General features: G+C 44.4%; 2 protein-coding genes and 1 long non-coding RNA gene across 8 annotated transcripts in view; 1 reads left to right on the top strand and 2 right to left on the bottom strand.

Annotated features, from left to right (window-relative positions):
- Window positions 1-5,640: 5,640 nt before the first annotated feature.
- On the bottom strand, window positions 5,641-18,904 carry LOC120981871 (tumor necrosis factor alpha-induced protein 2-like). Of its 5 annotated transcripts, XM_040411650.1 has the most exons (13): window positions 18,820-18,904; window positions 18,278-18,464; window positions 18,109-18,201; window positions 15,217-15,814; window positions 14,615-14,729; window positions 13,510-13,632; window positions 12,355-12,455; window positions 11,425-11,523; window positions 11,176-11,296; window positions 9,556-9,678; window positions 8,970-9,119; window positions 6,683-6,819; window positions 5,641-6,009 (listed from the first exon to the last, which is right to left on the bottom strand). In XM_040411650.1, the coding sequence occupies exons 2-13, from the start codon at window positions 18,441-18,443 to the stop codon at window positions 5,847-5,849; spliced, it is 1,989 nt and encodes a 662-aa protein (XP_040267584.1). In that variant the 5' UTR covers window positions 18,444-18,464; window positions 18,820-18,904; the 3' UTR covers window positions 5,641-5,846. The 5 variants fall into 5 exon arrangements, with proteins under 5 accessions (XP_040267584.1, XP_040267581.1, XP_040267582.1 ...); XM_040411647.1 differs by lacking the exon at window positions 18,820-18,904 and having other exon boundaries at window positions 14,615-14,726; window positions 18,278-18,507; XM_040411648.1 differs by lacking the exon at window positions 18,820-18,904 and having other exon boundaries at window positions 15,217-15,799; window positions 18,278-18,507.
- A 13,925-nt stretch (window positions 18,905-32,829) lies between these two features.
- Window positions 32,830-61,396, bottom strand: LOC120981435 (tumor necrosis factor alpha-induced protein 2-like). Its single transcript, XM_040410974.1, has 9 exons — window positions 61,312-61,396; window positions 52,847-53,417; window positions 50,773-50,887; window positions 49,394-49,494; window positions 48,701-48,799; window positions 48,035-48,155; window positions 38,649-38,798; window positions 33,333-33,469; window positions 32,830-32,989 (listed from the first exon to the last, which is right to left on the bottom strand). Exons 1-9 carry the CDS (start codon window positions 61,394-61,396, stop codon window positions 32,830-32,832), a joined length of 1,539 nt encoding a protein of 512 aa, XP_040266908.1.
- A 9,761-nt stretch (window positions 61,397-71,157) lies between these two features.
- Window positions 71,158-72,089, top strand: part of LOC120981870 — a 30,917-nt gene continuing 29,985 nt past the window's right edge. Inside the window, exon 1 of one of the 2 annotated variants that reach the window (XR_005774801.1) lies at window positions 71,158-71,294. This is a non-coding gene — a long non-coding RNA (uncharacterized LOC120981870). Of the gene's footprint in view, window positions 71,295-71,533; window positions 71,586-72,089 lie in introns of those variants that run through there. The other variant, XR_005774802.1, reaches the window with a different exon arrangement.

The following is a 72,089-nucleotide window of genomic DNA, read 5'->3' as shown; positions in this document are numbered from 1 at the left end:
AATGACACAGCAAAGCACAGAGCACAGCAATGACACTGCTCTCTCTCTCAGAACTGCATACACTGGCTGCTGGGGAGGTTCTTATATAGTAAGGGGTAGGCAACTTTCCTATTGGTTGCTAGGGATGTTGCTAAGCTCAGACAAAGACATTGCAGCCTTCTCATTGGCCCACAAGCAAGAAGGGAGGTTACTGATGAAAAAAAAATCTAGAATATTCTAGATTACGAATATATAGCACTATATTCTAAATCTTCGCGAATTCTCTAAGTGGCGATATTCGCCATTAAAATTCGTGATTCGAATATTCGTGATCAACACTAGTCATTAAGGAGGAAGACGGTGGAACCAAAACTGATCTTTACACTAAAATCAGATCGCAATAGCTTGATACCTGTAATCACCCTGTATCTACAAAGAAATCCTTCCCTTATTTCCAGTATCGGAGAATAAGACGTATAGTCAGTGACCCTGCAGATTGTAAAATTAGACTGCAAGAGATGACCACTAAATTTAGGGAAAGAGGATACCCTAAACATTTATTAATGGAGCAGAAAGAAAGACTGTCCATGCTCCCTAAGACAGAGACTGATGATAAAAAATCTCGTATACCTTTCATAATCGAGTACCATCCACCTAGGATGTATTCGCTGCTCTAGTGTGATAAAAGGCACTCCTGTAACTCACCCACATACAGGAGAACAAATACCGTACCTATACGTGTTTTTTTCACATGTGATAGTAAATTCATTATTTACATCCTTAAATGTCCATGTGGCTTGCTGTATGTTAGTGAGACATCCACTCGCAGGAAAGACAGATTTTGTAAGCATAAATCTACTGTTATGCCGAAACGCGTCACAGATACAGATATGTGGCAATAAAGAAACATTTGCAAGACTTCAAGAGTGAGTGCCGGTCCTTTATTACTACTATTGTGAGGATAGGTCATCAATATGTACTGGCTGCACAACCCTTTAAATAGAGGAGGTTTCTGCCTGGATTGAGGTCACCTTGCAGTTGTGGGTGGGTACATGTTTTTTTTAAATCAAAATATATTTGTTAAGAACCTCATATTTATCATATCAAATGCAGTATTAGTTTATATACTGATTTAGCATTTACTGCTTTTGAGAATGCTGTTATGTCCTGTTATAATGGCCTTATCAGAACCATCCTCTTGGGCTGCCATAATATTCTGACAACCTGCAGGAGAAGTTCCTCTTTGGAGGTTTTAGGGTATTATGGTATTATATGTGATCAGAAGATTAAATGTTTCTTTTTTCTCTTTTTTAGTACCAGTAACGGCACCTCTCTTGTTCACGAGCTGTGAATATTTTAGTTGGGGGCACTGTTCCCAATGGGAAAAAAGCTAACTTTTTATTTTGCATAGAAGTTCTGTGGGGGCTCCGAGGTGTATGGGATTTCCGTTATTGTTATTGGCAGGGTTTCCAGTGTTAGGACACCCACTGATCTAATAGTCGCAGGTTAGGGGATAAATTGTAACATCCGGAATACCCCTTTAAGGTCTATTCCTCCCATTTCCCTCTTGATTTTTACATAATGCTATTATGTTATTAAAACCTTTACAGTCCACATCAAATATTAAAGGGGTTGTCCAAATTTTTTTCCAGACCTGCGGTTGATGATCATACTTACCTGGACCCTGCAACTGGGCTCCATCTCCATCGCTCCACTGTAGGTCCTTGGTCTCCCGGTATCCACGTCCTGTCGACACTGGGCACATGACTGCTGCAGCCAATGACTGGCAACAGTGGTGGCCTGTCACCTGTGGCAAGTCACTGGGCTACATGCCGCAGGTTACCGTCATGTCACTGCTGTGGCCAATCATTGGCTGCAGCAGCCACTTGTTGATGCTGGGAAACCCAAGACCTGCAAAGCCGGAGGGGGAGCAATGGAGCTCAAACCCAGTGGCGGGGACCAGGTAAGTACGATCCACACCGGGGGTCCAGCCACTCTGTGCGGTTTGGAAAAAAAATAAAAAAGTTGGACAAGGGATGTCAAATTTGTGGCCCTGCAGCTTTTGCAAAACTACAACCTCCATCATTCCCGGGCAGCCTACAGCTCTCCGTGCATGCTGGAAGGAGTCGTTTTGCAGCAGCTGGAGATCCTCAAGTTTAACATCCCTGATGTCATTTTGTAAATATCTTGTATGTCTTATCATGTGCTAATCTGGAGTGACAGCCGTATTCTACTTCAGAGCTGCATTTACAATTCTGCATGTTCCTACAATAGATATCAGTTGGCAGAGGTCCTGCTGATCTCGACACACCCACATAACCCATACGGGCATAGTGACGCTGCCACCAACACCTGCCAACAAGGGCAGCAAGAAATAATTGTGGTTTAATCCATAGGCTGGTGTGACAGTTTTATTTTTTTTTGTATTTATGGGTCATTTTGCAATTTTTGCAGAATTTTTTTTTTTTTTTTTGGGAGGGAGTTATTAATGTTTTTTTGGAGGATGCAGCCAGCACTGAGTCTGGTGTTTTGCCCCTTATTGCCTGGTATTACTTGCAGTGTGTGTTGGCAGTTTTGTATATGGAGCATCTCGCTCTGTGAATGGTTTTTATATTGATTACATTGTATGGTTTTCAATTGGATTAGTATCTATGCTATTTAAACACACAGCGTGTATCACAGCGCATGCCTTATGAAAGGGGTGTCCCCCCCGAAATGTCACCGAGCATGTAGGCACACCAGTTTTCCACCTCAGTTACTGTCTGACTGGCCTACATGGACTCACCATTAATGGATACGGTCTTTCGTAAGGTACAGACACTGCATATGGATTTATTTTTTAAATGATTTAAACTGATGCCGACATCGTGTTATTGGGTCATTGAATGTGCAATATATTTATATTGGATTTTGCATGATGAAGAGGGTTTAGCTTATTTTGTGTGGCTTTCTAGCTGTTACCATGACAGTAGGGCTGAACTGACAAGACTTTTCAGCTCTGAAGCCTGCAGAATTGTGAGTGCAGCTCTGGAGTATTATACAGGATATATGTCAGGATCAGTATAAGATAAGTAATGTATGTACACAGTGACTGCACCAGCAGAATGGGGAGTGCAGCTCTGGAGTATAATACAGGATGTCACTCAGGACTAGTACAGGATAAGTAATGTATGTACACAGTGACTGCACCAGCAGAATAGTGAGTGCAGCTCTGGAGTATAATACAGGATGTAACTCAGGATCCGTACAAGATAAGTAATGTATGTGTACAGTGACTGCACCAGCAGAATAGTGAGTGCAGCTCTGGAGTATAATACAGGATGTAACTCAGGATCCGTACAAGATAAGTAATGTATGTACACAGTGACTGCACCAGCAGAATAGTGAGTGCAGCTCTGGAGTATAATGCAGGATGTAATTCAGGATCAGTACAGGATAAATAATGTATGTACACAATGAATCCACCAGCAGAATAGTGAGTGCAGCTCTGGAGTATAATACAGGGTGTAACTCAGGATCAGTACAGGATAAATAATGCGTGTACACAGTGACTGCACCAGCAGAATAGTGAGTGCAGCTCTGGAGTATAATGCAGGATGTAATTCAGGATCAGTACAGGATAAGTAATGTATGTGCACAGTGACTGCACCAGCAGAATAGTGAGTGCAGCTCTGGAGTATAATGCAGGATGTAATTCAGGATCAGTACAGGATAAATAATGTATGTACACAATGAATCCACCAGCAGAATAGTGAGTGCAGCTCTGGAGTATAATACAGGATGTAACTCAGGATCAGTACAGGATAAATAATGTAATGTATGTACACAGTGACTCCACCAGCAGAATAGTGAGTGCAGCTCTGGAGTATAATACAGGATGTAACTCAGGATCAGTACAGGATAAATAATGCGTGTACACAGTGACATTTTGCTTTTTAATAAAGACATTTAATGAAAAATAAACAAGTGTTTGTGTACAAAAATCTTTTAATAATAAAAGTAAAAATAAGAATTATTAAAAGATATAACGGGCATAATACAAATTGTCCAAAGAAAATATATTCTGGTGATAAAACATATCCATAAACTGTCATGTGATATATTAAAGGGGTTGTCTCTCTTCAGCAAGTGGCATTCATCATGTAGAGGAAGTTACCACAAGGCACTTACTAATGTATTGTGATTGTCCATATTGTCTCTTTTTCTGTCTGAATTCATTTTTCCATCATTTTATACACTGCTCATTTCCATGGTTATGACCACCCTGTAATCCATCAGCGGTGGTCGTGCATGAACACTATAGGAAAAAGCACCAGCCTATGTGTGCTCTCACGGTCCTGGCCACCAGAGAGGCAGGCACTTTTTCCTATAGTGTGCAAGCATGACCACCGATGCTGGACAGTGTATAAAATGATGGAAAAATGAATCCAGCCAGCAAAGGAGGCAATATGGACAATCACAATACATTAGTAAGTGTCTTGTAGTAACTTTCTCTTCATAAAAAATGCTATTTGCTGAAGTGAGACAGACCCTCTACTACAAATGGTGACATTGATATGTATGTGTTCATAGGATCTATAGTTTGTTTAATAAAAAAAAAACTTGCTATAAAACATGGTATAATATGATGATACGGATTACAAATATACAGTAAAACATTAGACATTCTATGGCTGAACTCAAGATTTAGTAGATTTAAAGGGTAACTCCATGGGAACTACCTTATCCCCCTGTTGGATTTTGGCTGTATTTTTAGTCACTTGGATATAATTATTGGCTGTTTGTGGGATTCCTTCGACCTTAATAGACTATATGAGCCCTCCTCTTTTCTCTGCCTGTGTTTGGCCGCACATAAGACTTTAACCCTATGTGACGCTAAGTTTCCCTTGAGGAAAGAGTAAAAAAAAAAAAAAAAAAAGATCCTGTTGCATCAGTTAGGCTTCGTTCACATCAGCGTTCAGCCTTTCCGTTCTCCTGCTTCATTATAGCATAACTGAGCTGAACGGAGCCTAAGGACCCCATAGACTATAATGGAGTCCGCTAGGTTTCCGCTCAGAACGAACTCCTTTATAGTCTATGGGGTCCTTAGGCTCCGTTCGGCTCAGTTATGTGCCGAATCCGTCCTCTCCGTTCTCCTGCTTCTATAACAGAGCAGGAGAACGGAAAGGCTGATCGCTAATGTGAACAAAGCCTTATGCATAGGATCAGTTTTTTTTTTTTTTTTTACAGTATCCAGTAAAAAAACGGATCCTGTTGCATCAGTTGTCATCCGTTTGAGCCATTTCCGTCTGAGATCCATTTTTTGGGATGGAAAAAAAAGTACTGCACACAGGACTTTTTTTTCCCATCTAAAAAAATGGATCTCTGACGGAAATAGCTACAACTAACGCAATAGGATCCCTTTTTTTTATAGGATTTTTTATTTATTTATTTATTTTTCTCCTGACAGATCAGTAGAACGGAAAGCTAAACGGTGATGTGAATGCACCCTAAGGCTACATTCACACGATCGTATGTGTTTTGTGGTCCGCAAATTGCGGATCGGCAAAAAATACAGATGACGTCCATAGGGCATCATTTTTTTAAATCTTTTTTTTTGCGGATCCGTTTAAACAATGCCTATCTTTGTCCGCAAAATGGACAAGAATAGGACATGTTCTTTTTTTTTTGCGGGGCTACGGAACAGATATACTGATGCGGACCCATTGAAATGAATGGGTCCACATCCTATCCGCAAAAACGGAACGGACACTACGTTTGTGTGAATGTAGCCTAAAGGGGACATTTGGAGGAACAGCTGATGTATGTCGGCTGCTCTCGGCCAGTCCTTCTGTGACGTCCTCTTGACACATTGATAAACCGCGGCATCAGAAAATTAGGCAACAACATGGCATACATGGGATAAACGTGAACAGGCATCTGCTTAGCGGATCTTCGCGTTTAATGCCCTCCATTATTTTCACTACTGACATCCTCTCACACATATTCAGGGTGTTTTTGATCTGCAAAAAGGACTTTACATGGCGCTTCCTGGAAGAAAAGAGGTGAAATTATTAAGTGATGTCCAACCATGCAGCCACCGTAATTTGTATGGCGGGGAATAGCCATATCAGCAATACTCTAAAATACAGTATATTGGCATGATTTCACAAAACTACTACTAGAAGCTACTTATCGTGGATTTACAGCATCCTAGACTGAATCCTGACCCATTCATTTCAATGGGTCTGTGCACATGTATCACCGATCATCTCTGTGTTCAGGAAAAATCTCAGCATGTTCTATATTGTCTGTTTTTCCCACAGCCTCGGCCCCGTAGAAATAAATGGGGCTTGCATGAAAAACAGAAAGCATCTGGATGCAATGCATTTGTCCTGATGGTTGCCAGGAGATGTTTAGTATTATTCTTTAGTTTTGCTTCTCGCACTTATAAAAACAAACAAAATAAAAAAATAGAAACACTGAACACAGTCACAGACAAAACTGAACCTGTGTGTAAAACCATCAGTCTTTCCCTGAACAGACCCTGACTCATTCCGTATCGCTCGTGTGAAAGAGGACTAACAGGAGTTTGCTGCGGCACTATTTCACAGGGTGCATTCTGGCTGTATTGTGAACGCTCCTACTGTATAATTGGTATGACGGATAAAAATATACTCCACTATTCCCATAGAGGATAACTCCCATCATTTTGACTCCTTACCTGATATCTGGGTATTCGCTAGTGAGTACACCTACATCGAGTTTAATTGCAGCCAAATCCTGAAGTTGTACGATCTCGGCTGTCTTGCGGATGGCACCATTTTCCCATGTGGCTTTGGACATTTGTGCGTCGCTTAGCTGTAAAATGGTGAATAGAAATGTTAGAATAGGGGTCCTTCTATGCGGGATGTTTTTCTTTCTTATGCACTGATGTAGTGTGTTGATTGGTGCTCGTTTACAGATAGTAATCTGGACCATATCGGCACCATGTGCATTATGCTGGTAGCCTACTGCTAAGGCTAGCTTCACATCACCATTTCGTTTTGCTTTCTTCTGATGTGTCAGAAGAAGAACGGAAACAAAACAAAAAAAATGGACCCTTTATTTTGAGCATCCGTTATGCTCATTTTTCATCTGTTTTAGCCATTTCCGTCTGAGATCTGTTATTCTAGGCGGAAGAAAAAGTACTTTCAAAATTTGCCCTGGAGCCCCTAGAAGTTAGAACTCTAGTTACGCCACGAGGTAAAATGTTTTATTGTGTATGGCGGACACATTTTGTTTTGTAAACGGTATAGAAGTTGTTAGCAGGCCTTGGTAACAGTTGCAAGGTGGGGCTGCTCCACCTATCCCCTCTGAGGAGGGGTTATTATTCAGGGAGAGAGGAGCAGAGCAGCCATGGAGAAAATTCAGCAAGGTTTGGGAAATAGAGTGGTTAGAGCCTAACGGCAGCCTGTGAGAAAGAGAAGTGACCTGTTTGGAGGAGAGGTGCATGAGCACAAGACTGTGGAGGTAACCTTTTGTAAAAAAAATAAAAAATTAAAAAATTCTTTTTTTTTTTATCTCCGTAGCACCCTTGTCTGGGAGACTACTGTAGAGGCAGATTGGCTATCTGCTACAGGACTACACTCCGCAGCTAGGCAGTGTAGTGCCATTTTGTAATGCCAAAAGGGGGACGGTGAGAGAGAGGAAAGAAGAGATATAACATCCCTGAAAAATATAGAAGTAGAGAAATATAACATCTGGCCTAAGGGTTATTTTACACGGACTGATTATATGACAGATGATCGGGAACGTAGCAAATAATCAGCGGAGGTGACTGCTGACCTATGGGGACATGCAAATGATATAGCGATCGCTTGTTCCTATTGAAAATTATTATTCCTGCGCAGAATTGTTTGGACAGAACGATCTGCTGCACAGGAACAATGATTTTTAATGCTGATGTTTGCTCGTTCATCAGGCACAGGCAGATTATTGGGAATGAGTGGTTATTCAGACTCTCGTTCGTCCCTGATAATTTGCCACGTAATTGTTCCATGTAAAAGAACCCCAAGAACTGTGGGGTAATAAGAAGTGTACCTAGTCTTGTGAGACCGTGCATAATAAGAACTGGGCCTTTATTTTGGGAGTGCATATATCTACACTTTGCCACAATGGACTTAGTAAAGAACTGTTCATCTGTTAAAGGGTTTGTCCAATTTCGGATACTGATGAGAATAGGTCATCTACATAGGAAACTAGACAACCCCTTTAAACTGGCCTCATCATTGTGGGCCCTCAACTGCTCCACAGCCCTTGGCTACCTGCATTACACACCACATTCGCCAACATCAAAGACTCTCCATGCCACCGCCAGGTCGGAGCCCCAATACCAGGGTGTGCCCTAAGGGGAAATAAGGGTGCGTCATGTACGGTACTTTCATCATCTCCCTGTTTAGAGATGTTCTGGTGACATGCAAGGATTTTTCATGCCACGTGAAAGATGTGATCACCTGATGAGAGAGAGCACAATGTTTACCAACTGTGCAGTTTGTAAATTTGGGACAAATGGGCTCCGCCCATGGGAATGCGCCCAGGACTAAGCAGGGGGCTTACATAAACCACACCCAATTTTTTTTGTCCAGGACAGCGGAAATTTGGCTGCAATCTGTTTTAAAATTGTGCTGCAACGTGTGAACCTAGCCTTACAAGACTGGCCTCAGAGACTCTAAAGTCTGGGGTCGGCTTCAGCTGCACTATTGGTGTCCATTATGGTGTAAGAGCCTGGGACCACTGGAGGATCCTCTGGTGGCATAGTCCAGCACTGAATGTTCTTCCCTCCTTCTTCTTTTGACTATCTTTTGGCACATCCATAGCCCTTGCCACCTTCATCCCAGACAATACATAGAGGAGCAGTATCTACCCAACCCAACACACAGGCATTTACAGTAATCTTGATTGACAACCATTATGACCACCACTACATCTCCAGGGGATGTCACACAGTTATCCATCACCACACTACTTACATGATCAGTACAGAAGTGATGGAGAAGATCCGCGGTTCTGTGCATTTGAGCAGCCAGAGCTTTCTGTTCATCTATATCGCAATGCCTAATATCCTTCATGTCTGTTAGATATTCAATGACCAGATGCATATGGACCTTGGCAGCCATCACCTATGGAGATCACAGATGATTAGATTCTGTGATTATTTGATCATTGGGATTTTTGTTGTTGTCTGAGTGCCCTCCTCCTGATGGATATTTAAGTTTTTGTTTTAAACCCATCTGCATAGGCATAAATTAAAAAGGGTTGTCCAGGATATTTTTTTCTAGGTTTGCACCCAAGCCTGGAATACAGTGGAGAAATCCATACTCGCCAGCAGAATGAGCACAGAGCTGCACGGAGCAGGTGAGTGTGGATTTCACCACAGGTATTCCCTACTGGACATTCCCTTAAAGGGCATCTGTCAGCAGTTTTGTACCTATGACACTGGCTGACCTGTTACATGTGCGCTTGGCAGCTGAAGGCATCTGTGTTGGTCCCATGTTCATATGTGCCCGCATTGCTGAGAAATATGATATAATATATGCAAATGATCTGGCCTCTTACCTGGCGGCATGAAGTAGATAACGTGGTGACGGAGGATACATATTCACGGGAGGTGGTAATAATTTCGGACATGATTTTTTCACTCTTCAATCCCTTTGTCCGTCTGATCCTTCTGAAACAAGGCTGAACAAAGAAAATTTTCTTCATGGATGGTCATTGTCAGGGGCCGATTGGCCAGGGGCCCACCTGAGCCCTCCTCACGGCCAGCCAGTGGAAGACCCAAATGTTAGTGGTAAGATCCAATTCTCTTTGAAAACACCACCACAAAAAATGTAGATGCCAAGGTGCACTTTTTCACTTTTTTTTTTTTTACTGGTTAAAAAAAGCCAGAAAAATTGTTGTGAACACTCCCATTCAAGAAATAAAAATTCTCATTTACTGGGGAAGGAAACAGCAACTTTACCTGATGTCTACCTTTTCGGCCGCAGGTTTACAAATTCCTGGGTTGTTCTTCTGGTATCCAAGATGGCCGCACCGCTTCTCGGACTACCTGATGCCTGCTGTTCATTTGGTAGCCCAAGACACTTCCTGCTGCCCTTGGATTGGCCAGCACTGCTCATGTGAATAACGGTGACCAATCTGAGGTCATGTCGTAGGGGTTGCCACCTTTCCCAACAAAAGTTTACAAGGGGGTGTGGGGCTTAACATGGGTTGTTATTTGACACTCATGGTTTGATCATATCTTGAATTGTGTGCCTTTTTTTTCTTAATGTATTGATATCATATATTTTTTCCCCTGGTTCGAGACCCAGCAAAGACGGAATAAAAGTTAAATACACAAGGGCGTCCCCCAGGCATACTTGAGGGGGGGACCTCCCCCCAAGCCATATATGGACTCTGAGCAGGGACTCCTAAGCCATATATGGACTCAGAGCAGGGACTCCTAAGCCATATATGGACTCTGAGCAGGGACTCCTAAGCCATATATGGACTCTGAGCAGGGACTCCTAAGCCATATATGGACTCGGAGCAGGGACTCCAAAGCCATATATGGACTCTGAGCAGGGACTCCTAAGCCATATATGGACTCGGAGCAGGGACTCCAAAGCCATATATGGACTCGGAGCAGGGACTCCAAAGGGGGCTACCAAATGCAGAGAGAGAGTGCATCAGGGAGTCTAAGAAATGGTTGGCCATCTTGGAGGACAGAGGAGGAACCTTGGGAACTAGTGGATCTGCAACCAAAAAGATGAAAAGGAGGTCACCATATAAGTGCTCAGTTCGTTCCTCAGTCAAAGTGAATTATTTTTGTCTTGAATCTGAGTATTGCTTATTGGGAAAAGGCATGGCTTGCTCCATCCCATGCAACGTTACAGAGGCGTTCTATCCTAGAAGCACTGAGAAAGTACAGTACATCATCAAGTCACCTTGCATAAGGGTTAATGTAAAAACTGCAAAGGGCTCCACAGACACCCCAACAGTGGGCAACCCAAGAGATAATTGCAGGTCCTGGAGACAGCAGATCTTGGAGTGATAGTTGTGTTAGTGTAAGTCAACTCCAGGAGAAGCTGCCATTTTGATTTTTGAGATGCAGCCTCAAAACATGGACAGTGAGGAGAAGAATTCTCTGAGGTACAGTGGGGAAAGACCTAGAGTAGTATGTCTTTGTCTGATACTTACTTGAATTTCTTGAAAAAAATTATTCAGGAGGACGCTGAAGCCTTGATCTTCTATCTCACTAAGGATAGTGTAGATTTTCTTCTTCATGTCTTCTCCAACACTTGTGCGCTCAATAAAGACTCTGGTATGACAAAATATATGAACAGACCAACCTATTGGGGCTTATAATACCGCTGTTGTCTCATGAGGCAGAGCGCCCTCTGACAACAACCCAGTGCATGCATCAAAATATGTTGTCGGCATCCTCACCTGAAATGGTCGCAGCAGTTGAGGTTGGCAATGATTATGTCCATAAAATGCGCCTTCGATTTGTTCTTATTGCAATGTTTGTAAATTGAGCTTTTATATCTAAACACAAAGTTACAACGTATCGGAGGATGACGAGAGTAGTTCTGCGACAGTAGCATGGTATCAACCCTTAACGTCTGCCTCCTATAATTGTTCTTTGCCCATGGATTGGGTCTGGGTTGGTGGCTTAGCCCCAATCATGCAAAAGCTGCAGTACCAGACACTGTCCATAAGCAAGGGTGGCGCCGTCCGAAAGGAAGCAGACTCGCAATGTTCTGAGGATGTCCTTTTAAACTAGTATCCGGATCTGAATACTTTTGTAATTGCATGTATTTAAAAAATTTTGCATAGCCAGTGAGATATTCAATAAAATGTATCTGTATAGCGCCACCTGCTGCTTGTTCTTTTCCTAATTTTTTTGTCTCATTGAGCTGGTCGAACACACTCAGTTTAAATCTTCTACTGTCACCAACTGTATCTTCTGTTAGAAGCTATGGCAGTTACAGGGAAAGAGCAACAGCAGAAAGGACACACCCCCTGAGCTGTCAGATTAAAATACATGTAGTAACATTTGGAGCAGTGAATGTGGAGATCTCTGGATCCATGTGAGGTACAGGGCTGGGTCTAGCTTTGTTAGGAAGAGATTGTCATGTCCTATGTGATGTCTGATTTTCATTTTTAACCTTTAAGAGGTTGCCCAGGAATTTACCAGTGATAACCCTCAGGCCATTAGTACCTGATCAGTGGGAGTCTGACATCCCTCACCAGTTATTGATGGCTTATCCTGAAGATAGGCCATCAATAGTTAAATCCTAGACATCCTCTTTAATGTATATTTGTGGTTGTCCAGTGTGTAGACACAGGAGCTTCTGGTAGAGCTCTCACATTTACCTCTGGAGGAATCCAAGGAATACATTTGCCAGGATCGGTGTCAACTTGTTTTCAAAATTTTCAGATATTGCTTCAGCTGCTTTGATGTTGCCGTCATACATCTGTTAGGGAAGAGTTCACAAACAGTGTTGATGGTTTTTATTTTTTGTGGTGTTTTTTATTTTTGCACCAGTTCAAGATGTTGGCTGAAGAGCTATAGGTAATATGAAGTGCAGGACACACAAACATGTTTTTTTTTCTACTAGTATTTTTGTTTATTAGGTAGCGTTTTTTTGGGTTTTTGTTTTTTTTTTTTTTTTTTTGTGGGGGGGTTGTGTTGTTTTTTTTTTTTTGTTTTTTTTTTTTTACATGTTTGAAAACTGACAGTACAAAAACACCCTGAAAGCAGCATGCAGTATGGGAAACATTGTGAGCAGTTTCTATTGGTGTTAAGGCTCATGCACACGGCCGCTGTGTGGCCGTTCAGTGTCATTGGGGACCGCAATTAGCGTAGACAGATCCAGACCCATTCAACTTAAATGGGTCCGTGATCTGTCTGCACCGGAGGAGGCACGTACAGTAAACCCACGGAAGCACTCCGCAGTGCTTCTATGGACTTCCGATCTGTGCCTCCGTACTGCATCTCCCGAATTGCGGACCCATTAAAGTGAATGGGTCCGTGATACGGGGTGCACACGGCCAGTGCCCGTGTATTGTGGACCTGCCGTATGTGGGCCGCAATACGGCTTTGGCCATGGGCCCTTAAGGAGAGATAGTACCCCCCCAAAAAAATGTGGGGCCCAATGTATACAATGCTCACTGCTATGGTCATATGTGTAGATCTAACTTGAACCTGCAATAGGCCCCCAACTACGACATATCATTTATAGTACTAGTCTCCTGGTATAAAATTAGAAAGACTTTTAGGGCCCCTTCGGTCTTCAGGTCCCACGTGTGGCTGCAATCTCTGCATGTCCTATTGTCACACCCCTATATTTGGCTCCCCTTCAGGTTCTAAGGCCGCGTCCCTGTTTTTAGTTGCAGTGCCCCCTATAGCTACTCTCTCCCAGGCTCCTTTGCACCCGTTTTGGTTACAACTGTGCCTACAGCTGTAGGTTGCAGACAGAAACCATTACATCATGAGGACCGAGATTACATTAGAATTTTATTTTCTACCTGAAGGATGTCTTCAGATAAGGCAGAAGGAAAAACTGATTCCAACATGTCTGGTGGCTGTCCCTCCTTCCACTGGTCCTCTTCCCTTCTTAAAGTTTTGGTCATCAATTGCTCAAGTTGTTCCTTTGTTTAAAAAAAATAAAAATAAAAAGTTGTTAATGTAATACCACACACAACCTGAGGACAGTCGTGGTGCTGTTTTTGTAAGAAAACTGCCATGTTTTTCTAGTGAATGGAAAAAGTGCTGCAATACCCTTCACCGCCACTACCAAGTTTACGAAGCTGAGCTGTTTCGGCGCACAGCAGCCCATTCAAACAGCTGTTCGTTTGGGGGTGCCAGGAGTCGGACCCCCAATGATCTGATATTAATGACATTTTAAAGTAGCACTAGCTGAATTTTTTTTATTCTCTAACCTGTTAGAATGGTACATGATGTAATCTGTAGTGAAGGTAATCTTCTTATCAGTGACTGTATTTGTGAGTTATAACCTCCCTTCTGATCCTCAGCTGTGTCATGTGACCAGCACTCTGATCTCTAACAGACACAGGACAGGAAGTCCGTTACCTCTCTATTCATTCCTATGAGACTGACATTGAGGCTCCCATAGGTATACATAGAGAAACTGGCTTCCTGTCCACACATAGGATGCTGTGTTATTTGGAAAGTCAGAGTACTGGTCACATGACACAGCTGAGGATCAGAAGGGAGGTTATAACTCACAAAATACAGTCGCTGGTAAGAAGATTAAAATCACTACAGAATACATCATGCACCTTTTTAACAGGTCAGAGAATAAAGGATAGGTCATTAATATTACAGTCCTAGAAAACTGAGGCAATCTGTCAATGGGTGTTTCATTTCTCTGCAGCGCCACCATAGGCGAAATTAAGCATTACATTATGTCCATTCAAATCAGTGGGCTATTTATGTAATATAGGACAGGCCTGGTCCTCCACAGCGTTCACCACTCTGGCAAAGAGATGAAGATCCTGAATAGAGGACCCATCTGTCTACTCAGATGTCTACAGTGGAAATCTGGACAACCCCTTTAACGTTCATTAACAATAATTTTCTTACAATGTACAGTACATGAAATGAACTCACCTTTTGATCAAGTATATACATCTTTTCAAGATGGCAGACCTTTTCTGAAGGTAGGAGTTCCTCCAGTTGAGCGACATTTATGTGATTGATCAGAACTGGATCTCTTAGGATGCTGCTGGGGAAAAAAGCCATGACCGATATTAGAAGGTCTATCTTCCTTTGCTCACCACATGAAATCACTTCCACGAGCTGACCAATGACCACCCAAAGCATTGCAACGGACAATACTGACAGGAGTAGGACAACCCAAAATGCGTCAAGGCGCCTGCTAATATATTATGAGATCAGCCCCTATGTCCTCCTTTCAAAAGTCCTTCCCCTCTTGAGTGTGCTTTGAAGTAGTGTCTCTGGAAGCTCCCAGGTGGAAATCTTTAACAGGGCCCCCGCACCTACCAGGTACCATTTATAATGCTGATGTGGTGGAGTACACCAGAGCCAGGCTGCAACTCCTACCTTTGCACCCCCTAGAGCTAAGAAGATCACTTTGGTTGGGTTCCCCTTTAAAATTGCAATTGATGCTAGTCCTAGTTCCAAGAAATGACCAACTCTGAGATGTCTTCCTCCTTCTCCCTGGTCCCTAGTGATAAGTATTGGGAACTTACCTAGGATAGCTGCTTTGGGTGAAGCTCAGCAGGGCGTGGATCTCATTGATGTACAGCTCATACTCCGTAATCAGGCTTAGTACAGACCGGAGCTTCTGGTGATACTGTAGAGCGTATGTATTACCTACATCAAAGTCCTCTGGGAAATGAGGTTTCAGATTTTTGATGACATGGGTTAGACCGCTCTTCATCGTCTTTCCCAGAGTGGCTAATACCTCCCCCAAACAAGGATTTTCCACTTCCCTTGAAAATTTTGGCAAACTATCAACCTGTTCAATGACTGAAGAGGCAACGCACGCTTCCAATTCGGTTTTCCATGACCCCTGTGGTCTTGGGTCTTTATGTTCCCGCTCCTCGATGTCCTCTATAACTTGTATAGCCTCTTTAAGCTGATTTCCACCCTCACTGGAAATTGAATCCTTAATCACTCCGAAAGCACGTTGCTTCAAGGGCATGTAAAGTGCCTCAACCACTTCTCTGCTCTTGTTGTCTGTGGACCAACCACTGTAGACTCTCTGCGCCATGTGGATCCATTCTTCCAGTTCCTCCTGAAAAGTTTCGTCCTCGTCATTTTCCTCAATATCTGGAAAATAATATCCTGACTGGGATTTAGCAGCTTCAGTTTTGGTGTGTATTTGTATATCTACCATTACCAGAAACAGCGCTACTTTTGTCCGTAGGCTGTCTCTGGAATTGCAGCTCTTGTACATGACTGTAATAGGGCTGCATTCTAAACAGGGCTGCCATAGAGGTTCATGAGCCCCGTGTAATGCAGCAGCAGCACAAAATAAGTAATATGTCATTACAAAACTTACATTACATTGATTCTACTGTATATATCAACTTTAGAATGGTGTTCAAAACTGGACACCCCCTTTTAAATAGCATAATGAAATGTGGAGTAGATAACTTATTTTTCTGGCCACTAAATCAGATTCTATAAGGCCTCTTTCACACAGGCGTCGTGGATGAGGGCCGGATGCGATGCAGGTGCGTTCAGGGAAAATCATGCGAGTAGGCACGCAATTTCAGTCAGTTTTGACTGCGATTGCGTTCCATTGTTACGTTTTTTCCACGTGAGTGCAATGCGTTTTGCACGCACGTGAGAAAAAACTGAATGTGGTACCCAGACCCGAACCCGGACTTCTTCACTGAAGTTCAGATTCGGGTTTGGGTTAGGTGTTCTGTAGATTTTATTATTTTACATTATAACATGGTTATAATGTAAAAAGATAGCATTCTTAAGTATAATGTCAATTGAGTGTTAAAAAATATTAAAAACATAACTCACCTCATCCTCTTGATCGCGCAGCCGGGATCCTCTTCTTTGTTCTTCTTGAAGGACCTGCAAAAGGACCTTCGCTGACATCATCCCGCTCACCACGTGGTGAGCACGGTGACATCAGCGCAGGTCCTGCTGAATGAAGATAGAAGGACCTTCAGTGAAGGTCCTTTTGCAGGTCCTTTAAGAAGAACAAAGAAAAGGATCCCAGCTGCGCGATCAAGTGGATGAGGTGAGTTTTATGTTTTTATTATTTTTTAACCCTCAATTGACATTATACTTAGCATTCTGTATTAAAGAATGCTGTTATTTTCCATTATAACCATGTTATAATGGAAAATAATAAAGTAAATGGGGTCCTGGGTCATACATCCCTCGTCTCCTTAGCAACCATGCGTGAAAATTGCACCGCATCCGCACTTGCTTGCGGATGCGATTTTCACGCAGCCCCATTAATTTCTATGGGGCCTGCGTTGCGGGAAAAACACAGAATATAGAGCATGCTGCGATTTATTACGCAACGAACAAGTGATGCGTGAAAAACATTGTTCGTGTACACAGCTCCATAGGAATGAATGGGTCCGGATTCAGTGCGGGGGCAATGCGTTCACCTCACACATTGCACCTGCGTGGAATATTCACCTGTGTGAAAGGGGCCTAAGAGATGTCGCCCAGCTTTCCCAGACTCCTGAATGCCAAAAGTACCTTGTTATACATTAGTATGCAGGCATTGCAGTATCATTGCAAAATTCAGCAAATTTTCTTTTCTGGGCTGTGGGAAAGCTGGGTGACAGCCCCTGTGGAAGCTGTAAGAGTAAGGCCCCAGTTTTTGCGGCTCGGATGCGAACCCATTCACTTCAATGGGGTCCGTGTGCTGTCCGCATCCGTTGCTCCGTTCCGTAGCCCCGCAAAAAAAAAAAATAACATGTCCCGTTTTGCGGACAAGAAAAGGCATTTCTACAATAGGCCGCCCATTCCGTTCCGCAAATTGCGGAAGGCACACGGGCGGCTTCCTTTTTTTACGGATATGCGGTTTTCGGGCTGCAAAAAAACAGAACGGTCGTGTGCATGAGGCCTAACAGTACAAAACTTTGTACCATAGCAGTGAAGCCAATATCATTGCAATATCTTTAGAGGTAACTATAAGGGTCCTTATGTACAAGAATTGTGCACTAAAAAATACACCAGAATTGGGCGCTTGTGTTTCTTGCCATTTTTATCATTTTTTTATTTTTTTTTTACAGCTTTTTTTTGTGGCATTATTCTATGCTTTTCTTTGCACACAGTTTTCTTCGTGACTCTTTTGAGAGCACCATGTATCAATACCAAAAATAAAAAGCATAGCAACATGTTGCATTTTTTTTTAAAAGAAACCCAAAATAAAAAAAAATTAATAAGCAACAAAAATAAATTTAAAAAAAACACACGTGTCCTGCATTTCTAATTTCTCATACACCTTCAACGAACACCTGGAGCTAGCATTATTACCACCAAAAATAAGCACCAAAACAACAAGTGCAAACAAAAAAGCCACTAAAAATACAAAAGTGCAGAAAATGGCAGCAGAAAGCGATGTATGAAAGCAGCCTGTTACTGATATGACGACTTACCAGTGAGGTCTGTGGAATCTATATCAGGAAGCAACGGGGGCGTCGCGTTATCAGGCGATTTCTCTTTATTATGGAATATCTTTATTCTAAGGTCTGTAAACATAAAATAATTAATAAAAATAAAAATACTACAATAATAATAGGAGTAGTATTAATACGGTTACATTACCTTTCACTAGGTGTTTGGATTTATTGATGAGCTTTCCACATTTTAAATTCAACTTCTTTTTCCACTTCTTTTTCTCTTTTTTATTTTCTTTCCCATTCTGTTCATTTTTATTATCGGGATCGTTTTTTCTATTTTTCCCATTCAGCTCATCTTTGTCTTCTGGCATCTTGTTAGGTAATGTTTCTCTCTCTGGCATGGCAAAAGAATCGAATCTATTTTCGCCTTATATACTTGTAAAGCAGAGATGTACAGGGTGCAAAAAAAAAGACACATTTTACAAAAACAGGTAAAGTTTGCTATTCTAGGAATGGACTAAATCTTAGACTTTGTTATGTACTGTATTAATAATCAAAAATTGCTAATCTAATAGTTGGATGCACAGAGGCATAAATAGAAACCTATAGTTGCATCCATGGATGGATATCTGCATGCACACCTACCTGCAGATGGATAGATACATAGATAGGAATGCTATAATAATGTTAAAGTAATGTAATATAACATAAAAATCAAATACCTAGGGGGCCGGGTGATAGACTTACCTCTGCACTTCTAGCATTGAAATTGAAACTAAGCTGTGTGCAGACGACTGCAGGGATACTGATATTGAGGTCACACCCTCTTCTCGCCCTCCCACCGCCTCTCCTGTCAAGTATAATCAGAGGCTCCGATCACTGAAAACAACTACCTAAAACGTAACTTTTATTAAATATGGATCCCTTACAGGGGACCAATGAACACATGGACAAACTCAGAGAGAGCTATTAGCAACTAGGCAGACGCACGGGGCAACACGTCTATGTTCCTGATGTCTGTCCCTGAATTGCCCTCAAACTATCCTCAGCCCAGAGATGCACCTGACTGGTAGGAGCCCTCTGTCCGCGTGCCTTAAAAACGCCCTTACTAATAATAAAGTATACAATACATAATCTACCAAATTCCAAAAAGAGGATACATGGTTCTTAGTTTTCACTTAGTATGATACACACTTCGTACATATCGAGAACAGTATAAATTTACGGTCCCGATCAAAAACGATATTAAATTACTCGTCCCAACGCGTTTCCCCTTGTAATATTAAAGGTCAGGGGTCACAAGTATCAATTGATGCCAGTCAGATATCATAGCACGTGTGTCACAAATCCACAACAAAACCAAAAATAAAAATAAACCAAAAAACTGGGGCACCCTCACACCAGCACTGGTCTATGAGAGTCAAAATACGTGTAGCAGTTTGAATGTAAATAAACAGTACTGAAAGCCAATGTGATACTTATCCGTTTTCACTCACAGACCACTGGCGCATGGCTTGAGGGGCTCCAGGGGGCAAAAAGATGTAGCTCCAACTAGTCAACACATACACACTCACTTTTAAACCCTAAGGCCTAGTTCACACGAACGTTTTTTTTTTTTTGTGTTCCGTATACGGAACCATTCATTTCAATGGTTCCGCAAAAAAACCGGAATGTACTCCGCATGCATTCCGTTTCCGTATTTCCGTCTTTCTGTTACGTTGAAAGATAGAACATGTCCTATTATTGCCCGCAAATCATGTTCCGTGGCTCCATTCAAGTCAATGGGTCCGCCAAAAAAACGGAACACATGCGGAAATGCATCCGTGTGCCTTCCGTATCCCTTTTGTTTTTTCTGAACCATCTATTGAAAATGTTACGCCCAGCCCAATTTTTTCTATGTAATTACTGTATACTGTACATGGCATACGGAAAAACGGAAAGGAAACGGAAACACAACGGAACTCAAAAACGGAACAACGGATCCGTGAAAAACGGACTGCTAAAAACTATAAAAGCCATACGTTCGTGTGAACTAGGCCTAAACGGGGGCGGTCCTAGATGGTACTGGCCAATCCTAGGCCGTAAATGCAGTCATGTGGCCGGGCCACTGAGGGTGTTAATCCGCCCATCATACTAAATTCGCTATGGAGGCTGGCCATAATCGCCTGTGGGTACATGTAGCAAATCGCACAGACGGATTACTTAGAAACCGGCCTACACGGTGTCCCACACGTGCTATGATATCTGACTGGCATCAATTGATACTTGTGTCCCCTGACGAACCTTTAATATTACAAGGGGAAACGCGTTGGGACGAGTAATTTAATATTGTTTTTTTGATCGGGACCGTAAATTTATACTGTTCTCGATATGTACGAAGTGTGTATCATACTAAGTGAAAACTAAGAACCATGTATCCTCTTTTTGGAATTTGGTAGATTATGTATTGTATACTTTATTATTAGTAAGGGCTTTTCTAAGGACAGGCAGTCAAGGCACGCGGACAGAGGGCTCCTACCAGTCAGGTGCATCTCTGGGCTGAGGATAGTTTGAGGGCAATTCAGGGACAGACATCAGGAACCTAGACGTGTTGCCCCGTGCGTCTGCCTAGTTGGTAATAGCTCTCTCTGTGTTTGTCCATGTGTTCATTGGTCCCCTGTAAGGGATCCATATTTAATAATCTTTAATAAAAGTTACGTTTTAGGCAGTTGTTTTCAGTGATGGTGGTCTTGTTTCTGCAACTACCCCTTGAATATTTTTCCTCGACGAAATAATCAGAGGCTCCTCTTACGGGAAACACATTGATTTCATGACCAGGACTGACCATAGGTTAGATGGCGCCCTCTGCCAAAGTTTCTTTTGGTGCCCACCCCATCATCATAAAAAAAACAAAAAAACACAGGTATTCTACAGAGTCCCACTCCTAATACAGAGAACGCACCCCTTTCTGGACTGTTATTACTGTTATTACGTAATAAGCACCACTTGATGGAAGAAGAATTTTGGTGCATCTCAGCAGCTTTGTGTTCTAGAAGCTGGAATCTATGCCAGCTAGGAGGAAGTGCAGTGGCCAGGTTTGGGGTGGCCACAACGCAATGCTGTGTCCCCCAGACACCGTTGAGGTGTCACCACGTGTTGCTGCTCTCCGGAAGTGATGGTGAGACATGGTGCACCCCAGGAGGAAATAAGTCCAGAGAGTCAGGGTCTGCAGTAAACCAGTGTGCTTCTTTACTGGAGGAACTCAGATGCCAAACAATGCAGGCGAGGCCAGTGGTGTAATTAGAAATGACTGGGCCCCAGCTGGCACCCTGGTAAACAGCCTGGTAACCCGAGGTCCGTGGTTCAGCATCCCCATCTCGGCGTCTATTTCTGGTCACTCTGGTGGTCGGTCTCTAGTGGGAGGGGTGGAGTGGAGAAGCACAGCCTAAATAGAAACATCATTACAATTTCTGTCTATCGTAGACATGTATAAGGGGCCTTAGACTGGGTTGCTACCTTTTCACAGTGGCTCAGTCTAAGGCCTCATGCACACGAACGTTGTGTGCATCCGCGGCCGTTGTTCCGTTTTTTTTCGCGGACCCATTGACTTTCAATGGAAAAATCGGGAAATGCACCGTTTGGCTTCCGCGTCCATGATCCGTTTTTCCAGTCCGTGAAAAAAATATGACCTGTCCTATTTTTTTGACGGACAACAGTTCACAGACCCATTCAAGTCAATGGGTCCGTGAAAAATCACGGATGCACACAAGATAGTGATCCGTGTCCATGATCCGTGTCCGTTTTTCCTATCATTTTCAATGCAAACTTGACTTAGTTTTTTTTTTTCACTTTTCATGTCCGTGGATCCTTCAAAAATTAAGGAAGACCCACGGAAGAAAAAACGGTCACGGAACAACGGAAATCCGTTTTGCAGACCGCAAAAAAAAAAAAGGTTGTGTGCATGAGGCCTAAGGCTACTTTCACACTAGCGTTTTTGCTGGATCTGGCAGAGTTACTGATAATACAACCGTCTGCATCCGTTATGAATGGATCCGGTTGTATTCTCTTTAACATACCCAAGACGGATCCATCATGAACTCTATTGAAAGTCAATGGGGGACGGATCTGTTTTCTATTGTGTCTTGCTCCGCATCCCTGGTGGGAAAGCAAACCACAGCATGCTGCGATTTGCTCTCCGGTATGGGGACGCAACCAAACGGAACAGAATACATTTTGGAGTGCTCCGTTCTGTTCAGTTACGTTTTGTCCCCATTGACAACGAATGGGGACAAAATGAAAGCGTTTTTTTCCGGTATTGAGATCCTATGACGGATCTCAATACCGGAAAATATTAACGCTAGTGTGAAAGTAGTTTAAGCGATACACGGGTTCTCAGCTGTCGCATGAGCTGCAGTCCTGCTCTAACATCCCGGATCGGCAGAAATACCAATGGGCCGTTTAATCTCCAAGACTACTTACAGACCTGCGGCACGTAGATTCGGCCACCTAATCCGTCAGACGGTGCTGGGATTCAGCAGACCCAAACCGCAGCGTGCAGCAGTTTGTGTCCGGCCGATTCTCCGCATTCTTGCTGGAATGCATCGGGATCTACGCTGGACCCCATTATACTTAATGGGGCCAGCGGGAATTTGGTTTGTATCCAGCAATGCCGGACCCGGAGGATTCTGGCAGACTGTTCTCTGCCGGAACAGCCTGCCGGAATTCACGCCGCAGATGTGAAACTAGCCTTAGGCCTCATGCACACGGCCGTTGTTTTGGTCCGCATCCGAGCCGCAGTTTTGGCGGCTCTGATGCGGACCCATTCACTTCAATGCTATCCGCATCCGTTGCTCCGTTCCGTGTTCCGCAAAAAAAATATAACCTGTCCTATTCTTGTTCGCGCTTTGTGGACAAGAATAGGCAGTTATATAAAAGGCTGTCCGTGTCGTTCCGCAAATTGTGGAACGCACACGGACGCTATCCGTGTTTTGCGGATCTGCAATTTGCGGACCGTAAAACACACAACGGTCGTGTGCATGAGGCCTTAGATGCCGTGGGCCATAGCGTCTGCAGCATTTAAGTGGTTACATAGGGAGCAGACTCTCTCTGTCTCCCATCAGCACCCATGAATGACATTGCGGAGTGCCGATGTCAGTGCATGCAGCGCGGGGCCTAGTAAAGGCGCCAGGACTGCCTCCAGTGTGTCTCAGCAGGTTGCACCTCTCTGGTGGATGTCAGTATAGCACTGACAGTAAAATACATTGCACAACATGAATAGTGCAATGTGTTTTAAAAGCGACTATTAAATGGTTAAAAACGTTTTAAAAAAGTGTTATCAAATTTAAAAAAATTGCAATACCTTTTTTTTTTCTATTGAAAAAACACTTTTCAATAGGAAAAAACTACAAAAATAAAATGTCAGACACATATGTTATTGCCACATCTGTAACGACCAGCATTTCACGTTTATCATGTAATTTATCCTGTACAGTGACTACTGTATTTAAAAAAAAAAATTTAAACAGAATTGCTGCTTTTTGCTTACGCACCACCAGAAAAAAACCTATTAAATGCAAACATAAAGTGTTATATAACCAAAATGATACCAATGAAAATAAAGCCCTCACATAGCTCTGTACAAACAAAAATACAAAGTAATGGGTCTCGGGATGCGTTGATGCAAAAACTTTATTTTTAAAGGGTTTTTATTGTGCAAAGTTAGTGTAACATACTGACCCAGAAACGCCGCAAAATTTATAACATAAAATCTCAGTGGCAGTATTGCTGTTTTGCCCAACCCCTAATAAATAAAGAAGTTATAGCTCATGGAATGCAACAATGAAAAAATAGGCAAAACAAATCAGGCTGGTGGCTAAAGCGTTAATGTAAGTCTATGGGAATTATTAAGCAGTTTTTCCTGCTAACATAAACAAGCGGAGCTAAACCAGATAGTCGGGTCTGTTTTTTGTTTTGTTTTTCAAGTGCCAACTATTTGTAATGCGCTTTTCTTACAGGGACTTAAAGGGGTTCTGCACTTTGTTTAAACTGATGATCTATCCTCTGGATAGATCATCAGCATGTGATCGGCGTGGGTCCGACACCCGGGACCCCCGCCGATCAGCTGTTTAAGAAAGCAGCGGCGCTATAGCAGCGCCGCAGCCTTTTCACTGTTTACCGCAGGCCCAGTGACGTCACGACTAGTATCAACTTGCCTGGGCGCGGATAAGCTCCATTCAAGTGAACGGTGAGCGCCGCGCCGCTGCCTTCTCAAACAACTGATTGGCGGGGGTCCCGGGTGTCGGACCCCTGCCGATCACATGCTGATGATCTATCCAGAGGATAGATAATCAGTTTAAACAAAGTGCAGAACCCATTTAAACCTCAGTGAGGTTGTGTGGCCACGGCAAGTTCCTGGGAAGTCAGTGGCTGCCATAACTCTGTCAGCAGTTCTGACCATGCTAAACTGCAGGCAGCACTGGGTAGGGGCTGAGGAGAGTAGGTCAAATAAACCTTTTTATTATCAGGAGTAGTATGATTATGAAGTTTTAGTCTGCCATATAGATAGATTCTGCTCCTGCAAGTGCCCAGGTGGTGGAGCTTTACTGAGAAGTGTTCTATGCATTGACTAGCTTCAGAGACCCTCCCCTCTGCTCTGAGTGATAGCTGCATCTAACTAGGAGACCGCTACAGCTGGGCACTTGCAGGAGCAGAATCTGGCAGAATAAAACTTCATATTCACGCTACCTGATGATCAAAAAAAAAAAAAAAGCTCCCAAGAAGGTTTGTCTGTTCTGCTCAAAAAAATCATCAGGTTGGGATGATATACAGTACAGACCAAAAGTTTGGACACACCTTCTCATTCAAAGAGTTTTCTTTATTTTCATGACTATGAAGGCATCAAAACTATGAATTAACACATGTGGAATTATATACATAACAAACAAGTGTGAAACAACTGAAAATATGTCATATTCTAGGTTCTTCAAAGTAGCCACCTTTTTGCTTTGATTACTGCTTTGCACACTCTTGGCATTCTCTTGATGAGCTTCAAGAGGTAGTCCCCTGAAATGGTCTTCCAACAGTCTTGAAGGAGTTCCCAGAGATGCTTAGCACTTGTTGGCCCTTTTGCCTTCACTCTGTGGTCCAGCTCACCCCAAACCATCTCGATTGGGTTCAGGTCCGGTGACTGTGGAGGCCAGGTCATCTGGCGCAGCACCCCATCACTCTCCTTCATGGTCAAATAGCCCTTACTTTTAATGTTTTCCCAATTTTTCAGCTGACTGACTGACCTTCATTTCTTAAAGTAATGATGGCCACTCGTTTTTCTTTACTTGGCTGCTTTTTTCTTGCCATAATACCAATTCTAACAGTCTATTTAGTAGGACTATCAGCTGTGTATCCACCTGACTTCTCCTCAACGCCACTGATGGTCCCAACCCCAGTTATAAGGCAAGAAATCCCACTTATTAAACCTGACAGGGCACACCTGTGAAGTGAAAACCATTTCAGGGGACTACCTCTTGAAGCTCATCAAGAGAATGCCAAGAGTGTGCAAAGCAGTAATCAAAGCAAAAGGTGGCTACTTTGAAGAACCTAGAATATGACATATTTTCAGTTGTTTCACACTTGTTTGTTATGTATATAATTCCACATGTGTTAATTCATAGTTTTGATGCCTTCAGTGTGAATCTACAATTTTCATAGTCATGAAAATAAAGAAAACTCTTTGAATGAGAAGGTGTGTCCAAACTTTTGGTCTGTACTGTATGTTACAAACCCTTAAAGCTTAATTTTTATTTATTTTTTTTATATATAAGTTTCACCTGTTCACTTCTCTTCTTTTTTTTTGTTGTTGCTGTATATGTGCATTTAGCTTTGTGTTGTGTTCTGGTACTTAGATACTAATGATGGGTCATCAATATCAAATCAGTGGGGGTTTGACAGCCAGCACCCCCAAATACATGAATGGACTGCCTTCATGACACGCCATTAGTAGAGTGTGAGTGGACACAGGAAAACCAACTAATTTAACTTAAACGACCCTCCGGTAGAGACATTTATTGGCCTAGTCCAGAGGGATATGGAAAGCTTTAGGAAAGAATTAGTAAAAGGTAAATATAAATGTTCCCATAATCTCCGTCCTCCACTATAAGGCTAGGGCTACACACTGAAAAGCCGTGCAACATTTTTTATAATGCTAGTCAATGGTGTCGCGGTTGCAGCACGCTGCAAGTTACAGTGCAACACCATTGACTATCATTATAAAAAATGTTGCACGGCTTTTCAGTGTGTAGCCCTAGCCCTATAGTGGAGTGTAGCCCTAGTATAGCCCTATAGTGGAGTGTAGCCCTAGTATAGCCCTATAGTGGAGTGTAGCCCTAGTATAGCCCTATAGTGGAGTGTAGCCCTAGTATAGCCCTATAGTGGAGTGTAGCCCTAGTATAGCCCTATAGTGGAGTGTAGCCCTAGTATAGCCCTATAGTGGAGTGTAGCCCTAGTATAGCCCTATAGTGGAGTGTAGCCCTAGTATAGCCCTATAGTGGAGTGTAGCCCTAGTATAGCCCTATAGTGGAGTGTAGCCCTAGTATAGCCCTATAGTGGAGTGTAGCCCTAGTATAGCCCTATAGTGGAGTGTAGCCCTAGTATAGCCCTATAGTGGAGTGTAGCCCTAGTATAGCCCTATAGTGGAGTGTAGCCCTAGTATAGCCCTATAGTGGAGTGTAGCCCTAGTATAGCCCTATAGCGGAGTGTAGCCCTAGTATAGCCCTATAGCGGAGTGTAGCCCTAGTATAGCCCTATAGCGGAGTGTAGCCCTAGTATAGCCTTATAGCGGAGTGTAGCCCTAGTATAGCCCTATAGCGGAGTGTAGCCCTAGTATAGCCCTATAGCGGAGTGTAGCCCTAGTATAGCCTTATAGTGGAGTGTAGCCCTAGTATAGCCCTATAGTGGAGTGTAGCCCTAGTATAGCCCTATAGTGGAGTGTAGCCCTAGTATAGCCCTATAGTGGAGTGTAGCCCTAGTATAGCCCTATAGTGGAGTGTAGCCCTAGTATAGCCCTATAGTGGAGTGTAGCCCTAGTATAGCCCTATAGTGGAGTGTAGCCCTAGTATAGCCCTATAGTGGAGTGTAGCCCTAGTATAGCCCTATAGTGGAGTGTAGCCCTAGTATAGCCCTATAGTGGAGTGTAGCCCTAGTATAGCCCTATAGTGGAGTGTAGCCCTAGTATAGCCCTATAGTGGAGTGTAGCCCTAGTATAGCCCTATAGTGGAGTGTAGCCCTAGTATAGCCCTATAGTGGAGTGTAGCCCTAGTATAGCCCTATAGTGGAGTGTAGCCCTAGTATAGCCCTATAGTGGAGTGTAGCCCTAGTATAGCCCTATAGTGGAGTGTAGCCCTAGTATAGACCTATAGTGGAGTGTAGCCCTAGTATAGCCCTATAGTGGAGTGTAGCCCTAGTATAGCCCTATAGTGGAGTGTAGCCCTAGTATAGCCCTATAGTGGAGTGTAGCCCTAGTATAGCCCTATAGTGGAGTGTAGCCCTAGTATAGCCCTATAGTGGAGTGTAGCCCTAGTATAGCCCTATAGCGGAGTGTAGCCCTAGTATAGCCCTATAGTGGAGTGTAGCCCTAGTATAGCCCTATAGTGGAGTGTAGCCCTAGTATAGCCCTATAGCGGAGTGTAGCCCTAGTATAGCCCTATAGCGGAGTGTAGCCCTAGTATAGCCCTATAGCGGAGTGTAGCCCTAGTATAGCCCTATAGCGGAGTGTAGCCCTAGTATAGCCCTATAGCGGAGTGTAGCCCTAGTATAGCCCTATAGCGGAGTGTAGCCCTAGTATAGCCCTATAGCGGAGTGTAGCCCTAGTATAGCCCTATAGCGGAGTGTAGCCCTAGTATAGCCCTATAGCAGAGTGTAGCCCTAGTATAGCCCTATAGCGGAGTGTAGCCCTAGTATAGCCCTATAGCGGAGTGTAGCCCTAGTATAGCCCTATAGCGGAGTGTAGCCCTAGTATAGCCCTATAGCGGAGTGTAGCCCTAGTATAGCCCTATAGCGGAGTGTAGCCCTAGTATAGCCCTATAGCGGAGTGTAGCCCTAGTATAGCCCTATAGCGGAGTGTAGCCCTAGTATAGCCCTATAGCGGAGTGTAGCCCTAGTATAGCCCTATAGCGGAGTGTAGCCCTAGTATAGCCCTATAGCGGAGTGTAGCCCTAGTATAGCCCTATAGCGGAGTGTAGCCCTAGTATAGCCCTATAGCGGAGTGTAGCCCTAGTATAGCCCTATAGCGGAGTGTAGCCCTAGTATAGCCCTATAGCGGAGTGTAGCCCTAGTATAGCCCTATAGCGGAGTGTAGCCCTAGTATAGCCCTATAGCGGAGTGTAGCCCTAGTATAGCCCTATAGCGGAGTGTAGCCCTAGTATAGCCCTATAGCGGAGTGTAGCCCTAGTATAGCCCTATAGCGGAGTGTAGCCCTAGTATAGCCCTATAGCGGAGTGTAGCCCTAGTATAGCCCTATAGCGGAGTGTAGCCCTAGTATAGCCCTATAGCGGAGTGTAGCCCTATAGCGGAGTGTAGCCCTATAGCGGAGTGTAGCCCTAGTATAGCCCTATAGCGGAGTGTAGCCCTAGTATAGCCCTATAGCGGAGTGTAGCCCTAGTATAGCCCTATAGCGGAGTGTAGCCCTAGTATAGCCCTATAGCGGAGTGTAGCCCTAGTATAGCCCTATAGCGGAGTGTAGCCCTAGTATAGCCCTATAGCGGAGTGTAGCCCTAGTATAGCCCTATAGCGGAGTGTAGCCCTAGTATAGCCCTATAGCGGAGTGTAGCCCTAGTATAGCCCTATAGCGGAGTGTAGCCCTAGTATAGCCCTATAGCGGAGTGTAGCCCTAGTATAGCCCTATAGCGGAGTGTAGCCCTAGTATAGCCCTATAGCGGAGTGTAGCCCTAGTATAGCCCTATAGCGGAGTGTAGCCCTAGTATAGCCCTATAGCGGAGTGTAGCCCTAGTATAGCCCTATAGCGGAGTGTAGCCCTAGTATAGCCCTATAGCGGAGTGTAGCCCTAGTATAGCCCTATAGCGGAGTGTAGCCCTAGTATAGCCCTATAGCGGAGTGTAGCCCTAGTATAGCCCTATAGCGGAGTGTAGCCCTAGTATAGCCCTATAGCGGAGTGTAGCCCTAGTATAGCCCTATAGCGGAGTGTAGCCCTAGTATAGCCCTATAGCGGAGTGTAGCCCTAGTATAGCCCTATAGCGGAGTGTAGCCCTAGTATAGCCCTATAGCGGAGTGTAGCCCTAGTATAGCCCTATAGCGGAGTGTAGCCCTAGTATAGCCCTATAGCGGAGTGTAGCCCTAGTATAGCCCTATAGCGGAGTGTAGCCCTAGTATAGCCCTATAGCGGAGTGTAGCCCTAGTATAGCCCTATAGCGGAGTGTAGCCCTAGTATAGCCCTATAGCGGAGTGTAGCCCTAGTATAGCCCTATAGCGGAGTCTAGCCCTAGTATAGCCTTATAGCGGAGTGTAGCCCTAGTATAGCCCTATAGCGGAGTGTAGCCCTAGTATAGCCCTATAGCGGAGTGTAGCCCTAGTATAGCCCTATAGCGGAGTGTAGCCCTAGTATAGCCCTATAGTGGAGTGTAGCCCTAGTATAGCCTTATAACCATTGACTATCATTATAATAAATGTCGCATTGTAGTTGTACCATTTTTGTCGTCGTGTAGCCCCAGCCGAATAATCAAAGTCATTAACAAAGTTGCAGCACCTAAAGTACGGATGACCCCCCCTCCCCCCGAAAAAGCGAAAATGAAAGTTTGAACTGCAGCTGGTGGAATGATTCATGCAGATCAACAGGAAAAACAGCATTCCGCTAGCATGGCAACGCTCTGTTTTGTGGTGACCTTCCAGAATTAATATTATTATCAAAGAAACAACTGCCAATCGGAGACCGCTGGGGGGGTCTGAGACTAATTATTGCCCTGGGGGTGGTGGCTGTTCTCCAAAATACTGTTATTGGACTACTGTGATGCAGAGCTCCCTCTAGTGGCAGAAAGCCAGGTTGCACTCTAAATGCTAAAACTCCCTTCAGAGGGAGATGAGAAGAGAAGGTGCAGCAGCCTCTGTTGTAAATGCTGCCATAGTCCACAGTGACCCATTCCAGCTCCTCCTGGACCTTGTTCATACTATCAAAAGGCAAGAAGACGAATTGGGGGAAGGGTGGAACGGTGCCTATCGTGCTGTGGAGCAGTTCAATGTGCACCCAGAGGAGCACTGTATAATTTTAGGGGGGAAGAGGAAGGTTCTTCTATAGAGTAACTGTCTGGTCACTTATTTTGGAACTTTTTTTTCATACACTGTATTATATGTGTGAGCAGAGGTAGGTATGGAAATGTGGCAATTAGTGGTATTATGTGGACGCTGTTAACCTACGCCACATAGTCTATACACTGCTCAACATTGAAATTGCAGCACCGAGAAGGTTATGCAAATTGAAAAAGCAGCAGCAGGGTGTCGCTAAGATCTGCAGATGATCACATTTTTTGAAGCACCTAGCTCCAATCTGTCACATGTGGGAGGGGCATAAAAGCCAGATTGAAAGCAACGTTTTTTAGACACCTGAAACCTCAAAAATCGGATCAAGTCATGTAGGATGATTGTGTGATGCCTCCTGTTCATTGACATGCTACTTGTCACACAAACTGAGAGGGACAGAATTCTTAAGCTGAGAGGCCTTGGTTTATCACTGCAGCAGATCACTACCCGCCTAGGCCAAGATGTCAGCACTGTTCTATATTGCGTGTCCCAGTAGTTGGGAGAACGATGGCGAACTGGAATGAGAGCAAGAGGTGCACAGAGAACGTCTGCACGGGCGGATCGTCTGTTTAAAAGATTGGCACATAGTGATCCATTCTGTACTGCAAGTGTAACTCAGGATCAGTACAGGATAAGTAATGTATTTACACAGTGACTCCACCAGCAGAATAGTGAGTGCAGCTCTGGAGTATAATACAGGATGTAACTGAGGATCAGTACAGTAATGTAATGTATGTACACAGTGACTGCACAATAGTGAGTGCAGCTCTGGAGAATAATACAGGATGTAACTCAGGATCAGTACAGGATAAGTAATGTATGTACACAGTGACTGCACCAGCAGAATAGCGAGTGCAGCTCTGGAGTATAATACAGGATGTAACTCAGGATCAATACAGGATAAGTAATGTATGTACACAGTGACTCCACCAGCAGAATAGTGAGTGCAGCTCTGGAGTATAATACAGGATGTAACTGAGGATCAGTACAGGATAAGTAATGTATGTACACAGTGACTGCACCAGCAGAATAGCGAGTGCAGCTCTGGAGTATAATACAGGATTTAACCCAGGATCAGTACAGGATAAGTAATGTATGTACACAGTGACTGCACCAGCAGAATAGTGAGTGCAGCTCTGGAGTATAATACAGGATATAACTCAGGATCAGTACAGGATAAGTAATGTATGTACACAGTGACTGCACCAGCAGAATAGTGAGTGCAGCTCTGGAGTATAATTGTCCCCACCAGACATCTGAGAAGCTCTGACAGACGTCCTTTAGAACCTCCTCCTTGAGATTCCTTTTTGTTTTGCTTTCATTTTCTCATCTCGTTAGCCTCTCTCAGCTGTCATGTAGTTGCACTGATTTCATCCCTTTAAATCCCTTCCCAGACTGCATCACTTTGCGGTTTATATTCCTTCCTGGAGTGTGTGCATGCTGATCCTACTTCTGAGTCTTCTACAGATAAGTTTTGTTCATTCATTTGTGTTTTTCTGTTTGCTGGATCCCAGGTGACCCTGACTCCCTCCGTATCTAGTGTAGGGAGCCGGTGGTCGTGTCCCCTCACTATTATAGGGTGTTCAGGTGTTATTCAGTCGAGGTACGAGGATATGCGATCATCTACCATTGGGATTTTCGCATAGGCTGAGCAGTTAGGGAGAGAGCCAGGTCTGATGCAGGGCTCTCCCTTTTGTTCCTTAGTTTTGGATCCAGTCAGTCGGATCTTCATTTTTGTGTCTTCTAGTTTTCTGTACACCTTCCGTGACAATAATACAGGATGTAACTCAGAGATCAGTACAGGATAAGATTCACATTAGGACCAAATTCACATTATTTGCTTTGTAATATAGACTTTTAATGAACAAATAAACAAGAGTACAAAAAGATTATATATATATATTTTTTAAGTATAGGAACACAATTCTAGGCACAATTAAAAGTAAAAATAAGAAATATTGAATATATTAATACAAATGGCAAAATTGATATCCATGAATAGGATCTATAGTTTGTTCTTCTGTAATAGATGGTATCGCATGATAAGGAATAGAAAATACAGTAAGATATTCCAGGGACACTAATGTAAACCAAACCCCGACAGCTGGAGATGTAGATGTTAGTCCTCCCCTTGAGCTCAGATGATTTGTCTGTATTTTAGTCACTTTGATATAATGATTGGCTGTTTATGGGATTCTTTTGATCTTAATAGACTATATTAACCCTTTTTTTTCTTTTCTCTGCCTGTATGGCCGCACATAAGACTTTAACCCTTTGTGACTATAAGTTTTCCTTGCAGTGACTGCAGCATTGCATGGCGGGCCTTCAGCTTACACAGCGACTTTATTTGACGTCGCTTTCAATAATGCCCCTGCGACAAGCTAAAAGGGACATTTGCAGGAACGCCTCTTGTAGGTCAGCTTCTCTCGGCCAGCCCTACTGTGACATCGTCCTGACGCATTGATCAACATGATGTCCTTAAAATGGCCAAAAACATGGCATACATGGGATAAACGTGAACAGACGTCTGCTTAGCGGATCTTCGCCTGCGAGGCCCTCCATTATTTGCACTACTGACATCCTCTCGGACGACTTCAAGTTGTTTTTGATGCATAAGAAGGAATTTACATGGCGCTTCCTGGAAGAAAAGAGGTAAAATTATTAAGTGATGCCCAACGTACAGCTACTGTATACTGTACGGCGAGGACCAGCCATATCCGCAATACCCTAAAATACTGTTCAATGCCCTGTGTGCAGGGCATGCACACAGAAGCTACTACAACACCCATCAGATCATTGCAACAGCCTCTCTGCCCGCTCCATTCACAAAATAGGACATGAAATTGCGTTTCCGTTCAGTGGACATCAAATAAAACAAAGAGGAGTTTGCTGCGGCCCTAGTTCGCAGGTTGCATGCTGGCTGTCTTGAGAACGCTCCTACTTGAGAATTGGTAATGACTGATGAAAATATAACTCCTTACCTGATATCTGGGTATTCGTTAGCGAGTACACCTACATCCAGTTTAATTGCGTCCAAATCCTGAAGTTGTAGGATCTCTGCCACCTTGCAGATGGCGTTGTTTGCCCATGTGGCTTTAGACAGTTGTGTGTCGCTTAGCTGAAAAATGGTGAATATTACGGTTAGAATGAGCGTCCTGTTACAAAGGCAATTAGGACAATTAGGCTTCGCCAATGGTAATTCCCTCAAATAGGGGTTGGGGCTCACATAAACCATGGCCATTTTTGGCCCAGGACAGCCAGAATTTGCAGAGACTGTCCGCAACAGTTCCCATTGATCCTTAAATGGTCAATAACTTTTGGAACAACTTTGTATAAGTCAATAGTACAAGTGACCACAAGAAACTTTGTAATATGTTTTTATCAGTGAGAATTGTTTACTTTAGCTGCTGACCAGACCCTGCTAATTGCTTTTAATTTTGAAAAATTCCTTATTTCCATCCAGGACGGATTATCCCTGCATGGGTGTCATATTACACATGTCAGTGCAAGTCTATGGAGAGGGGAGGAGCGAGCAGGAGCGGAGGAGACAAAAAGACTGCACAGCTACATAGGAAGGTTATAGCTCATCACAAGTGTCATCCATCATCCTGGTGCTGTTCTGAGAAAGGCCCCTTTCACACAGGTGAGTTTTTTTATGCGGGTGCAATGCGTGAGGTGAAGTCATTGCACCCGCACTGAATCCGGACCCATTCACTTCAATGGGGCTGTGCACATGAGCAGTGATTTTCACGCATCACGTGTGCGTTGTGTGAAAATCGCAGCATGTTCTATAGTCTATATTTTCACGCAACGCAGGTCCCATTAGAAATGGGGCTGCATGAAAATCGCAAGCATCCGCAAGCAAGTGCAGATGCGGTGCGATTTTCACGCATGGTTGCTAGGAGATGATAGGGCTGAGCAACCCCAGACCCCATTAAAGTAAATTCACTGTATTTTCCCTAATAACATGGTTATAAGGGAAAATAATAGCATTCCTTATACAGAATGCTTACTAAAATGTTGATTGAAGGGTTAAAAAAATTAACTCTCCTCATCCACTTGATCGCAGCTCGTCTTCTTTATTTTTCTTTCAGGACCTGCAAAAGGACCTTTGATGACGTAATCGCTTACCGTGTGGTGACGTAAGCGCAGGTCCTGCTCAATAATGATAGAAGGATCATCAAAGGTCCTTTTGCAGGTCCTGAAAGAAGAAGAAAACAGACGATGCCGGCTGCGCGATCAAGTGGATGAGGAGAGTTAATTTTTTAACCCCTCAATCGACATTTTAGTAAGCATTCTGTATTAGGAATGCTATTATTTTTCCTTATAACCATGTTATAAGGGAAAATAGTAAAATCTACAGAACACCTAACCCAAACCCGAACTTCAATGAAGGGGTTCGGGTTCGGGTCTGGGTACCACATTCAGTTTTTTATCACGCGCGTGCAAAATGCATTACAACCACGCGATAAAAACTGAACAACGCAACGCAATCGCTGTCAAAACTGACTGAAATTGCATGTAGACTCGCGCAGGTTTCCCTCAATGCACACGCGATGCATCCAGATCAAATCCGGGATGCCTGTGTGAAAGAGGCCCTAAGAGAAGGTTAGGAAGGGGATTCTCCTCTACTTCCTGTGTGTAGTAGATGGCAGCTAGTTTCCACCCAACATGTGTGGGAGAACTGCAAACCAGAATATTCAGCAAGCTCAGAGTAAAAGTGCTAAAAATACCAGATATAAGTGATATATAATGGCCAGAAATAGTGTTATTTCTCATGTACACACACTTTACTAATGCAAAGAGTTGTGTTGAAAGCTCAGTGACACTTTACGGCTGGCCATATCCATTTTGGCCGCAAAGCAGCAGAAACTATGGCGACATGCATATTGCCATGGTTTTTCAGTTAAACAGAAGTTTACGATGCGCTGACATGGGAATCGTCAAAACTGCAATATGTCAACCTTGCCTTATAAAATTGACCCTAAAGGTTCCAAAGTCTGGGAGTAGCTTCAGCTGCACCGTTGGGGTCCATTATGGTGTCAGAGCCTGGGACCACTGGAGAATCCTCTGGTGGCCTAGTCCAGTACTGAATGCAGTGGCAGATTACAATAGGGACGTTCAGGTCGGCAGCTCCGGCCCGGCATCGCGGGGGGGGGCCCCAAAGCCGACGCGAACGCCCACATATTGCGGCGGGGCACAGGAGCACATAGTTCTCTGCCCCGCCGCCTATCACCGCCATAGTCTTCAAGCCTAGTAGGCCTGACGTCATTGCACGCCTATGATGCAGGCGCGCAGAGCTTTGATGTATGCGCACCTGCCTCACCATTCTGGTAAGCATTAACCTTTATTTTATTTTATTTTTGTTGTTTGTTTTTTTGTGTGTGCCAACTTTGGGGGGCAGAGGAGGACATATTACTACAGGGACAGTGGGGGCAAATTACTTAATTGGGGGCAGTGTGGGGCAAATAACTTAATGGGTGGCAGTGTCGGGGCAAATTACTTAATGGATGAATGGCAGTGTGGGGGGGTTAATACTTGATGGGGGCAGTGTGGGGGGCAAATTACTTTGTGGGGGCAAACTACTACATGGGGAACAGTGTGGGGGAAATTACTATATGGGGCAGAGGGGGGGAAATTACTATATGGGGCAGTGTGGGGGAAATTACTATATGGGGCAGTGTGGGGACATTACTATATGGGGCAGTGTGGGGGAAATTACTATATGGGGCAGTATGAGGGAAATTACTATATGGGGCAGTGTGGGGGGAATTACTATATGGGGCAGTGTGGGGGAAATTACTATATGGGGCAGTATGAGGGAAATTACTATATGGGGCAGTGTGGGGGAAATTACTATATGGGGGCAGTGTGGGGGAAATTACTGTGTGGGGCAGTGTGGGGGAAATTACTATATGGGGGCAGTGTGGGGGAAATTACTATATGGAGCAGTGTGGGGGAAATTACTGTGTGGGGCAGTGTGGGGGAAATTACTATATGGGGCAGTGTGGGGGAAATTACTATATGGGGCAGTGTGGGGGAAATTACTATATGGGGGTAGTGTGGGGGAAATTACTATATGGGGCAATGTGGGGGAAATTACTATATGGGGCAGTGTGGGGGAAATTACTATATGGAGCAGTGTGGGGGAAATTACTATATGGGGCAGTGTGGGGGAAATTACTATATGGGGGTAGTGTGGGGGAAATTACTATATGGAGCAGTGTGGGGGAAATTACTATATGGGGGCAGTGTGGGGGAAATTACTATATGGGGTAGTGTGGGGGAAATTACTATATGGGGTAGTGTGGGGGAAATTACTATATGGGGCAGTGTGGGGGAAATTACTATATGGGGCAGTGTGGGGGAAATTACTATATGGGGGTAGTGTGGGGGAAATTACTATATGGGGCAATGTGGGGGAAATTACTATATGGGGCAGTGTGGGGGAAATTACTATATGGAGCAGTGTGGGGGAAATTACTATATGGGGCAGTGTGGGGGAAATTACTATATGGGGGTAGTGTGGGGGAAATTACTATATGGAGCAGTGTGGGGGAAATTACTATATGGGGGCAGTGTGGGGGAAATTACTATATGGGGTAGTGTGGGGGAAATTACTATATGGGGTAGTGTGGGGGAAATTACTATATGGGGCAGTGTGGGGGAAATTACTATATGGGGCAGTGTGGGGGAAATTACTATATGGGGCAGTGTGGGGGAAATTACTATATGGGGCAGTGTGGGGGAAATTACTATATGGGGCAGTGTGGGGGAAATTACTATATGGGGCAGTGTGGGGGAAATTACTATATGGGGCAGTGTGGGGGAAATTACTATATGGGGGCAGTGTGGGGGAAATTACTATATGGGGGCAGTGTGGGGGAAATTACTATATGGGGCAGTGGGGGGGGATTACTATATGGGGGTAGGGTGGGGGCGTTTCTATTAGGGGACATTATTTTTGGGGACACTATACAGGCATTATTACCTGGAGCACAATATAGGGTGTTATTATTACTGGGGGAACTCTAGGGGACATTATATTTGCTGTAGACACTATAGGGACCTTTTGGGGTAATTTTTCAAACTGGTGTAAAGTAGAAATGTGTTAGTTGCCCATAGCAACAGATTCCTTTAATTTTTGACAGCGCCTTTGTAAAATGAAAGGTGGAATCTGATTGGTTGCTATGGGCACCTAAGCCAGTTCTACTTTACACCAGTTTGATAAATGACCCCAATTATGAGAAATCTAACGTGTCTGTGTAACAAACTCTGCAGAGACGAGATGCGGCTGAATGATTTTGTAATGGCGGTCTGGGTCAACCGGAGGAGAAAAGGAAAGAGAAGATCTACATGACAGGAGATGTCCCTGGATGTAAGAGGTATGTGGTGCTGTATTCCCCTATATGTAGAGCTGGCTCACTACTGTGACCTGTGTCTCATCTTCTCCTCCAAGTCTTTTTTTTTAATCATAATCGTATGTATTTTAAATTTGGCAACCAAAATTTTAATTTGTCACCTGCAGTCCTATGTAACAGCCCAAATAACAGTGATAACTTTCTGTGTGCAGATAATGTAGTAGATGTTCCATGCAGTCCTATGTAACAACCTACATAACACAATAATACACTGTTATGTGGAGTGTTACATAGGACTGCAGGTAACATCTATGACATCTGTACTCAGAGAGTTATGAGATGGTGGGGGTCCGACTCCTGGCACCCCCACCAATCAGCTGTTTGAGGAGACCGCGATGTCCCAGTGAGCGCCGCAGCCTCTTTGCTCCTTACCAAGCACAGCGCCGTCCATTTGTTAGCACTGCGCTTGGTATTGCAGCTCAGCCCCAATCACTCAGATGGGACAGAGCTGCGCCTAGACCACGTGAACGATGTCATATGGCCTAGGAAGAGACTGTGGCGCTCACGAAGCACTGCAGCCCCCTTCATAAAGAAAAAAAAGCAAAACTAAAATGGAAGGGGGGGGGGGGGGGGGGCAAGTTGGGTGGAAGGGGGGGGGGGCAAGTTGGGTGGACGGCCCCGGGCCTATTATGCACTTAATCCGCCCCTGACTGAATGGCATTCCCTTCTTCATTTGACAGTGCCCACTAACCCTTGAACCTTTCTATCTTTTTGGCACATCCATAGCTCTTGCTATCTTTATACCAGACGATACATAGAGCAGCACCTACTCAACCTGACACACAGGCATTTACAGTAAGCTTGAGTGACAACCAATATGGCCACCACTACATCTCCAGGGGATGTCACACAGTTATCCATCACCACACTACTTACATGATCAGTACAGAAGTGATGGAGGAGATCCGCTGTTCTGTGCATTTGAGCAGCCAGAGCTTTCTGTTCATCTATATCGCATTGCCTAATATCCTTCATGTATGTTAGATATTCAATGACCAGATGCATATGGACCTTGCCAGCCATCACCTATGGAGATCACAGATGATTAGAGCCTTAGTTGTGATTTTTGGTGCACAGCCTCCTGACGGATATTTATCCCCATTGTCATTATTCTAGTGTTACAAAGTGATTCCATAGAAAGAATGACGTATGAAGTGGTGAAAAGTATCTGGACACCAAACATCTCATTTGTATGTGCTCGAAATATGAAATTACCATATTTTCAGACTGTAAGACGCACCTATGATTTGGAGGAAGAAAATAAGAAAAAAAATATTTTTCATTAGACCTCCGAGCAGACATCCAATTCTGATCAGACCCCAAAATCAGACCTCTGCCTCTGATCAGACCCCCATTAGCCTCCGATCAGGCCCCCATCAGCCTCCGATCAGACCCCCGTAAGATCACATGCTGCACTTTTCTGATACAGCGTTCCAAGTCCACCTGCAAAGACATAAATCCAGTTTTCCAGGATTTTCCAGGAGATCAATAGGTCATTTAATATCAGATTGTGGGAGTCTAACACACTGCACCCCCTTCAAACAACTGTTTGAAAGGGACTGCTCACAGCTTATGAAGCACAGCGCTGTGCATTGTATAGTGGTTGTACTTGGTATTGCAGCTCAGTCCCATTGCCTTAATAGGGACTGAGCTGCACCTAGGCCATGTCACAGATGATTGTGATGTCACTTGCCTAGAGAGAGGCTGCAGCATTTATTGGAGTGCCGTGGCCTTTTCATAAAGCTGATTTTAGGGGAGTCGGAAGTATGACCCTCACTGATCTTATATTAATCACCCATCCTAAAGATAGATCATCAATATCTTGCACCTAGAAACCCTTTTTAAAATAATCAAATTCTGCTCCTTACAGCCACCACTAGAGGGTGCTTACTGCATACTGTTTTATTGCAAAGAAAAAAATAAGGGGGAAGGGGGGTTAGTCAGCACATCCCGATGCACGTCACCATAGCGGAAAGCACAAAAAGAAGCACAATGCAACAGCACTCTGCAAACACAAAAAACTAAATATATACAACAGTACCACACTTGCTATAGGCAAAAACTGTCACAAATGAGGAAAGCAACCCCAACACCAGCTTTTGCCAAAACAGAGTTTTACTTAAATGTGGCAATAAACAAAAGCACAAATGCTGGGAACATGCAATACATTTACATACACCCAGCCCGAAGGCTGAGGCCCTTGTGCTGCACAGCACGGCGCCCTCTGATGGATGCAGGGCGAAAGTGCAGTAATTTACCTACTGGCGGGCACAACTAAACTTCCACACCTTACCTGTTATTACCCTAGAAACAAGAACCACTGTATATGGGTGTGTGGTACGGGCTAGCCTGCGGTGAAGCACAACAGCCTACAATCTTACCAAGCTCTACAGTATTCCCCCTCCCATAACTGGTCCTGTAGCACGTGCCTTAGTATTCCTCCTAAGCAAGAAAACGCCAGCCTGGCTTGAGTTTGTGAGAATTTTATCAGCTCTCCAATGTGAAATGTCACTTATAATAACCTATAAGTTATAGAGTCCTTGCAATGAACAGTAGTAACACTTGTGGCCTGACACAAAAAGAAACGCTAACTAACTAACCACAGGCCTGGTCTCAGTCTCTAGGTGCCAACACTATAATGTGGTGCGTGCACGATCTTAAAAACCAGTATGCTTTGCATCCGCTGGTGACTCTGAACAGAACGAATGTCTCTCCAACAAGCATGCGGTACCGCAGTGTATGTTGCTTTGTTCCTCTCCTCTCATCAGCGTTCCTGGCAGCAATCTTCCTTCCTCTGGACAGGATCAGGGTCTTGGACACGATCAGCTTCACTTAGCTGCAGCTCTGGTCACTGAGGAATGCTCTCACACCTGGATGCTGTCAGATTCTCTTCTCACAGAGTTGCTTAGTTTCACCTCCCTCTAAGATGGCTACTCTCTACTTCTCTCCTCTCCAGACTCTGTGTAAAACCCCACACCTCTCATGAATATGGAGATATATGTAGTCTGTAGCTGTGTTTAGGAAACAGCGGCATCTCGTGGCCAAACAGCAGAATATCAGTCTAGAACATTTAATTTAATCCACACAGTGTTCAAACAATGAGAGCTGTTTCCCCATCTCACATGTACACAGACTGCTGGCAATCATCCTGTGTAGGCAGGGTATTCTATATACTGAAATGCCCAACGCTTATTGTCTCTCACCTGGCGACAAGGAGTGGATAGTGTAGTGACGGAGGCTATATATTCATGGGTGGTAGTAATAACTTGAGACATGATTGCTTGACTCTTCAATCCCTTTGTCTGGCTGATCCCTCTGAAATGAGACTGAACAAAGATATTTGCTTCATTGAGTATATATAGGGGTCATTAGCCATAAAGCATTCAGCATGCTGGTTGAGGTCAATCATCTCTCCTATAGATGACTGTAGCATCACCCGATAAAGAGGTCATACATGTAAAAATATTTATTTTTTAAAACACCAGCAGAAGGAAAACTGATGAAAATGGATCAACAGAATGAAATGCAGAGGGAATTGTGGCCAAGATACACCGGTGTTTGTGTGGAGCCAAATGGGAAAAGTCATGGCATGCTCCATCCCATGCAATGTAATGGAGGTGTTCTACCCTACAAGTACAGTAGTTGGGTTTGGGGTGGCCCCAACTCTACACTGGGTTACCCGCACATCGTTGAGGTGTCACCACATGTAGCAGCTCTCTGAAGGGGATATTAAGGTGTGGTGCACCCCAATGGGAAACTCAAGTGCAAAACCATACAGGCAAGGCACTGAGCTGACCTCTCCAGCCTCTTCTCTGGTAGTAGAAGGTTTGATGCTGAGGAAAAGCCTAAGCTAGCTGTCCATTTCTCTCTGACAGCTGGTACCCTGACTCTGGTGGCCCAGAGTTTGTAGCTCAGTCATTTGGCTGGTTCCTTAGTCAAAGGTGGTGACGCAGGGTCTGTGGTAGAGTATCCCCATCTCTGCGTCTTCTTCTGGTCACTCAGTCAGTCTGGCAGAGTCTGTCCTACTAAGCACTGGTTCCTATCTGCAGACTGGCAGAGTCTCTTCTACTATCACTAGTCCCTATCCGCAGACAACTTAGGGCTCTGACTGCTCTCCTTATATACAGTTGCTAGCTGAACTAGAACCTTCTAGTGGGATGGAGAAGCACAACCTAAACAAATACAATGTTACAGTTTTAGTTTGTGTCACACCTTGCCCTGTGAATGTACGGAGATCTGTCAGACTGGCTGCACATGTCTGACTTCTTGGTTTGTTTTAATTTGGATTTGAGCTGGATCCACCTTCCCTCAGGTGCACTGGGTTTCATTGTTAGTGAGGCTATTTATCCCTCCTTCCCCCAGTGGCCTGTGCGGGTTATAGTTCATTCCTGTGGGCTTTGGATGTGTTGTGGATCGTCTGCTCCAGCTCTGCTCAGCTCAAGATAAGTCCTCTCTGTTTCTTCCCTTTGTCTGTTTTGTCTAGGCCTCTAGGGAGACGCTTTCTTCCTCCTGTTTGAAGAAGCAGGTCGCCTCTCCCCTTTTTCCTACTGCTCAGGGTTTTCCCAGGGTGTATAGACTTAGGCACGAGGGCATGTGCATATCCACCATTAGGGTATGCACATGTGCACAGCAGTTTAGGGAAAGCCTTAGGGATCACTAGGAGGTGACCCTTTTCTCCCTAGCTTTTGGGCCTAGTCATTTGTTCTGTTGGTTTTCCCTGTGTTTGGTTATTTCCCTGCTCACCTACCTACCGTGACATTATAACCCGCCATAAAACTGCTGTTTGCGAAATGGAGGCTATGGATGCCTTGGTTGATCGCATGCAGGGATTATCGCTGTAGGTTGCTGATCTCCGCAGTTCTGTTGCCCGGTGTCAGAATTCTCTGGCGTCTGGCGCCGTTGGAGAAAATCAGGTCTGCTTTGAGCCTAAAGTCGCTCTCCCTGATAGGTTCTCAGGGGGTGGTGATGACTTTATACGGTTCAGGGAGTTCTGCAGGTTGTATTTTCGTCTGGGGCCGATGTCATCTGGTGACAAGAATCAAAGAGTGTGGATCATTATATCTCTGCTCAAAGGGGACGCGCAGTCCTGGGCCTTTTTTCTTCTGACCGGTTCACCATCCCTCCGGTCGGTGGATGAATTTTTTAGAGCCTTGGGCTTGATTTATGATGACCCAGACCGCGTCTCTATGGCTGAATCTAAGCTGCGCAGTTTGTTACAGGGAGAACGTACTGCGGAGTCGTATTGTGCAGAATTTAGAAGATGGGCAACTGACTCTGGGTGGAATGATCCTGCACTCTAGAGTCAGTTTAGTCAGGCCCTATCTGAGAGGTTGAAAGATGCCCTTGCTTTTCATGAGTATCCCGATTCATTGGAGACAGCCATGTCTTTGGCAGTGCGGCTTGATAGACGTCTTAGAGAAAGGTATAAGATTCCTCTCGAGCGGGGGGTCCCGTCTGTAGGTGGATCTGTCCCACCTAGTCCCCGGGGTAATATGACTTTTGAATCTGGGGCAGGAGAGGAGCCTATGCAGTTGGGCCAGGTTTCCTTTCACTCAGGTGATAGGGATTTTAGGAAGCTGAAAAAGCTATGTTACTTCTGTGGAAAAGAAGGTCATTTTGTTTGTGCATGTCCTTTTGTTAAACCTCAAAGCAGTAATGAAAAACTACGGAGGTATTCACATAAAGAGAAAAAAAAGACTTCCCTGACTCTTGGTAGTGTGAATGGGGAGTCTGAGCAAGCAAATATGCAGTCTCCCTGCAATACCCGTTTCCTCCTGCCTGCCATGGTGGCGCTAGACTCCCCATTCAGGTATTTGTTGACAGTGGTGCGGGGGTAAACCTTATTGATTTTCAGTTCTTCCAAAATCTTGGTTTTAGAACTAGCACTTTAGATAAAGAGATACCAGTGTTTGCTATTGATTCCTCCCCTCTCTCACAAAAGAGTCTGATTCATATCGTTCATGACATTAAGTTAAGGGTGGGTGATTCACATGTTGAGTCCATTTCTTGTTTTGTTATGAAGGGCTTGCCTGCTCCGATGGTTCTGGGTTTACCGTGGTTGATAAAGCATAACCCTACTATTGACTGGCAAACAAGACAAATCAGTAGCTGGAGTGAATTTTGTTCGGACAACTGTCTTTGTGCTTCTATCTCAGGGGTGTCAACTATGGTCCTACCTCAGTTTCTCTCTGATTTTGCGGACGTATTCTAGGAGGGTGGAGCCCAGGAGCTGCCTCCACATCGAGAATATGATTGTCTGGTCAATCTCATCCCTGGAGCTAAACTGCCAAAATCTCGACAATACAACCTTTCCCAACCCGAAAGAGAAGCTATGCGGAAGTATATTGCAGAGAGTTTGGCAAAGGGACATATTAGGCCATCTAAGTCCTCTGTGGCCACTACTTATTTTTCGTAAAAAAGAAAGACGGATCACTTAGACAGTGTTTAGATTTCCGGGAATTGAATCTCATTATGGTCCGTGATCCGCATCCCCTTCCTTTGATTTCTGATCTATTTGATCAAATTGTCGGAGCCACGGTGTTCTCCAAGTTGGATTTAAGAGGAGCTTATAATCTGATCAGAATTAAGGAAGGAGATGAGTGGAAAACGGCCTTCAATACACCCAAAGGTTATTTCGAGAATCTTGCCATGCCCTTTGGTTTAACTAATGCGCCAGCGGTCTTTCAGCGATTTGTGAATGATATTTTCCATCATTTAGTGGGAAGGTTCATTGTTGTTTACCTTGATGATATACTAATTTACTCACCCGATTTGGAGACCCATCAGGATCACGTGAGACAGCTGTTGTCGATCCTTCGGGAGAATAAATTGTATGCAAAATTGGAAAAATGTGTATTTGCTGTCCAGGAGCTACCGTTTTTAGGATACCTGCTTTCAGACTCTGGTTTTCGTATGGACCCCGAAAAGGTCGGGGCGGTAATGGAATGGGAATAGCCTGAGAATCAGAAAGCTCTGATGCGGTTTTTGGGTTTTACCAATTACTACAGAAAATTCATCTTGAATTATTCCACCATTGTAAAACCTTTGACAGATATGACTAAAAAAGGCGCAGACTTTTCTGTCTGGTCGGATGAGGCTTTACAGGCCTTTTCTGCTATTAAGAAATGTTTTGCGTCTGCTCCCATTCTGATGCAACCTGATGTGTCTCAACCGTTTATCGTGGAGGTTGATGCATCAGAAGTGGGGGTCGGAGCAGTTCTGTCGCAGGGTCCATCCACTAGCAAATGGCGTCCGTGTGCTTTTTTCTTCAAACAACTCTCGGGCGCTGAAGGGAATTATGATGTAGGAGATAGAGAGTTGCTGGCCATTAAATTGGCCTTTGAGGAATAGAGTCATTGGTTGGAGGGGGCTACTCATCCTATTACGGTATATACTGACCACAAGAATTTGGCTTACTTGCAGTCTGCTAAGCGCCTGAATACTAGACAGGCTAGAAGGTCACTGTTTTTTACTAGGTTCAATTTTGTGGTCACCTTTCGCCCTGGGGTTAAAAACGTCAAGGCAGATGCGTTGTCAAGTAGTTTTCCTAGGGGGAGTGATTCTGAGGCTCCCACTCCAATTTTGGCTGATGAGGTGGTGGTTTCCGCTCTGTACCCCGAGTTGGAGATAGAGGTGGTGAGGGCCCAGGAGAAGGCTCCTGATTCTTGTCCTCCAGACAAGTTGTTTGTTCCTGCTGAACTGCGATACAAGGTGTTCAAGGAAAATCATGATGCGGTCCTTGCGGGACAACCTGGAAGCAAATCCACCATAGATCTTATTTCCCAGAGATTCTGGTGGCCAGGGTTGCGCAAGGGTGTGGAGGGTTATGTGACAGCTTGTGAGACCTGTGCACACGCGAAGGTGGCTCACACTCTGCCTTCAGGATCCCTTCTTCCTTTATCCATCCCGTCTCGTCCTTGGACGCATTTGTCCATGGACTTTATTACCGATTTACCGTGTTCCTCTGGGAAAACTGTCATTTTGGTGGTAGTGGATCGCTTCAGTAAGATGGCCCACTTTGTACCGTTGCCTAGCTTGCCCAATGCCAAAACTCTCGCTCAGGTTTTTATCGATAACATTGTGAAACTACATGGCATTCCCTCTGATGTGGTGTCTGATAGGGGGACGCAATTTGTTTCCAGGTTTTGGAGGGCGTTCTGCTCTCGCCTGGGAATTCAACTGTCTTTTTCTTCGGCTTTTCATCCCCAGTCGAATGGTCAGACAGAGCGCACTAACCAAAACCTGGAGACCTATTTGAGGTGTTTTGTTGCCGAGAACCAGGATGACTGGTCCTCGTTCTTGTCTGTAGCCGAATTTCCCTTGAATAACCGTAGACAGGAGTCCACTGATAAGTTGCCATTTCTTGGCGTATATGGTTTTCACCCACAGTTTGGTACTTTTTCTGGGACTGGATCTTCTGGGATGCCAGAAGAGGAGAGATTCTCTTCTGCCTTGTCATCTATCTGGCGGAAGATCCAAGTTAATTTGGAAAAGATGGGTGAAAGATATAAACGGATGGCTGACAGGAGATGTATGACTGGTCTGGACCTGTGTGTGGGTGATTCGGTGTGGTTGTCCACTAGAAACATTAAGCTGAAGGTTCCATCTTGGAAATTGGGTCCAAGATTTATTGGCCCTTACAAAATCTCTGCAATTGTCAATCCGGTGGCGTTTCATCTGGATCTTCCGCAGACCTGGAAGATCCATAATGTGTTTCACAGGTCTTTATTAAAGAAATATGTGGAACCTGTGGAACCATCTCCATTGCAACCTCCTCCTGTCCTGGTGGATGGCAATTTGGAGTTTAAAATCTCTAAGATTCTCAACTCATGTGTTCTTCAGGGTTCCCTCCAGTACCTGGTGCACTGGAAGGGATACGGTCCCGAGGAAAGAATGTGGGTTCCGGCTGCTGATGTCAGTGCTAGCCTCCTGGTGAGGGCCTTTCACAGGGCACACCCGGATAAGGTTGGTTCGGGGTGTACGGAGGTCACCCGTAGAAGCGGGGGGGGTACTGTCACGCCTTGCCCTGTGAATGTGCGGAGATCTGTCAGACTGGCTGCACATGTCTGACTTCTTGGTTTGTTTTGATTTGGATTTAGGCTGGATCCACCTTCCCTCAGGTGCACTTCATTGTTAGTGAGGCTATTTATCCCTCCTTCCCTTAGTGGCCTGTGCGGGTTATAGTTCATTCCTGTGAGCTTTGGATGTGTTGTGGATCGTCTGCTCCAGCTCTGCTCAGCTCAAGATAAGTCCTCTCTGTTTCTTCCCTTTGTGTGTTTTGTCTAGGCTTCTAGGGAGACGCTTGTTTCCTCCTGTTTAAAGAAGCAGGTCGCCTCTCCCCTTTTCCCTACTGCTCAGGGTTTTCCCAGGGTGTATAGACTTAGGCACGAGGGCATGTGCATATCCACCATTAGGGTATGCACATGTGCACAGCAGTTCAGGGAAAGCCTTAGGGATCACTAGGAGGTGACCCTTTTCTCCCTAGCTTTTGGGCCTAGTCATTTGTTCTGTTGGTTTTCCCTGTGTTTGGTTATTTCCCTGCTCACCTACCTACCGTGACAGTCTGTCATAGACTTGTATGGAGTTTCAAAGCAAGTCCCTGGGAATGACTGAGCAGTTTTTCCAGACATAAACAAGTCTTCAGACATAAACAATAAAGCTGAACCAGAGACTCATAAAGTCAGGGTGTCTGGTTTTCCCCTCCAAAACTTTGCATAGGTTGCAAGTCATAAAGTTTCTCAGTATTAGCTGGCTGTGCATAAAACCTTTCCACCGTGCAGTGCAGATGAACAGGATATATTACAATAAACATGTAAAATGCAGTTCCACAATATAAAACAGTATAAGTGCACACAACAGCATAAATTACAGTGCAAGTTAACCCTTCAAAGTGCAATAAAGTAGGGCGTTGATGGCTTTGCATAATAGCCATAGGGGCAAATAGCCACAAACATCCATAGTCCAAAGTACCCCTGCTCCAGGGCACTACAGAAGCACTGGGAAGGTAGGGTCCATCATCAATTCACCTTATGTAAGGGGTGATGTAAAAAAATGCAAAGGGCTCCACAGACACCCCAACAGTGGACAACCCGCGGGTCTTGGAGAAAGCGAACCTTGGAGTGGTAATTGTGTTTGTGTAAACCAACTCCAGGAGAAGCTGCCATTTTGGTTTTTGAGATGCAGCCTCAAATATAATATGGGCAATGAGGTGAAGAGTACTCAGAGTAATGTGTCTGACCTCGAGTAATGTGTCTGATACTTACTTGCATGTTTTGAAACAAATCCTTCAGGAGAACGCTGAAACCTTGATCTTCAATCTCACCAAGGATCATATAGATTTTCTGCTTTATGTCTTCTCCAGCACTTGCACGTTCAATAAAGACCCTGGGATGACAAACTATATGAACTGACCGTCCTAGAGGGGCTTATAATACTGGTGTCGTCTTATGTGATGGAGCGCCCTCTATAGCTACAACCCTGAAAACTTCATCTACTCAGCAGCAGCCCCCAGTCAGTATGACTTAAGGCCCCTTCACATTGCTCAATGGAGAAGGTAATTGTCCTGAAGGAAAGCTTCCTTCCCAACAATCGCCTGCTTGTCGGTGAAGGAGATTGCTGCATTTACATACAGAGATCCCCTCCACTGTATAGGGAGGAGTGATCACTAATGCCATCGCTTGTTCCCATACAGAGTCATTGTTTATAGATAGCAGGGCGTGTATAGATGGTACGATCAGCTGCCAGCAAACGGTCATTTAGGTGTCTGCCTGAACAACAGCTTCACCAGATGAACGGTGGCACCTTTAAACAGGCCGATTAACATGCACATTTGTACACTATAATGGGGCAGTGTAAAGGGGCCTTTAGGAGGACCCGCAGTCTGACAACACCTAGTGCTATACACAAAACTGTTTTGTTAGCATTCTCACCTGAAATGGTCGCAGCAGTTGAGGTTGGCAATGATGATGTCCATAAAATGCAGCTTTGATTTGTTCTTTTCACAATGATTGCCAATTGAAATTTTATAGCTAAATATAAAAGTTACAACGTATCAGCGGATGATAAGAGTATTTCTGCAATAATAGCATGTTATCAAACATTTCGCCGATTTTCGCGTCGTTAGCCGGCGCATGCGCAATAGTTACTGTGATGCCATACAAGGAATGGGCATCTCAGTGCGCATGCGCCGGCCAAAGGAATGAGTGCGCCGGCACGGGATATCGGCAGCATAACAAGTTAGTACAAAGGTGGTCAGAGGGAAAGGACGGGCGGGCGGAGGGTAGGAAGGGGTGGGGGGACGCAATGAGAAGACTGAGCAAGCAGGGCACCTAAGAGAGTAACGCCGCCCCTGGGCACTTGCGAGCCCTCATTTGCATATCTTATAAAGATCATTTTTGAGGGTTCTATAAGTCCAGGATTGATGCCAGAGGTAACGTTTTTATTAACTGTAAGCATGCTAGGGAGCTGTGGGAAGGGTTAAAAAAGTGAAATGCTGGTGACAGACTCCCTTTAATGATGGCTTATCCTGAGGACAAGTCGCCAATAGTAAAATCCTGGACAACCATGTTAATATACTTGTGGTTGGTCAGACAGTACCATTACGGTAGAGCTCTCAATTTTACCTTTGGAGGAATTCAAGGAATTCAGTTGCCAGGATCGGTGTCACCTTGTTTGCAAAATCATCTGATATTCCTTTAGCTGCATTCATTCCGCTGTCATAAATCTGTTGGGGAGAGTTCACAAATTTTTAGTGGCATTTTTTTTACATTTTTTCTGGTTTAATGGTCTTTTTTTTTTTTGCACCAGCTCCAGATGTTAGCTGAAGATCTATGGGAAATCTAAAATACAGGACACACAAGCATGTTTTTGCTACTAGCGTTTTTGTTTATTAGGTGGTATCTGGTGTTTTGGGTTATTTTTTTCCTGAAATTTTGAAAAACGCAGTTCACATAAAAAAAAAGCCATAAAAACAGCATGCAGTAAGGGAAACATTGCGTGCAGTTTCTATGTTTTATTTAATTTAATTTTTTCAGTGAACAAAAAGAACTAGAGCAAAATTGCGTCTGAAGGCCCTAAAAACAATGTCGGTGTATTGCTAATGTAAAGTGAGAAGTGAGTTCTACAGGGACACGTGGCACCTTGATGGGCTCACTACTATGGTCGTACATGTGGGGGCTGGGCGTAGCTTGAATCTGTAATAGGCCCCGAACAATCACACATCATTTATAATACTGGTCTCCTGGTATGGAATTAGATGGACTTTTGGGCCCCATGTGTGGCTACAACCTCTGCACGTCGTATTGTTATACCCCTAGTTTTGGCTCTGCTAGAAATAAGATTTAATTTTCTTTTTTTTTTACCTTAAGGATATCCTCAGATAAGCTAGAATGAAAAACGGATCCCAACATCTCTGGTGGACGTTCCTCCTTCCACTGGTCCTCTTCCATTCTTAAAGTGTTGGTCATCCAGTTCTCAAGTAGTCCCTTTGCAAATAATTGAAGTCAGTGGAGCTGAGCAGTAATACCACACACAACCTGTGGACAGGCGTAGTGCTATTTTTGCTGTCTTGGTGTACAGCAACCCATTAAAGCAGAGGATTGTTGGGGGTGCCAGGAATCGGACCCTCACCGATCTGATACCAATGACATTTTTAAGCATAGATCATTAATATTACAGTCATAGAAAACCTCTTTACCCTACTGGGATCTCCAGCGATCAGCTGAAATCAGTGAAAACCTGGCAATAAATGTTGAATTTCCCTGCACTGCCACCACAGGGGAAATAAAGTATTACATTATGTCCATTCAAATCAATGGGCTGTTTGTGTAATACAGGACAGGGTTGTCCTCCACAGCGCTCTACCAAAGAGATGAGGATCCTGAACAGAGGACCCATCATTTCTACAATGAAATTCTGCAAACCCCTTTAGTTCTTAAACGAAGTTTATACTATACTCTGTACGGAAAAGAATAATGTGCAGTACATGAAATGATGAACTCACCTTTTGATCAAGTATATACATCTTTTCAAGATGGCAGACCTTTTCTGAAGGTAGAAGTTCCTCCAGTTGAGGGACATTTATGTGATTGATCAGAACTGGATCTCTCAGGATGCTGCTGGGAAAAAGCCATGACTGATATTAGGGTTTGATCACCACATGCTATCGCCTTAATGACCACCCAAAGCATTGCATCGGCCAATACGAACAGGAGTAGGACAACCCAAAATGCCTCAGACCGTGTCACGTATGTAGTCTGCTGATGATGCACATTAAAAGGGTTGACCATTGTAAAGTCATTTAGGCGCTTGCTAAAATATTATGAGATCAGCCCCCGATGTCCTCCTTTCAGAAGTCCTCCCCCTCTTATTTCATACACTGCTCCACTCTCTGTATGGTGCACTGCTCCCAACATGGATGCTGATGGAACGACCATGAACGACCTCCATGACGCTGCACAGTGTTAGGCCTCTTTCACGCGACCGTATGTATTTTGCAGTCCGCAAAAAACGGATCTGCAAAAAATACGGATGACGTCCGTGTGCATTCCGTATTTTGCGGAACGGAACAGCCGGCCCCTAATAGAACAGGACTATCCTTGTCCATAATGCGGACAATAACAGAACATGTTCTATTTTTTTAGTGGCACGGAAATACGGAAACGGAATGCGCACGGGGTACCTTCCGTTTTTTTTGCGGACCCATTGAAATGAACGGTTCCGTATACGGTCCGCAAAAAAAACGGAACGGAAACTGAATGAAAATACGTTCATGTGCAAGAGGGAGTTATTCAAGGGAGGTTTCTGGTGGACGGGTCTGGTCCCATGGGGGGGAGCTCCATGGGTTATCCCTGCAGAAATAAAAGGGGAGGCTTCTGATCAGAGGGCCTGATATGGAAAGGGGTTGTCTTGTTGTTGTTTTTCTTTTTTCTTTTTTTATTGCATTTAGTTTTTCTTGTTTTTTTTAATTTTATTATTATTGTCAGCTTTAATCATTGTGTAATGGAAAGTCCTTCCACTTTGTCATATAGGGGCAACCCCCGTTTGTGACACCTGTATACTGCATCAGGATGTTTCAGCAAGGGCATCGTTGCCAACAGTCCTGAATGGGAATGTGTCATCAGAAAATTACCTGCTGTTTCAATCACTTTATGTTTAACATATTTTTTAAGATTTTTTTTTTAATTTTCCATGTATTTCACATATTTAAAAAAAAAATCTTGCAATCCTGTTTTCCCACTGACCTCTAAGCCTAATAATCGGCGCCACTTCTTGGTCTTTACCGATCTCTTTACTGCAGTTATCTGCTTATCTACACACAGAGGTGATATCATTACAGGCAGGATTAGAATGACAGATAAGACAGGATTCACCCTTCATATTAGGTGATTGTCACATCTTATCTATTCTTTCCTGGTACAATGACCTCTGCACAGGTCACAGACCATGCCTAGAAGACTCTCCCATTGAAGTCAGTGAGGTCCCCTCCTGACCATTGTGTCTATGGACTATGGGGCTGCCGTAAAGCAATTATTTTAATGCTGTGTAAATGCTGTTCAGAACATCTCATGCAAGATGGCTGCCCCCATAACCATGTCCACGAAATAGAATGAAAAAAAATTCTGTAATCAGAAAATATAGACAGATTAGAAAAAAAAAAATGTGTCACTATCTCATTTTAACTGGCGAATAAAATTTTTGGTGCCACATTTCCTTTAATTTTCAGAGACAGACCCTGAAAATTTGGGCTGTTCTGGGCTGAAAAAGTGGGTGGTCCAAGTTGCATTTTGGGGCAGGGCCTACATGCCCTCAATTTACCGTCTAGCATGTTGGTAAGTATACAAAGGGTGTCTTCATGAGACATCTCGTTTGACTGGCTCTTTGAGAGTTCTAGAGAGCGCCTTGAAGTGGTGTCTCTGGAAGCTCTCAGGACATGGTGCCGGGGTGCAACTGCTACCTTTGCACCACCCATAGCTAAGGCGATTACGTTGGTTGGGTTCCTGATTTCAAGAAATAACCAACTCTGAGATGTTTGCCTCCTTCTCCTTGGTCCATTGTGAGAAGTATTGGGAACTTACCTAGGATAGATGCTATGGGTGAAGCTCAGCAGGACGTGGATGTCATTAATGTACAGCTCATACTCCGTAATCAGGCTTAGTTCAGACTGGAGATGCTGGTGATACTGTAGAGCGTATGTAGTTGCTACGTCAAAGTCCTCTGGGTAATGAGGTTTCAGGTTTTCGATGACATGGGTTAGACCGCTCTTTATCGTCTTTCCCAGAGTGACTAATACTTGGGACAAAGAGCAGCCTGGAGCCTCCTGTGAAAATTTGGGCAACCTGTTAATCTGTTCAGTGACCGACGACGCAACGCACTCTTTCCATCTGATTTTCCATGACCCACATTGGTGTCTTCGATCTTCGTGTTCTTGTTCCACTATGGCCGCTATAGCCTCCTTAAGGCGATTTCCATCCTTACTGGAAAGTGAATCTTTAATCACCCTGACAACTCTTTCCTCCATGTAAAGTGACTCGACCTCCCCTTTCCTCTCGTTGTCTCTGGAGCCACCACTGTAGACCTCCTGCGTCGTGACGATCAATTCTTTGGTTTTCTCCCAAAAAGTTTTCTGCTTGTGGTATTCGTCAATAACTGAGAAAAAATATCAGAACTGGAATTTGTTATCTTGTATTTTAGTGCAATTTGAGTGTCTGTGCCATTCTTAAAGGCTATGAACACCTTTTGGGAGCAATTTTTTTAAAATGATTGCATCTTACTTATTTTGGGCTAAAAATAATTTTTCCAATTGATCTTTATTAAAAAATATTGTGCCGTTCTGTCACAAAGCGTTAACTGTTTGTGTAGTGTGAATGGTACGGTTTACTTTCACTTTGTGCCCTTATCGAATAACTCCTATCTCTAAATTGCTAAAAGGTCATAAGCACTTGTTTGCAGGTCCTGTTACACCTCCAGATGTAATAGATGCTGCCAAAATGATTGATTATTTTTAAACATGTTGAAAGGCTCCGATTACCCGATGAATGAATGAGCGTTTGCTCGTTCATTGGGTAATCGGCGGCAGTATTACACTGCCAGATCATCGCTAACGAGCGCTCATACAAACGCTCATTAGTGATCATCTTAGCGATTATCTGCTAGTGTAATAGGGCCTTAAAGGGGTTGTCTCATGACAGGCAATGGGGGCATATCGCTAGGATAAGGTACCACTTGGAACCAAACCCGAGTTCGGGAAATGTTTTTTTTTTTTTACAGTAGGAAATTAATTTATGAAGTTATTATGCGAAGTCTTAGGAGCCAATACATTCTAAGCGCTCGCGCCGTACAGTATTCAAACAAAGTATTATGCGAATTGACTTTGGATGTTTCATCGATTCATCGATTTGCTCATCCCTACTAATGACCTATCCAGAGGAATAACAGGGACCCCCGCCAATCAGCTGTGTGAGAAGGCACCGGGGATAGCAGTAGTGCTGGGGCTTCTCTCAGCTCACCAAGCACAGCGCCATACATTGTATAGTGGCTATGCCTGGTATCGCGCTCAGCCGCATTCACCTCTATGGGGCTGAGCTGTGCCTAGGCGACGTGACCGATGAAGATGACATCATATGGCCTAGGAAAAGCTCCAAGAAGCCTGCGGCGCTACTGCCAGTGCCTTCTCAAACAGCTGATCGGCAGGGGTCCCGGGTGTTGGATCCCCCATTATCCTCCGCATAGGTCATCAGTATAAAAGTCTCGGAAAACCCCTTTGATTTTTAAAGTCAATTACTGCTATTCAGGGAGGGGTGCACCACCAATGAGGCGAGGTGAAGAGATTGGGATTATCGGTTTCTCCAGTATAGTATTGGGAAGCACAGTTGGCACAGTATGTGGCGCTGTATTACCATGTATGTTCTGTAGCGCTGTATGTAATGTTTTCCAAGTATGTCTTTAAGGCCTCATGCACACGACCGTTGTTCTGGTCCGCATCCGAGCTGTAGTTTTTGCGGCTCAGGTGCGGACCTATTTACATCAATGGGGCCGCAAAAGATGCGGACAGCGCTCCGTTGCTCTGTTCCGTGGCCCCGCAAAAAAAATATAACATGTCCTATTCTTGTCCATTTTGTGGACAAGAATAGGCATTTCTACAATGGGCCGCCTGTTCCGTTTTGCAAATTGCGAAAGACACACAGGCGGCTTCCGTGTTTTGCGGATCTGCAATTTGCGGACCGCAAAAAACTAAACGGTCTTGTGCATGAGGCCTAACAGTAGGACTGGAGGGAAGGGGTTAGGTTAAGAAATTGGCAATGTGGGGTTGGGGCACCATTTCAGTTTTTGCCTCAGGCAGCAGAAAGGCTAGGTGCACCCCTGCTGCTATTGTGCACCTCCTCTGCTGCACAGGTGTCACTTATTTTTGGTCCACATCTGGTCCAAATTTTTTCTAGTTCGGGTGTGGACCCATTTACTTCAATGGGGCCACAAAAGATGCGGACAGTACACTGTATGCTGTCCGCATCTGTATGTCCGTTCTGTGCCATCCGCAAAAATATAGTACATGTCCTATTCTTGTCCTCATTATGGACAAGCATAGAACTGTTCTATTATGGCCCGGACGTTCTGTTCTGCAAAATGCGCGATGCAAAAAACATCTATGGCCGTGTGAATGAGCCCTTTCCATTCTATACAGAGGCTGCCGCAGAGGTACATGAGCCCTGCAGCGTAACGTAAAGCACCACGTAATTGACTCAGATTAATTCTACATATGAACTCTAACCCCGGGTTCACACCTGAGCGTTCTGAAAGGAGCGCTCTGTATGCGCGATTGTATGGGCGTTTACAAGCGCGCATACAGAGACAAGCGAACGCCCATTGTTGCGCGTTCCCGAAAGTCTATGTACGGGAACGCGCGACAAACGCCCAAAAAAACGCTCAAGTACTTGTTTGAGCGTCGGGCGTTTTACAGCGCGATCGTACGCGCTGTAAAACGCTCAGGTGAGAACTTAGGGTAAAATGGTGCCTAAAAGGTGGACACACCCTTTAAATATCTTGTCGACCGGAAAAATGTAAACTGCAGTGGATATGTCAATAATACGTCCTGTTTCTGGCCATGGGGTTCGTCACCCAGCTTTCCCACATTCCGGAATGTCAAATGTACTTAGCTATTCCTCTGTACACAAGCGTTGCGGTACCACTGCATAACTATTCAAATTTGCTTTTTTGGGCTCTGGGAAAGCTGGGTGGAAGCTGTAATAATGCAACACTTCGTACCATAGCAGTGAAGCCGTGAAGGGACATGGGTGGCGGGGACTGGGTAAGTATTGTCTATAGGTGGGGCCCAGGCATTGTTGCGAAAGGGAAGGGGTGGCGAATTTCTACTATTGGATAACCCCTCCTTGGTAGGCCCCCAGTCTCCTGTGCCCGGAGATGAGACGGAGGAGTAATTATTTATCTTGTTTCTCAGGAGAGATAATTATTTTAGCCACTAGGTGGCAGTATCGCACAGTGATGCAGCCTCCTACTGGTGTAAATTGTACAGGAGGCCCTGCAGTATCTTCTAAGCTTCTCTGCTGCTGGCAGTGAAGGAGGAGAGAACATGTCTGGCCATCCTCCTGCCCTCCCTGCTGGAGAGAAGGACTCCTCTGCGGTGCTGGGCTGATTTCTCAGATGTGTGACAGTAGTGAGCTGTAGGTGACTGTAAGGGGGAAATAGGGGATTTATTTATAGTAGACACAGATCTGTGTATGTGTGATGCTCTCTGCACAGTTCAGAATGGCATTGGGGGGACTCTGCCCTAGGGCCCCAATGCCTCTGCTTTAGGTGCACCCATTAGTACCACCGCTCCAGATGCCCCCCAATGCCCCCACTCTAAATGCACCCCTAATATTACCTCTTCTCCAGTTGCCCCTCTAATACTGCTGCCTCATGATCACCACTATTACCCTGCCTCAGGTGACTCTAAAGCCTCTGATTTAGGTGCACCCCCATATATGCCCCAGCTCTAGATGACCCCACTCTAAATGCACCGCTACTATTGCCTCTTCTCCAGTTACCCCTGCTCCAGGATCCCCACTATTACCCTGCCTCAGGTGACCCTAATGCCTCTGTTTCAGTTATGATCCTCCGTTTGTGCCCTTTGCTCACGTTGCTCCTCTAGCAACTTTGCTTGGGCTTTGTTAAAGGTTATGACCTGCAGCGACTCAATATAAATTGGTCTAAGTCGGCATGCATCCCGATTGATCCCCTGAATGGGTTAATACCGAGCCAATTGTAAATGAAGAGAATAGACAAACCCGTAAAATATCTAGGGATTCAAATAACGTCCAGTTAAATGTAATACCTAAAATACAAGAAATTAGGAAGAAAGTAGAAGTATGGAAAAAAACTATATGTTTCAATGGCAGGTTGAATTTCACTAGTGAAAATGTGTATTCTACCCTCCATGAATTATATCTTATGGAATGCGCCGGTAATAATTCCTAAAAAGCTTTTTTAAAAAATAACATCCTTACTGGCGGATTTAATATGGCGTGGCAAAAAAACCACGAATAAGAGCACAAATATTGCAGACCCGGGAGAAGGAGGGTGGATTATCGGCCCCGGATATGGAACTATACGATATGATAATATGGAGTAAGTCACAAAGATATAAGAACATGATAGCAGGTATTAATAAAAAACTGGATAAATGCAGTATTTTTCAAGTGGTGGAAGCTGACATTTCGTCACAGCATCAAATTAGTAAAATACCGCTATTTGGGCTATGGACTAAAATCTATAAAGAAGCAAGAGAACTGTGGCCCCAGACTAGACTACACACAGACCCCTTACTGAGGGATGACCTACTTCTCACAGAACTGAAGTCAATTGAACAGAAAATCTGGTGGAAATACGGAATTTTCAGACTGGGACAGGTATGGAAGGAGGGAGATATAGTCACATATTCAGATCTTAAAAATGAAGGCGGGTTTGGGAATAGGGACTTGAGTCTCTTCTATTTACAACTGAAACAAGCTCTACGAGTGTCGTTAGGCAGGGGAACCCCCCCCCCCCCCCCCCACCAGCCAATATTTCTAAATTAACAACAGGAAAGAAATTGGTGTCCAAGATATATGAAAGTTTGGGGGCACTATAGGGGCATCTACTGAGGCCACAAAGAAGGGGTGTTTTATATGGGGGGCTCTGTACAGTAGAATTTTATACTGGGACACATTATGGTGGGTACTATAAGGAAGTGGGGAGAGGAGTACTATGGGGTCATCTGCGGGGGGCACTAAGAAGGGGTATTTTATACTTGCAAATTATGGGGGACACTGAGGGCATCTACTGGGGCATTTTATACTGGTACATTATGGGGGGCACTAGAAGGAAGGGGGGAGAGGAGCACTATGGAGACATTTACTGGGGGCATTATATAGAGGTATTTTATACTGGCACATTATGGGGGCACTATGGGGACATTAGCTCACCTAGGGCATTACAAGGGGGTATGTTTTGCACTGTCACATTAGAAGGATAATTATTTCTACTGGGGGGGCACTATGGTGGGCTTTATTACTCCCCCATGGTATGACCCCCTAGTAGCAGCACCAGCCTCTCTCCTCTCTGCTATTCCTCTGCCCTTTCTCCAAATCCTTATTATGAAATCTTTCTCATTAGGATAAAACACAACATCAGCTCCGCCGAGCCCCCGGCCAAAGTGTTTAAATGGCGTCCGAGATCCCTAAGGGCCAAGCCAAGTAATTCTAAGTTTTCATGTGAAATATGTTTATGTTATAGACATATAGTATACACCGTGCCACACAGTATACAGTATACCTCTACACTGTGCCACACAATATACAGTATACCTCTACACTGTGCCACACAATATACAGTATACCGCTACACTGTGCCACACAATATACAGTATACCGCTACACTGTGCAACACAATATACAGTATACTGCTACCTGTGCCACACAATATACAGTATACCGCTACACTGTGCCACACAATATACAGTATACCGCTACACTGTGCCACACAATATACAGTATACCTCTATACTGTGCCACACAATATACAGTATACCGCTACACTGTGCCCCACAATGTACAGTATACCGCTACACTGTGCCACACAATATACAGTATACCGCTACACTGTGCCACACAATATACAGTATACCACTACACTGTGCCACACAATGTACAGTATACCTCTACACTGTGCCACACAATGTACAGTATACCTCTACACTGTGCCACACAATATACAGTATACCACTACACTGTGCCACACAATATACAGTATACCTCTACACTGTGCCACACAATATACAGTATACCTCTTCACTGTGCCACATAATATACGGTATACCTCTACACTGTGCCACACAATATACAGTATACCGCTACACTGTGTAGTCTGTTCTATAAGCACCATTGTTTTGTGGCGGTGGACAGAAAATAATCTGGAAGTGCCCCTCCCGAGACCAGGCTCTGGATCCGCCACTGCACAGCTCATGCGTTATTATACTTTGTGATAATGAATATGCCCCTGCCCTTAATTACATTCACAGAAACAAGCAGAGCATGGATGTCAATAAAATTATGCCCCCCCCCCTGGAAAAATGTCTGCGGACGCCCATGTGTGCAGTGCATGTGTCTTGTTTCTGACTGACTTAAGTGCAGGATATCCACATACACTCACCTAAAGAATTATTAGGAACACCTGATCTATTTCTCATTAATGCGATTATCTAGTCAACCAATCACATGGCAGTTGCTTCAATGCATTTAGGGGGGTGCTCCTGGTCAAGACAATCTCCTGAACTCCAAACTGAATGTCAGAATGGGAAAGAAAGGTGATTTAAGCAATTTTGAGCGTGGCATGGTTGTTGGTGCCAGACGGGCCGGTCTGAGTATTTCACAATCTGCTCAGTTACTGGGATTTTCACGCACAACCATTTCTAGGGTTTACAAAGAATGGTGTGAAAAGGGAAAAACATCCAGTATGCGGCAGTCCTGTGGGCAAAAATGCCTTGTGGATGCTAGAGGTCAGAGGAGAATGGGCCGACTGATTCAAGCTGATAGAAGAGCAACGTTGACTGAAATAACCACTCGTTACAACCGAGGTATGCAGCAAAGCATTTGTGAAGCCACAACACGCACAACCTTGAGGCGGATGGGCTACAACAGCAGAAGACCCCACCGGGTACCACTCATCTCCACTACAAATAGGAAAAAGAGGCTACAATTTGCACGAGCTCACCAAAATTGGACTGTTAAAGACTGGAAAAATGTTGCCTGGTCTGATGAGTCTCGATTTCTGTTGAGACATTCAAATGGTAGAGTCCGAATTTGGCAAAAATAGAATGAGAACCTGTATCCATCCTCTGACGGCTACTTCCAGCAGGATAATGCACCATGTCACAAAGCTCCAATCATTTCACATTGGTTTCTTGAACATGACAATGAGTTCACTGTACTAAAATGGCCCCACAGTCACCAGATCTCAACCCAATAGAGCATCTTTGGGATGTGGTGGAACGGGAGCTTCGTGCCCTGGATGTGCATCCCTCAAATCTCCATCAACTGCAAGATGCTATCCTATCAATATGGGCCAACATTTCTAAAGAATGCTATCAGCACCTTGTGGAATCAATGCCACGTAGAATTAAGGCAGTTCTGAAGGCAAAAGGGGGTCCAACACCGTATTAGTATGGGGGCACTAATAATTCTTTAGGTGAGTGTATGTGTAAATTCTGCCACATGTATGTTTGTGCATTTTGCTGTGAATGTCGGCCATCATACTTCATCTTTAATATTTCTGTTATCACATTAAGGGCTCATGAACACGACCGTTGGATGTTTTGCAGTCTGCAAATTGCGGATCTGCAAAACATGGATACCGGGTGTGTGCATTCCACATTATGCGGAACAGAACAGACGCCCTCTAATAGAACAGAGTCCGATCCTTGTCTGTAATGCCGACAATAATAGGACATGTTCTATCATTTTGCAGAATGGCCATGCGGACATACAGACACGGAATGCACACAGAGTCGTTTTTTTGTGGCCCCATTGAAGTGAAGTGAACGGTACAGACATGGAAAAAAAATATGTTATTGTGCAGGAGCCCTAAGGTGGGCCCTAAGTACCCCAGATCCTTATACGTGAATTGTGCACTAAAAAACACCAGAATGACTGCCTTTTTTTGGGCATTTTTCCTGGTGTTTCCCAATTTTCTTAATGACCTTTTTCCTTACTAGGAGGTCAATGTAAAAATGCATAGGAAAAAAAACTCCAAAAGCTGCAGCATGCTGCTTTTTTTTTAAAGAGCAAGAAAGAGAAAAAAGGCACCTAATGAACAAAAACAGCAGGAACAAAAAAAAAAAAACAACACACACTTGTATGTCCTGGGTTTCTAAGTTTTGGAGACCTTAAGCTAAAATCTGGATTTGGCAAAAAAAAAAGTGCAAAAACCGCTGCTAAAAACACAACAGTGCAGAAAAATGGCAGCAAAAACGTATGTATCAAAGCAGCCTGTAACTGGGGTGAAGACTTACCAGTGCGGTCTGATGTATCCATATCAGGGAGCAACGGCTGCGACGCATTATCAGATGATTTCTCTTTTTTATGCAAATTTTTCATCTCCGTGTCTGTTAAAAAAAGAGAAGTATTACCAGTAATTAGGAATGAGCAAATCGACTTCGGATGAAACATCCGAAGTCGATTCGCATAATACTTTGTTTAAATACTGAGCGCTCCGTACAGTATTAGAATGTATTGGCTCCTATGAGACGAAGTTATCACTAGTATTTCTACTGTAAAAAAAAAAACATTTCCCGAACTCGGGTTCAAGACTTCACGAAGTAATAACTTTGGCTCATAGGAGCCAATACATTCTAATACTGTACGGAGCACTCGCTCCGTACAGTATTCAAACGAAGTATTATGCAAATGGACTTCGGATGTTTCATCTGAAGTCGATTCGCTCATCCCTACCAGTAATATAATGATAATAATCCTGTTACACTACCTTTCGGTAGATGTATGGGTTTATTGAAAAATGTCAACTTCCTTTTTTCTTGTTTATTTTCTTGTTTATTTTTATTATTAGGATTGTTTTTTCTATTTTCCCCATTCGGCTTGTCTTTATCACCTGGCATCTCCCTGGCATGGGCAAAAAAATAAATCAAAAATTATATATACAGTATGTATGCGTGTGTGTGTGTATGTATATATATATATATATATATATATATATATATATATATATATATATATATATACACTCACCTAAAGAATTATTAGTGCCCCCATACTTATACGGTGTTGGACCCCCTTTTGCCTTCAGAACTGCCTTAATTCTACGTGGCATTGATTCCACAAGGTGCTGATAGCATTCTTTAGAAATGTTGGCCCATATTGATAGGATAGCATCTTGCAGTTGATGGAGATTTGAGGGATGCACATCCAGGGCACGAAGCTCCCGTTCCACCACATCCCAAAGATGCTCTATTGGGTTGAGATCTGGTGACTGTGGGGCCATTTTAGTCCAGTGAACTCATTGTCATGTTCAAGAAACCAATGTGAAATGATCCGAGCTTTGTGACATGGTGCATTATCCTGCTGGAAGTAGCCATCAGAGGATGGATACATGTTCTCATTCTGTTTACGCCAAATTCGGACTCTACCATTTGAATGTCTCAACAGAAATCGAGACTCATCAGACCAGGCAACATTTTTCCAGTCTTCAACAGTCCAATTTTGGTGAGCTCGTGCCAATTGTAGCCTCTTTTTCCTATTTGTAGTGGAGATGAGTGGTACCCGGTGGGGTCTTCTGCTGTTGTAGCCCATCCGCCTCAAGGTTGTGCGTGTTGTGGCTTCACAAATGCTTTGCTGCAGACCTCGGTTGTAACGAGTGGTTATTTCAGCCAACGTTGCTCTTCTATCAGCTTGAATCAGTCGGCCCATTCTCCTCTGACCTCTGGCATCCACAAGGCATTTTTGCCCACAGGACTGCCGCATACTGGATGTTTTTCCCTTTTCACACCATTCTTTGTAAACCCTAGAAACGGTTGTGCGTGAAAATCCCAGTAACTGAGCAGATTGTGAAATACTCAGACCGGCCTGTCTGGCACCAACAACCATGCCACGCTCAAAATTGCTTAAATCACCTTTCTTTCCCATTCTGACATTCAGTTTGGAGTTCAGGAGATTGTCTTGACCAGGAGCAACCCCCTAAATGCATTGAAGCAACTGCCATGTGATTGGTTGACTAGAGAATTGCATTAATGGGAAATATAACAGGTGTTCCTAATAATTCTTTAGGTGAGTGTGTATATATATACTATTCTCGCATTATGTACTTGTACTGCAATGTATGATAAAGCAGAGATGTGCAGGGTGCAAAAATGACACATTTTACAAAAACAGGTAAAGTTTACTATTATAGGAATGGACTAAATCTTAGACTTTGTTATATCAAAACCGCTAATATGATAGTTTATAGTTGGATACACAGAGGCATAAATAGAAACATATAGTTGCATCCATGGATGGATATCTGCATGCACACCTACCTGCAGATGGATAGATACATAGATAGGAATGCTATAATAATGTTAAAATAATGTAATATAACATAAAAATCAAATACCTAGGGGGCCGGGTGATAGACTTACCTCTGCACTTCTAGCATTGAAATTTAAACTAAGCTGTGTGCAGACGACTGCAGGGATACTGATATTGAGGTCACACCCACTTCTCGCCCTCCCACCGCCTCTCCTGTTCGTATAATCGGACGCCTATTACGGGAAACACATTGATTTCATTGCCAGGACTGACCAAAGGTTAGATGGCACCCTCTGCCAAAGTTTATTCGCACCCCATCATCATAAAAAAAAATTGAAAAAATTGAAAAAAAAAACCTGTCTAACACAGGTATTCTGCAGAATATTATTGTGCTGCAGAACATTCAAGAAAAATGCATATTTCAGATGTAAAAATGTGTCCTTACAAAAAAAGTATGTAGAATGTTTTTCCAGAATATAATATTTGCATCTATCCATTGTGACAGTAATGTCAATTACAAAAGAAAACTTACAGCCACCAGTGACACACTGTTATGGGGGGCATCTGTGGAGGATACACTGTTATGGGGGCATCTGTGGAGGATGCACTGTTATGGGGGCATCTGTGGAGGATACACTGTTATGGGGGGCATCTGTGGAGGATACACTGTTATGGGGGGCATCTGTGGAGGATACACTTATGGGGGGCATCTGTGGAGGACACACTGTTATGGGGGCCATCTGTGGAGGACACACTGTTATGGGGGGCATCTGTGGAGGATACACTGTTATGGGGGCATCTGTGGAGGATACACTGTTATGGGGGCATCTGTGGAGGATGCACTGTTATGGGGGCATCTGTGGAGGATACACTGTTATGGGGGGCATCTGTGGAGGATACACTGTTATGGGGGGCATCTGTGGAGGATACACTGTTATGGGGGGCATCTGTGGAGGATACACTGTTATGGGGGCATCAGTGGAGGATACACTGTTATGGGGGCATCTGTGGAGGATGCACTGTTATGGGGGGCATCTGTGGAGGATACACTGTTATGGGGGGCATCTGTGGAGGATACACTGTTATGGGGGGCATCTGTGGAGGATACACTGTTATGGGGAGGAATATGTGGAGGACACACTGTTATGGGGAGGCATGGGTGGAGGAGACACTGGTATGGAGGATCTGTGGATAGCACACTAATGGTGGGGTCTGTGGCTAGCACACTGTTATGAGGAGGCAAATGTGGAGGACACACTTTTATGGGGGGCATATGTGGAGGAGACACTGGTATGGAGGATCTGTGGATGACACACTGTTATGGGGGTATCTGTGGAGGACACACTGTTATGTCTACAGGTCATCACCACTACTGGGAGCACTAAGGGGGGAGCATTGCTTATAGAAGATACTACAGAGTGGGGCATTATCTACTGAGGAAGTTTAAAGACTGGGCTGAGCACTCAAAAACTGGAATACTGTATCTATAAGGCGATAAATTAAGAATATTTATTCTCTGCAAGGCATACACAATAAAATCGATTAAAAAATGACATATAATAACAAACACGGACATATAAGTCCTAAAATAAACTCTGCATTATATGGATCCAAATAAATGTGGCGATATATTGCAATATACACTGCTCAAAAAAATAAAGGGAACACAAAAATAACACATCCTAGATCTGAATGAATTAAATATTCTTCTGAAATACTTTGTTCTTTACATAGTTGAATGTGCTGACAACAAAATCACACAGAAATTAAAAATGGAAATCAAATTTTTTAACCCATGGAGGTCTGGATTTGGAGTCACACTCAAAATTAAAGTGGAAAAACACACTACAGGCTGATCCAACTTTGATGTAATGTCCTTAAAACAAGTCAAAATGAGGCTCAGTAGTGTGTGTGGCCTCCACGTGCCTGTGCGACCTCCCTACAACGCCTGTGCATGCTCCTGATGAGGTGGCGGACGGTCTCCTGAGGGATCTCCTCCCAGACCTGGACTAAAGCATCTGCCAACTCCTGGACAGTCTGTGGTGCAACGTGACGTTGGTGGATAGAGCGAGACATGATGTCCCAGATGTGCTCAATTGGATTCAGGTCTGGGGAACGGGCGGGCCAGTCCATAGCATCAATGCCTTCGTCTTGCAGGAACTGCTGACACACTCCAGCCACATGAGGTCTAGCATTGTCTTGCATTAGGAGGAACCCAGGGCCAACCGCACCAGCATATGGTCTCACAAGGGGTCTGAGGATCTCATCTCGGTACCTAATGGCAGTCAGGCTACCTCTGGTGAGCACATGGAGGGCTGTGCGGCCCTCCAAAGAAATGCCACCCCACACCATTACTTACCCAATGCCAAACCGGTCATGCTGGAGGATGTTGCAGGCAGCAGAACGTTCTCCACGGCGTCTCCAGACTCTGTCACGTCTGTCACATGTGCTCAGTGTGAACCTGCTTTCATCTGTGAAGAGCACAGGGCGCCAGTGGCGAATTTGCCAATCTTGGTGTTCTCTGGAAAATGCCAAACGTCCTGCACGGTGTTGGGCTGTAAGCACAACCCCCACCTGTGGACGTCGGGCCCTCATATCACCCTCATGGAGTCTGTTTCTGACCGTTTGAGCAGACACATGCACATTTGTGGCCTGCTGGAGGTCATTTTGCAGGGCTCTGGCAGTGCTCCTCCTGTTCCTCCTTGCAAAAAGGCGGAGGTAGCGGTCCTGCTGCTGGGTTGTTGCCCTCCTACGGCCTCCTCCACGTCTCCTGATGTACTGGCCTGTCTCCTGGTAGCGCCTCCATGCTCTGGACACTACGCTGACAGACACAGCAAACCTTCTTGCCACAGCTCGCATTGATGTGCCATCCTGGATAAGCTGCACTACCTGAGCCACTTGTGTGGGTTGTAGACTCCGTCTCATGCTACCACTAGAGTGAAAGCACCGCCAGCATTCAAAAGTGACCAAAACATCAGCCAGGAAGCATAGGAACTGAGAAGTGATCTGTGGTCACCACCTGCAGAACCACTCCTTTATTGGGGGTGTCTTGCTAATTGCCTATAATTTCCACCTGTTGTCTATCCCATTTGCACAACAGCATGTGAAATTGATTGTCACTCAGTGTTGCTTCCTAAGTGGACAGTTTGATTTCACAGAAGTGTGATTGACTTGGAGTTACATTGTGTTGTTTAAGTGTTCCCTTTATTTTTTTGAGCAGTGTAGTATCAGTTGATCCTCTCACATGAAGGGGTTAAAATACGTGAAGTAGTAGAATCAGCAAGGTTTGGCATGTATCCACCTCAGGTTATAATGGCGAGTGTGTACACACCTCAAGTTCAGTTTGCCAGTGTCATCAATTAACCTGTCCTGGAACACTCCGTTATGGGATAACCCTTCGTTAACAGAGTTTCTTGCCCTAAATGAAAATAATTACTGGACCCGTTGAGGGATTATGTTGCTGTCACATATATGCACTAAGGGAAAAATGAAACCAATAGGGGAAATATTGCACAAGACACCAATCACTGCGTTAGAACACTATAGATACGCTCAATTAAAACATGCTTTAGCATATACGCTTAATAAAACTTCGCAAACAACAGGCACTAAGGGACTGTTAGTTTTCTGCTATAATTCAGTAGGGAAAAAAGTTTGAGTTTCACAAATCTATAGGAGATTAATAGAGGAATTAAGTACTGTCACTAAATTTAAAAGTGTAGATAAATGGGAAGCGGATATAGGGGAATGTAACCCACTTCAATGGCGGGAAATATACCAAAATATCAAGAAGGCCTCCCTTTCTAGACAGCACCGTTTGACACAATTTAAAATAGTACATCGACTATATGTCACTCCGAGTCTTTTATCCAAAATCTATGGGAAAAAGGGAAAATAATTATTTTGCCTGAAATGCTCTCTCACCGCCGCAGATCATGCTCATATGTTGTGGGGCTGCCCGATTATTCAGATCTTTTGGCATAGTATTTTTCAGGGGCTGGCGGGAATAATTGGAAATAGCCCCCCTCTAACCATTCAAGTAGCCATACTCGGACTCTTCCCACCCGAGTTCAAACATAAAACACCTAAAAGTGAGCAGACTCGCTGGTTGAAGGGACTCTTACTGGGCAAAATAATAATCCTCAGGAACTGGGTGAAGGATAGAGCTCCCACAATACACGAGTGGCAAAGCTTAATGTTAAGAGTAAAAGAATTCGAGCTCATGAAAGTTAGCCGGGAGAAATAACAGAAACAGATGTATAGCCGGGCTAGATCTGATGACCCATTACTATTACTATCACTATTATTACTATTTGTATTATTTGATCTATAATCCCAAGGGGCTCTGTTTTGGGTTAGTATGGGATACACCCTGTATTAGGGCAGCCGTGCCAAGCCAAGCATAGTGGGGGGGGGGGGGGTTTGTTTTACATATGGAAGATAGGAGATTGGCACCAATATGGGGTGTCTTGGTCTTGATGTTCGAGTATCTATGTTGCTATCTGGCTGACCGATCAGGTCTTTAATGTTTTGGCTAGGCACCAAGAAATGTTTTAAGAAAAGGTATTTGTGCTATGTGTGACTCTCCTTGTGTGTGTATATATATATATATATATATATATATATATATATATATATATATATATATATTTATATATTGCTTTTGTTTAAAGAAAACCAATAAAGATATATAAAAAAAAAAACCTGTCCTGGAACAGTGCGGGTATTTTCCTGCAGGTGGACAAACAAACAAACAAACACACCTGTCGAGTAAAATGTCCTCAATTGACCAAGTTTCTGATGAGTAATGCGTCCAGATGTTCGCAGAAATCTCAAGGTGTGTAGTACAGCCAGTGTCCGGCAAAACAAGGGAGTCGGTGGGATTTCAGAGGGATATCTTTCAATCTGCAATTCTTCAAAGAAGACGGCGGATAAAGGCAAATATACAGTTACTCATCCGTAAATATAGCAGGTCCTGACCAAACGCGTTTCGGGCTTTCCTCAGAGGTCACCACATTTATTTGGATTCATATAATGCAGAGTTTATTTTAGGACGTATATGTCCGTGTTTGTCATTATATGTCAGTTTTAAATCGCTTCTATTGTATATGCCTTGCAGAGAATAAATATTATTAACTTATCACCTTATAGAGGCAGTATTCCAGTTTTTGAGTACTCAGCCCAATCTTTAACTTTCTCTATATGTATACATTTACACAAAGATACTCAGAGGCCCTTTACCTCAGATGGTAATAAGTCAACTACAGGCAGTGCGGGCGGCGCGCCTGCTCCTCCCACTAGGCGGTGCAGGCATGTGACATCACTGTGAGCGCAGCCCACGCACTGCCTGTAGGCTGTATGTAGCCTAAGCCTGGCCCTAACGAAGCTAGCTGAGAGTAAGGTACTAACTAGAGAGATCTGAGAGCGGCCGCTGAATCTTCCTTCCTGATTTAAAAGTTAAAGTTACCGTCTGCAGGAAATGGATTACAGTGTTTACTGTTTAGAAATGTTCAAATGTGAGCGGCGAGGAGGAGGATCTGTGGTCTGTGGATGACACTGTTATGGTGGGGGGGGGATCTGTGGATGACACTGTTATGGTGGGGGGGGATCTGTGGATGACACTGTTATGGTGGTGGGGGGGTATCTGTGGATGACACTGTTATGGTGGTTGTGGGGGGGGGGATCTGTGGATGACACTGTTATGGTGGGTGGAAGGATCTGTGCCACTCTGTAGATGACACTGTTATAGGCGGGGATACCAGGATGACACTGTCATGGGGTGGATCTGTGGATGACACACATAGCATAAGATGCTATATACGGTATGTGTCATCCACAGATCCCCCATAGCAGTGTCATCCTGGGATCCCCCCCTATAAAAGTGTCATCTACAGAGTGGCACAGATCCTTCCCCCCACCATAACAGTGTCATCCACAGATCCCCCCCATAACAGTGTCATCCACAGATCCCCCCCATAACAGTGTTATCCACAGATCCCCCCCCATAAGTGTCATCCACAGATCGCTCCCCCATAACAGTGTCATCCACAGATCCCCCCAATAAGTGTCATCCACAGATCCCCCCATAGCAGTGTTATCTACAGATCCCCCATAAGTGTCATCCACAGATCCCCCCCCATAAGTGTCATTCACAGATCCCCCTCCATAACAGTGTCATCCACAGATCCCCCTTCATAACAGTGCCATCCACAGATCCCCCTTCATAACAGTGCCATCCACAGATCCCCCTTCATAACAGTGCCATCCACAGATCCCCTTCCATAACAGTGTCATCCACAGATCCCCAATAACAGTGCCATCCATAGATCCCCCCATAACAGTGTCATCTACAGATCCCCCCATAACAGTGTCATATACAGATCCCCTCCATAAGTGTCATCCACAGATCCCCCCTATAACAGTGCCATCCACAGATCCCCATAACAGTATCATCTACAGATCCCCCCCCCCATAAGTGTCATCCACAGACCCCCCCATAGCAGTGTCATCTACAGAGTGGCACAGATCCTTCCCCCCACCATAACAGTGTCATCCACAGATCCCCCCCCATAACAGTGTCATCCACAGATCCCCCCATAACAGTGTCATCCACAGATCCCCCCCCCATAAGTGTCATCCACAGATCGCTCCCCCATAACAGTGTCATCCACAGATCCCCCCCATAGCAGTGTTATCCACAGATCCCCCATAAGTGTCATCCACAGATCCCCCCCCATAAGTGTCATTCACAGATCCCCCTCCATAACAGTGTCATCCACAGATCCCTCATAACAGTGCCATCCACAGATCCCCCTCCATAACAGTGCCATCCACAGATCCCCTTCCATACCAGTGTCATCCACAGATCCCCAATAACAGTGCCATCCATAGATCCCCCCATAACAGTGTCATCTACAGATCCCCCATAACAGTGTCATCTACAGATCCCCTCCATAAGTGTCATCCACAGATCCCCCCTATAACAGTGCCATCCACAGATCCCCATAACAGTGTCATCTACAGATCCCCCCCATAAGTGTCATCCACAGACCCCCCCATAGCAGTGCCATCCACAGATCCCCCACCATAACAGTGCCATCCACAGATCCCCCCCATAACAGTGTTATCCACAGATTCCCCCCCCAATAACATATGCATATGTCCTTGCAGCTGCAATGTTCACACAACTGGACGTATGCATATGTCCTGCATTCTCACTGCACCTCGAGATCGGTGGCAGAACCTGGCAACAGGAAGCCAGTGGATCTCACAGGCAAACTGTCATAATATACTGACAGTTATTCTATGCTGCAGTACAGATGGCCACAGGCCCAGCTAGAGTTGGCACCAGTGGCGTAGCTAGAAATTACTGGGCCCCACAGCAAATTTTTGAATGGGGCCCCCCTCCCCCAGTAATTTTTTCGCATCCCCTTCCTTTCATGCCGCCCCCATTCATGTGGCTAGTAAAGATGGCTCTCTCAGACCAGGTTCCATCCGTTTTCTACACGGTCTATACTGTCACTGTATATAATTTCATTGTGTAATACTGTTGAGGGGGCCCTGACCAAATCTTGTAGTCCTCCTCCTCCTGGATGGGCCCTTTATGGGTCAGGGCCCCGAAGCAGCCGCTTCCCCTGCTTCCCCTATAGTTATACCCCTGGTTGGCGCACCTTTTGCACTTAGAATAACATTAAAGTGCAGAAACTCCCATCATTTTGACAGGAACCCCCTGCTCTTCTACTGTAAACAGGGATACGCTATTCAAATGTGTGTGTGTGTATATATATATATATTTTTTTTTTTATTTACATTTTTTTTTTAAATCATTGCTGAAGGTCCAAAGCCCACCAGATAAAACCCTGGGACACGAACTCTTGTATGGTGAAAGGGCAGTGGGTGAGGCTCAGCTTCAGTGTGGTGGGCCCTCAGGAGCTTGATGCCCCCCTGCAGAAAAGAAGGGAAGACTGCAAAGGTATGTATAGAACTGAAGGCATTCCTCACACTGTAGTTATTTAGGGGTAATATTTGCACACAATTTTCCACCATTTCCTTTGTTCCTCTATTCTTGTTACAGATATTGTCTTTGTACAAGTGCTTCAGGTGCTCGCGGATGGCGATACTATCGGGTGATGCCATGTGACAAAGAGAAGGGGACTTACCTCTGACTCCATGCCCAGGCAGCTAGGACATGTTGAAATCTGAGTGATTTATTTATTTTTAAAACAACAGACAGCAGAACTTTTCTTCCCTGTTGCGGTTTTAGGTATTGGGTAAAGTATCGCAGCATTTCTAACCATACTTGTGTAAATGTATCGTTGTTATAGCTGCCCCCCCCCCCCCATTTTTTTTTTAAAAGCTAGAGACGCCACTGCAGCAGCTCGGTGCTCACCCTCTTCACCCTGCCACCATGGCCCTGGTCTGCTGCTCCAGGCTTCCTCGTGACTCTCCTGACGCTTGGAGTCTGGATCACACGGCCACATTATGGTAGTGTAAATACGGCCTTACATACACGTCTCAGCCCTGACGATACAACTGAGAGACGAAGTGTCGGGAGTCCTCACACCATCAGCCAGGAGGTGGAGGGAGCATTCAGCTCCGCTCTTCACTATTGGACCTTGTGCTCTGGGAGCGGCCACACCGGGGTGCACCTAGCCTATCTGCCAAACTGAAACGGCCCCCCCCACCTCCTGCCAAATTCTCAACCCAAACTCTTCCCTCCTAACATTATATACAGCTCTACAAAACATACAGGGTAATACAGCGCCTC

Source organism: Bufo bufo, chromosome 11, assembly GCF_905171765.1.
Source record: "Bufo bufo chromosome 11, aBufBuf1.1, whole genome shotgun sequence".
NCBI classification, from domain to species: Eukaryota; Metazoa; Chordata; class Amphibia; order Anura; family Bufonidae; genus Bufo; species Bufo bufo.
This window is presented reverse-complemented; position numbering and strand designations above follow the sequence as displayed.

Excerpts from the sequence above, each read along its gene's own strand:
- LOC120981871 (XM_040411646.1), bottom strand. The coding sequence starts at position 18,473 with ATGCCAGAGAGAGAAACATTACCTAACAAGATGCCAGAAGACAAAGAT. Across the intron at positions 13,633-14,614 it reads TGTATATACTTGATCAAAAG|GAACAACTTGAGCAATTGAT; the intron begins GTGAGTTCATTT and ends TTTTAAACAAAG. Across the intron at positions 11,297-11,424 it reads AACTGCTGCGACCATTTCAG|AGTCTTTATTGAGCGCACAA; the intron begins GTGAGGATGCCG and ends TTGTCATACCAG.
- LOC120981435 (XM_040410974.1), bottom strand. The coding sequence starts at position 61,396 with ATGAAAAATTTGCATAAAAAAGAGAAATCATCTGATAATGCGTCGCAG. Across the intron at positions 53,418-61,311 it reads GGATACATCAGACCGCACTG|TTATTGACGAATACCACAAG; the intron begins GTAAGTCTTCAC and ends ATTTTTTCTCAG. Across the intron at positions 33,470-38,648 it reads ATCACTTCTGTACTGATCAT|CTAAGCGACACACAACTGTC; the intron begins GTAAGTAGTGTG and ends ACCATTTTTCAG.